At 44.8% G+C, this 72089-nt stretch overlaps 1 protein-coding gene across 2 annotated transcripts; it reads left to right on the top strand.

Annotated features, from left to right (window-relative positions):
• The first annotated feature begins 34604 nt into the window (after window positions 1-34604).
• Window positions 34605-71044, top strand: NFE2 (nuclear factor, erythroid 2). Of its 2 annotated transcripts, none has more exons than XM_040340745.1 (3): window positions 34605-35142; window positions 63808-63981; window positions 69694-71044. In XM_040340745.1, the coding sequence occupies exons 2-3, from the start codon at window positions 63937-63939 to the stop codon at window positions 70735-70737; spliced, it is 1089 nt and encodes a 362-aa protein (XP_040196679.1). In that variant the 5' UTR covers window positions 34605-35142; window positions 63808-63936; the 3' UTR covers window positions 70738-71044. The 2 variants fall into 2 exon arrangements, with proteins under 2 accessions (XP_040196679.1, XP_040196680.1); XM_040340746.1 differs by lacking the exon at window positions 34605-35142 and adding an exon at window positions 56780-56909.
• The last annotated feature ends 1045 nt before the right edge of the window (window positions 71045-72089 follow it).

Genomic DNA, 72089 nt, shown 5'->3' with positions numbered 1-72089 from the left:
TAGGGCAGGCCCCATTAAGAGCAGGATAGGATGGGAGAGAGACTTAGGGCAAATGACCACGGAACAGTGGAATGCGATCCTGAGGAGGGGGGTATTGGTCTCGATCTCTCCATCTCAGAAAGTATCACACTTGTTCCTCTTGCATAGAGTATACTACACCCCCAGGAGAATGTTTAATCTTGGGTGGAGAAGTACTGACGAATGTCCAAGGTGCAGAGCGACAGGCAACCTTATCCACATGATGTGGAAATGCCCTAAGTTATTCAGATACTGGGAGGAGGTGATAGATATAATAAATAAAACTTTTAAAACGAATTTGGAAGCTGAGTCTAAGACATGCCTATTAGGTAGTATTGATGAGGACAGATTGCCTGTTGGAACCCTGGAGGTGGTGCTGAGATGCCTCTTCCAGGCAAGGAGGCTAATTGCGTGGAGGTGGCAGGCCCAGTCCCCACCCACTGTCCAATCGTGGGTTGAAACCATCAATACAATGATCTGGAGCGAGAGAGTGACACTCACTAAACAGGGGAATTATAGAAAGTTTGTGAGGATGTGGAAACCTTGGCTAGACATAACGGGTTGTTCTATATAAAAAGATGGCGCCTTTCAAATTCAATATATACTTTAATCCGCTAGTAGACACCCCTCTATGGGGAGGATCAATCCAATGGAGCAAATCAAATTAATTTAAAAAAAACGGTCCATGGTGCGATGGGAGGGTGGAAGGGTGGGTGAGGGGCGGAGGGGTGGTGAGGGTGGACACAAGGGAAGAAAATTTGGAACCTAAGTGGCTTTCTTACTCAACCACAACGACTCAGGGGTAGGGGGAGGGTGAGGGGTAAAAGGATTGCTTGTGTATGTATTATGTTAAATTTACGCACGTTGGTGCACTACTTCTGTAATTTATATATGCAAACAACAATAAAAAATGTTATAATTAAAAAAAAAAAAAAAAATGTATAAATGTGATTCTGAGGGTAGATATGTATTTATTTATGGACAATTATATTCGTTGCCATTTGTGTTGATGGGAATTTATAATCCAGCTCATGGGGGTATACAGGTTTTGAAGGAGGCAGTGCTGTTTTTAGCTCAATATCCTGATGCCTATGTGATGTGCATGGGGGATTACAATATGCGATTGGATCCAACCTTAGACAGATATGGAGGGGCGACCCCTAAACAGGCCAGTAGAGAAAATATGCTAAAAAGACTTTTGGTTGAGGTAGGTTGGACTGACCTGTGGAGAATTAGGAATCCACAGACCAGAGCTTATTCGTGGTCAGCCCCAGGAGGAAGTTGTTTGTCTTGTATAGATATGGTTTGTGGGAATGATAGAGTTCAACCATTGGTACAATCAGTTGACTACCTACCTCGGGGGGTATCCAATCTTTCCCCACTATTGTTTGGATTAAATATTGGTCCCAGTAGTAACCGGCCAACCTGAAAAATGCATCCATATTGGGTAGCACAAATTGGGCCTGATGACCGTATACCAGAACAACTAGATATCTTTATTGAGGCACATGGGACCTATGCAATAGACTGTAGTGTATGGTACGCATTTAAGGCATACCTGCGGGGGGTCTTGGAGTCGACTATATCACATTTTAAACTTGTTAGTAGGCACGGTGAGGAGGGACTTGCTAAACAGTGTACAAAAGCGGAGAATGAGTTTATATCCAACCCCTCGAGTGAAAATCAGGCAAGGTGGGAAAATCTGCATAGGCTATATAAAGGTCAAATAGAAATAAAAGCCAAACGGAAACAATTCTTTCTACGGCAGACATTTTTTGAACGGGGGAACCAAGCTAGTAGACTATTGGCATTTATAGCTAAACAACAGACATTGTCGGCTATATCCAAGATACAAAATGAACAGGGGATATTAGTTTGTACAATAGAAGAAATACTGAAATGCTTTCATGAATATTATGTTAAAATGTATGCCACCTCATTAACATGTGCAGAGGAAGATATAGTGGGGTACCTGGAGGCAGTAGAGTTCCTAAAACTAACAAGAGAAAATGCTAAATTAATGGACGAGGAGATCACGGAGGCAGAAGTAAGGGAAGCTATCGGCTCGTTGGCAATGGGTAAATCCCCAGGCCCGGATGGTTTACCCCTGGAGGTGTATAGTCGATATGTAGACCTGATAGCTCCAATACTAACTAAGGTATATAGAGAGGCCTTTGCTAGAGGAGAACTCCCACATTCCATGTATGAAGCAACAGTAGTTTTACTAATAAAAACGGATAAGGACCCAAGTGAATGTACCACATTTAGGCCAATATCTTTGCTAAACTGCAATTATAAAATTCTGGCCAACATATTGGCCAAAAGATTAAACACTGTAATAACATCTATAGTGCATGCCGACCAGACAGGTTTTATAATTGGTAAATCAACATTCGTAGAACACAATTTGTAGTACAGATGAAGGAGTATATTCCAGAGACAGGGGCTTGGCATCTCTTGATGCAGCCAAAGCCTTTGACTCCGTAAAGTAGAGATTCTTGCAGCCAACACTGGGGAAGTTTGGATTCGGAAACAGATTTAAGCAATGGGTAAGGATACTATATGCAGCCCCGTGATCTAAGCTATTGATTAATGGGATACTGACCCTGTCAATTAACTTATTTAGGGGTATGAGGCAGGGGTGTCCGCTGTCTCCTCTTCTATTTGCTATTACAATTGAGTCATTAGCCTTACGATTCCGGCAGTCTGAAGAATACAAGGGGATAGAAATGGGCGACAGTACAGAACACATTGGACTGTGTGCAGACGAGATCATATTGTATATGCGAGATACACAGGATACCCTGAGGAATACTATGAGTATAATAGATACGTTTGGCAGGTACTCAGGACTTAAGATTAATTGGCAGAAGTCTTTTCTAATGTCAATGCATTGAGAAGGGGAAATGGAGGAGATGACGGACACCCCACTCCTTTAAATATTTAGGGATCCATATAACAAGACAACCCCGGGTGGCATTGGAGGCCAATGTTTATTCATTGATGGAGTATATTTAAGTCAAGTTGAGGATTTGGAGTTACCTTCTTTTGTCAGTAGTGGGAAGAATACATTTAATTAAAATGATCATACTACCAAAGTGTTTGTACATCTTCTTACACCCCCCCCCCCCCAGTAGTAGTGCCTAAAAAGTTATTTAAAAAATGTAATTCACAATTTATAAAATGTATATGGGCAAAAGGTAGATGTAAAGTAAAGCTGACAATATTACAGCGCCCAAAGGCAGAGGCAGGGATGGCGCTGCCAGATGACTATTTGTATTACTTGGCAGGACAAATGAGACATTTCCATAATTGGTTTACACAGGAACAAAGCCTGGGAGTAGAGAAGTACTTGTTAAATATATTACAAGCTGAGAACTTTTTGGTAGTGTTAGAGACAGAACGTATACATACACCAGGGGTCAAGATCCCTATGCTCTCATTGGTACAATCATTATGGCGGGAGGTCAAAAAATGTATGGGCTTCAGGGATATCCCTGCTGAGCTATCAATGTGGGATAATCCCTTAGTTGAAGAACTATATACATTCGAGGATAGTATATTTTGGAAGCAAAAAATAAATAGTAACTCTGGAACAGCTATACCAAAGTGGGAATATATGCTCATTTGATTATTTGAAAACACAATATAAACTAGGCAATACATTTTTTTTTACAGCTAAGATTTTTACAGCTAAGACATGCGTTAAGTGCCCAATTTGGTAGTAAAAGTATAGATATATCTAGGTTCCCCCTTATAGGAATATTGAGAACTCAAGGACCAAAGGGATTAGTATCCAAATGGTACACATATTTTATGCAGGCCAAGATACGGGACTCTCCGCTTCAGATTAAGAGGAAGTGGCAAATGATATGTCCATCTATGACAGATGAGATTTGGGGGGAAGCCTGCAAATCACATTTGACAGTATCACCCGCAAGCAATAACAGATTGATAAAGTTTTACATAATACGCCAGGTTTATCTTACACCGTATAAACTAAGCCTGATGGGGCAAGTAGTAAACGCGGAGTGTGCAAGATGTCACCTACCACGGCCTGACTTCGAGCACATAATGTGGTCTTGTCCCGGCATCAGTAGATATTGGAGACAGGTTTTGGATATATTATCAGAGGTGGTGGGAGGATGCGTCCCATTCACTCCAGAAGTATGTCTATTGGGGTTAATCGAGAGTCAGAGGTGGAATGTATATGCTAAGACTTGTTTACAAGAAACTTTATTTATGGCCCGTAAACAAATTGGACTTGAATGGATGATTATTGGAAGTCAGTCAAAGGGGGAGGGGCGCTGCAACCAGGGTAACGGGGTTGTTTGTCTTTATTGTTTTGTCTTCCTTTTTGCTATCTGTTGTTTTTTCTTTTTCAAGGTGGAATGTAATGTAGAATGACACTTTTTTTCTGTTGATGTGGTTGTATTTATGAAATGGGAAAAGATTTAACGAAGAAACATAATAATATTGACAGATGTAAATGTAGACACATGAAAGAATAAAATAAAAACGTATTTAAAAAAAGATATATCAGTTTGGGTGTCACACCACTTCCTCAAACTTAATCTATCCAAAACTGAACTTGGAATTTTTCCTCCCCCACGTGCCTCTTCCCCTGATCTCTCTGTCAAAATTGATGGCACAACTATCAGCCCATCCCCACATGCCAAGGTCCTAGGTGTAGTCCTGGAATCTGAACTCTCCTTTAAGCCTCACGTCCAATCACTGTCCAAATCTTGCCGCCTCAAGCTCCGCAACATCTCCAAAATACGCCCCTTTCTAACTAATGACACAACAAAACTCTTAATTCACTCCCTGGTCATCTCTCGCCTCGATTACTGCAACTCCCTCCTCATTGGCTTACCTCTGCATACTCTATCCCCCATTCAGTCCATCATGAATGCTGCTGCCAGACTCATCCACCTTACCAACCGCTCTGTCTCTGCTACTCCTCTCTGTCAATCCCTTCACTGGCTTCCGCTCACCCAACAAATTAAATTCAAAATACTAACAACTACCTAAAAAGCCATCCACAACTCTGCCCCCAACTACATCACTGACCTAGTCTCAAAATACCAACCTAATCGTTCTCTTTGTTCTTCTTAAAGCGGTGGTTCACCCTCAGTGACACGATTTTACCATCGAGACAGGCATTGTAGCGCGAGCTACAGTATGCCTGTCCCGATTTTTTTACCCCCGTACTCACTGTGTACTCGTACATTATAGATTTCGGCTCCCGCGGGGAATGGGCGTGCCTATGGAGAGGGAGGATGATTGACGGCCGGCCCTGGCACGTCACTCTCCCCGAAGACAGCCGGAGTAGGTCTCGGCTCTTCACGGCGCCTGCGCACAGGCTATGCGCAGGCGCCGTGAAGAGCCAAGCCTATTTCGGCTATTTCCGGAGAAGCGTGACGCGCCAGAGCCGGCCGTCAATCATCCTCCGTCTCCATAGGCACGCCCATTCCCCGAGGGGAGTCGGTATCTTCGATGTACGAGTACACGGTGAGTACGGGGATAAAAAAATCGGGACAGGCATTCTGTAGCTCGCGCTACAATGCCTGATTTTATGGTAGAAGAAAAACATTTTTTTTTTTTGGGGTTTATAGGGTGAACCCCCGCTTTAAGACCTCCTGCTCTCTAGCTCTCTCATCACCTGCTCCCATGCTTGTCTCCAGGACTTTTCCAGAGCCTTCGAAACTCCTTACCCCAATCTGTCCATCTATCTCCTTCTCTATTAGCTTTCAGAGGATCCCTGAAAACCCTCCTCTTCAGAGAAACCTATCGTACCCACACCTAACAACTGTATTTTAATTTTGTCCATCTGATCATCCCCCACAGCTACTACCCTTTGTTCCACTTGACCCTCCCTTCTAGACGTAAGCTCTAACGAGCAGGGCCCTCTGATCCCTCCTGTATTGATCTGTATTGTGACTGTACTGTCTTCCCTGATGTTGTAAATCGCTGCGCAAACTGATGGCGCTATATAAATCCTGTATAATAGTAATAAATGGTTGTGGAACTAATCATTTAAGTTTCCATTATTTCTTATGATGAAATTTGCTTTGATATACAAGTGCTTTGGATTACAAGCATGTTTTTTGAACGAATTATGCTCCAAGGTTTTACTGTATTTATTATTGCAATTATTGCACATGTCTACTAAGTTTGAAGGCCCACAGTTATTATTACTTTATATTGATGGTTTAAACAACAGTGATTTGTTTATTATATGCCTTTTACACTATATGATTGGCTATTTGGCACAGAGTGATAAATATGTTATGGTATGAGCAGCACAACATTGATTCACATATATTGTTAGAACCGGTTCACACAGGGGCGACCTGGGATCCGACTTCAGGTTGCCCCAGGTCGCCCCTAGTCGCCTCAATTCGCACTGCATGAAGAAATGAATGTAAGTGAATGGAGCTGTCTTAATGTACACTACTGCAGTCGCTCCGACTTGAAAAAAGGTTCCTGTACTACTTCAACCTGACCTGTAGGCGACTGGTACCCATTGATTTCAATGGATGTCGCCTTCAAGTCGTATCCCCGTTCACAGTGAGGCAACTCTATAGGAAATCGCCCCAGTGTGAACCTGTTCTAAGGCAAGTCCCTCTCTCCCACAGGGGAACTCCACGCCAAATTTTAAATAAAAAAATGTCATGGGTTCCCCCTCCAAGGACATATCAGGCCCTTCGGTCTGGTATGGATTTCAAGGGGAACCCCCTACGCTGAAAAAATGAAATCCATACCAGACTCTTATCCGAGCACACAGACCGGTCTGTCAGGAAAGGGGGGGGGGCGAGCGAGCGCCCCCCCCTCCTGAACCGTACCAGGTGGCATGCCCTCAACAAGGGGGGGTGGGTGCTTTGGGGGCAGGGGGCGCCCTGCGGCCCTCCTCCCACCCCAAAGCACCTTGTCCCCATGTTGATGGGGACAAGGGCCTCTTCCCAACAACCCTGGCCATTGGTTGTCGGGGTCTGCGGGCAGGGGGCTTATCGGAATTTGGGAGCCCCCTTTAATAAGGGGGCCCCTAGATCCCGGCCCCCAACCCTATGTGAATGAGTATGGGGTACCTCTACCCATTCACCTGGTGGAAGAAAAATGTCAATAAAAAAACACTACACAGGTTTTTAAAGTCGTTTATTAGGCAGCTCCGGGGGTCTTCTTCCGACTTCTCCCTTCCGCCGGGCACCACCGCTGTCTTCTTTCAGCTCTTTTACCAGCAGGGGCCCGGTCTTCTCCCTTCTTCCGACTTCGGGGGGTTTTCTTCCGACTTTGGGGGCCTTTCCGACTTCTCCGCTCTCTTTTCCAGCTCTCCGATTCTTTTTCTCTTCTGCCGGGCACCACCGCTGTCTTCTTTCAGCTCTTTCACCAGCGGGGCCCGGTCTTCTGCGTCGCCTTCTTCTCCTCTTCGATGTTGACTCAACGCTCCCTCCCGCTGTAATGCCGGGTGTGCGGTGCACAACAATTTATATTGGCCTCTTATGACATCACAGTCCCAGCATGCTCCGGGTGGTGACAACATAAGGGGGCGGGTGGTGACGACATAAGGGGGCGGGGTAATTATGTCATCACCACCCAGAGCATGCTGAGACTGTGACGTCATAAGAGGCCAAAATAAATCGTTGCGCACCAAACACTCGGCATTACAGCGGGAGGGAGCATCGAGTCAACATTGAATAGGAGAAGTAGGCGATGCAGAAGACCGGGCCCCCGATGGTGAAAGAGCTGAAAGAAGACAGCGGTGGTGCCCGGCAGAAGAGAAAAAGAACCGGAGAGCGGGAGAAGAGAGCGAAGAAGTCAGAAGGCCCCCTGAAGTCGGAAGAAGACCCCCCGAAGTCAGAAGAAGGGAGAAGACCAGGCCCCCGCTGGTAAAAGAGCTGACAGAAGACAGCGGTGGTGCCCGGCAGAAGGGAGACCCCCGAAGTCGGAAGAAGACCCCCGGAGCTGCCTAATAAACTACTTTAAAAACCAGTGTAGTGTTTTTTTATTGACATTTTTCTTCCACCAGGTGAATGGGTAGGGGTACGATGTAGCCCATACTCATTCACATAGGGTGGGGGGGCCGGGATCTGGGGGCCCCCTTATTAAAGGGGGCTCCCAGATTCCGATAAGCCCCCCGTCCGCAGACCCCGACAACCAATGGCCAGGGTTGTCGGGAAGAGGCCCTTGTCCCCATCAACATGCAGACAAGGTGCTTTGGGGGGGCCGGGGTGCCCCTCCTGCCCCAAATCACCCACCCCCCATGTTGAAGGCATGCCGCCTGGTACAGTTCAGGAGGGGGGGCGCTCGCTCATCCCCACCCCCTTTCCTGACCGGCCGGTCTGCGTGCTCGGATAAGGGTCTGGTATGAATTTGGGGGGACCCCCACGCTGTTTTTTTCGGCGTAGGGGGTTCCCCTTGAAATCCATACCAGACCTAAGGGCCTGGTATGCCCTTGGAGAGGGAACCCATGCCGTTTTTTTTATTTAAAATTTGGCCTGGAGTTCCCCCTTCTGAAGGCGACTTCAAGTCGCGTTGTAAGTCGTGCTGAATTCAAGTTGCCTCCTAAAGTCGCGCTGAAAGTTGTGTTGCCACTGTGTGAACCGGCTCTTAGGAAGAAAAAATACTTATTTATAAAGTTGTTTTTTTAACAGAAAGTACGGTTTTTTTTTTTCAATATGTTCAGTCTATTTTACTTTTATATAGTAGAAAGTAAAAAACCCAGAGATGATTATGTACCACCAAAAGAAAGCTCTCTCTGTCTCAAAAAACTGATATGCAATTAATTTGGGTACAGTGTTGCGTGACTGAGTAATTGCCATTTAAAGTGTAACGGCGCTAAAAACTGAAAAATTGCCTGGGCAGGAAGAGGGGGAAACAGTCTGGTCTTTAAAGTGGTTCTAAGTTTCAAATTGGAGCGATTTTATCATGCAATTTGAGAGATCAAATCGCAAGACAAGTTGCAGCCTATTGGAGGCAATGGTACTGTTCCAATCTGTGCGATGCCGATTTTGCAGTGCAACACGATTTGCAAAAGTAGTTCCTGCACTACTTTTGCCGATGTGAGGTGGGACTTCAAAAGACATCTATGCATGAAGCCACACAGATGTCTATCAAGTAGCAGCTGAAATTGCGCTGAAGTATCATCAATGTGAACCAGGGCTTTAGACTAGACATTTTTTTACCTTGATGCCTTCCTCACATTAAGGTAAAAAAATGTCCCTTTATTCATATCGCCCTCTCACCCCCCTGCATACTTACCTGAGCCCAATCTCCACCCAGGGCTGTGGTTGTCTGCAGCAGCTCCTTCTCTCTCTGCTTACAGAGGCAGCAGTGGGAGCCTTTGGCTCCTCCTATGAATCAAATCCTGAGAGTAGAGAGCGGAGAGCAGGGCTGAGATACACTGTGCACGTGAATAGACGCACACAGCCCAGCTTGGGATTGAGAGCACAAGTGTGCCACACACGAGGCTTACTAAAGTGGAACAAAAAAAGAGGAGCCAAAAGTGCTAGCGGGTGACCCCAGAAGAGGAGGTTCCGGGTTCTGATTCCCGCAGGACTGGGCGTTCCTATTCAGGAGGTAGATGATTGACGTCTGGTGAAAAACTTCCCAAGGCGCATAAAGCGCGTCACCAGTTTTCCGTAAATAGCCGACCTGCGAGTCGACTCTATACGGCGCCTGCACCCGCCGTGTAGAGCTAACTGCGCAGGCGCCATATAGAGTTGACTCGCAGGTCGGCTATTTACGTCAATCATCTACCTCCTGAATAGGAACTCCCAGTCCCACGGGAATCAGAACCCGGAAGTCGGGGGGAAAATGACAATATAACGGTATGTACGGAGAAGAAAAAAAAAATGTCGGCAGTATGCTGGATGTAATGTTAGATAATTGTTTTAGGGTGAACCTCCACTTTAAGTAGTTATAGTACTTTGTCCATACTAAGCAAAATAAAAGGTTTGCTGCATAGGAGGTACCACAGTCATGTGCTGCAATGTCAGGCCAGTTGTGGCAAATGGCTGTGGATATTGCATTATTTATAGAAAAATTGGGAAAGGTATGTATATAAATTACATCACTTTGAAAACTACAAATGTCATGGAAAAGGACTATATTGTTTGCTTGGCGCTCCATTATTCTACCAAGGCTATCTCTGATGTCATTTCTTTATTTGTGATGCACACTGCGGAAGACTGAGGCTTATGATAAACTCTTTGTAGGGTGCTTGTGGGACTTAGCAACTGATGTGGTTTATGTACAAGTTTATATTTGTGCAAAACCACATTCTCATCCTGAGTGGCAAGTTCATTGTGCAATGTATTCGCAGGCAGAGCAACGGAAAGACATCTGAAACTTCCAGCGCTGTGGGCATTGAGAAGGCAACACACCACACTGATGCAATTGCTAAATGGTTAAAAAAAATGCTCTACCCTTCTATCACTGCTATTAACCTTTAACACTCTCTCCCCAAATAAGCAGCAATTGCCCAACGTGCTAAGTTTGTGGTTGTGGATTTATGTCTATAAACAAGAGGAGTGTGGAGACCAGCATACGATCCAGGGGTCAAGTCCTGGGGAAAAAAGTGTGGGAACTCCCACCCAAGATCCACTCCCCCACCAAAAAAAATAAAAAATTATACGCTCATATATATTTCACACCCCTTTACATTACACAGCACCCTGCATCACTGGACCCCTTTACATTACACATCACCCTGCCTCACTGGACCCCCTTACATTACACAACACCCTGCATCACTGGACCCCTTTACATTACACATCACCCTGCATCACTGGACCCCTTTACATTACACATCACCCTGCATCACTGGACCCCCTTACATTACACAACACCCTGCATCACTGGACCCCCCTACATTACACAGCACCCTGCATCACTGGACCTCCCTACATTACACAGCACCCTGCATCTCTGGACCCCCCTACATTACACAGCACCATGCATCACTGGACCCCCCTACATTACACAGCACCCGCATCACTGGACCCCTTTACATTACACAGCACCCTGCATCACTGGACCCATTTACATTACACAGCACCCTGCATCTCTGGACCCCCCTACATTACACAGCACCCTGCATCTCTGGACCCCCCTACATTACACAGCACCATGCATCACTGGACCCCCCTACATTACACAGCACCATGCATCACTGGACCCCCCTACATTATACAGCACCCTGCATCACTGGACCCCTTTACATTACACAGCACCCTGCATCACTGGACCCCCCTACATTACACAGCACCATGCATCACTGGACCCCTTTACATTACACAGCACTCCGCATCACTGGACCCCTTTACATTACACAGCACCCTGCATCACTGGACCCCCCTACATTACACAGCACCATGCATCACTGGACCCCTTTACATTACACAGCACCCTGCATCACTGGACCCCCTTATATTACAGAGAGAGAGAGAGGGGGTCAGAAAGAGAAAGAGGGGTCAGAGAGAAAGGGGGTGTCAGAGAGAGAGAGAGGGGGGATCAGAGAGAGGGAGCAGGGTCTGGTCGGTAAATATGCTTTCTCACTTGAAATGGTTCCCAGGGGCTGGCTCAGCGTGGATGCTTGTTTTTAATCTTCCCGCAGACGGGCACACTTCTTCACAGACGGGCACACAGGAGGAGGGACGGGACTTGGGAGATTGGATGGAGCACACAGGAGGGGCGGGACTTGGGAGAAGTCGTAGAGCGGAGGGGGGGGGATTGCTGGACAGTACACATAGAAGAGCGCCCTGCGCCGCTGCCTGACACAACTCTTCTGCTCGAGTCCTGCAACGGGAACGGCGTCCCTGCTGTTAAAAAAAGTGCAGGGACGCCGTCCCCACGCGTTCCCGCAGGACTCGAGCCCTGATAAGATCCCTTGACAGATGGAAATTGGAAGTAGTTCCACGATGTCTGGAGTATTTTTCCACTTTACATATTTTATGTCTTCAACTTTCCCTGTTATCGCTCACCTTTAATGCCGCGTACTCACGACCGTTATTCATGTCATGGAAAAAAACTAAGTTTTTCTCGACATGATTCCTCTCAAGCCTGCCTTGCATACACACGATCGTGATAAAAAAATGCTCGCGCAAAGCGCGGTGACATACAACACGTACGACGGCACTATAAAGGGGAAGTTCCATCCGAATGGCGCCACCCTTTGGGCTGATTATGCAAATTTTCCTTCTCATAACTTGCTTCTGAGCATGCGCGTTTTTTTTCCCTGTCGTTAAAGCCTACACACGACCGTTTTTCACCACGAGAAAAGCGACAGCGTGAAAAAACGACGAGAAAAAATAGAGCAGGTTCTAAATTTTTAATGCCCATTTTTCTTGTCGCAAAAAATGCTCTGGAGCCTACACACGACCAATTTAAAAAATTGCATTTTTCTCGTCATGAAAAACAGTTGTATGTACACGGCATCAGATCTTCTGCTCATACATCTCCTATGGATCACAGCAGTGCACTTCTGCATTCTGCAGATTCAGTCGGCAGCGGTCTAAAGCCTGCTGTCATCAGACATCACAAACCCGGTCCAGGCTCTGCAGGGATCCCAACAATAATGTCAGGATTTGCCCTGATGCCTGACCAGCAGCTAGCTTAGCCTCTTAGCGTGCCTCTGAGAGCCTGAACTATCTGCTCCCGCCCCCTCAACGGTGACTGACCGCTCTATGCTTAGAGCAGACTGAGAACTGAGTGATCAACAGTCTTTGATCACTCAGTTCTCGGTGTAGAGAGAGCTTGGATTGGTGCTGCAGCCATCTAGGTAAGTATAAAAAAAAATTTGGGGGGGGGGGGGGTTGGATCCCACACTTCTTCTCTAAAGCTGAATTCCAGTTTTTTTTTTTTTTTCATAGTTAAAGGTTTATGTAGAAACTGCATTACCACTTGACCTCCGAAAGGTTTACCCCCCTTTTAAAATAAAAAATAGGTCACTTGCCTATCAGCAATGTACAGTACCTATACATCACTGGACTACAAGAAAATAAAGTAAAACCTTGGTTTGAGAGCGTTTTGCAAGACAAGCAAAATGTTTTAATACATTTTGACTTGATATACAAAGCGATGTCTTGATATAAAAGTAGCGTCATGTCATAACTGAGTATAAAAGAGAAGAGAAGTGCCTCTAAGGCCTTGTACACACGACCGAACATGTCCGCTGAAACTGGTCCGTCGGACCAGTTTCCGTGGACATGTTCGGTCGTGTGTAGGGCCGACCGGACAGTTTCCCGGCCTAGCGGACAGGTTTCCAGCGGACAAAAGTTTCTTAGCATGCTAAGAAACTTGTCCGCTGGAAGCCTGTCCGTCGGACATGTCCGCTGGCCCGAAATCTCACGCATGCGTCGAAGTGAACGCCGCCGCCACGTCACCGCGTATTCTGTCCGCGGGGAATTTGGTCTGATGGTGTGTACACACATCAGACCAAATGATCCCAGCGGACATGTCCGATGAAAACGGTCCGCGGACCGTTTTCATCTGACATGTTGGGTGATGTGTACGAGGCCTAAGTGTAGCAATATGGTTACATTTAATGAAGGTACAACATTTAGCAACATAATGCTACACTTAGAGGCGCCTCTCTTCTCTTTTATACTCTGTAGCTCCTACTGGATTTTGCTTCTAATCCCCTTGTGGATGGACATTATATGGTTATACAACCTGGTCACATTGCTATAATCTTTTTATATGGACTATAAACTGAAGGACCTATGAATAAATGGTTGTGGAACAAATCATTTGAGTTTCCATTATTTCTTATGGGGAAATTTGCTTTGATATACAAGTGCTCTGGATTACAAGCATGTTTCTGGAACGAATTATGCTTGCAATCCAAGGTTTTACTGTATAGCGGGACGATTCCTGCAGATGCAGGTATCATCCCAGTACCCTTTTTTAGAGCTGACGATCTCTCTTATACTGTAAAAGCAATCCTAGCAGCTAACTAGATGACTAGGGACACCAACGCTGTATCCTGGCCTAAGCCGACAAGACCCAGGCCTAGGGCAGCACTTTGCAGGGGGGGCAGCATGGAAATAATCCCACTGTTAGTCTTATGTGGCGGACTGTGCTGCGAGAAAAATTATTCTAGCACCCCCCATAAAGCAGCCGCACTGCTTCTGGTATGTGTTTAGCCAGCATTCCGCAACTTCTAATTTTGACTGTCCTATCATCCTGGACCACAAACCTTCCTCACTGTGCTATATGTTTTCTGCTGCACCATTGGCATGGTTATATCTTCTTAGTCCTCTCCATAAAATTATCAGAAATTTGTGCTTAAAGTGGATGTAAACCTAATTTTGTTTTTTTGCTGTCACAATGTAGAGTAAAAGATTTACTATCATTTGTGCCCAGTCTTGCCATGAAGAGTTAATCCAGCTCTGAGCAATCCTCTTTTATTGTTCAGTGAGATAAAACGGACTAACAGAGAAAAACCTTGGTCCGTTCCGCCTCCTTGCTGTGAATGATAGGTTATTTACATATCTCATGCACTAGCCTGGAGACAGGCATTGTTTTTTAATTCCCACGCCCACTTCTTTTCTGAAGTCATGTGGTTACTTTTCTGGATTTTGACTGGATGTTAGTGATCATAGCAGAATTCAGTGTAAGTAATACACAGGACAAAATGCATGTTGACAAGGGGAGTGTAGAGGTGGATGGGGAGTCTACTGACATCACGACTCCACCCACCGAACTCCAAACAGATCCACCCACAGAATCTGCAATTTTTCAGTTCTTATAACAGACAGAGGGGAAACATTTGACAGGTGAGGATACATAGAAGTGGAAAAAATTGTGGGAGCAACTGCGCTAATATATAAAAATGAACACACTAGTGCTCTTAAAAGATACACGTGTGTAAACAAAATCAATGTAAATAAAGCTGCACCTTCCTGTAAATATTGTACAGTAAAACATAAATAGAAAAAACAAGATGCGCTATATAAAAAGAAACAAACTTTTTAAATAATCATGACATAGATCAATGTCCATATATGATCTAAAAACAAAAAGAAAGTCCAGATCCCCAGTGAAGTGAAGGAAACAAAAAAATTAGTCCATAAGTGCTTGATCTAAAACTGTAGTGACGATCCAATGAATAGCAAAACCTCCACCATGAATCAAGATGTCTGCTTACCAGATGACCAGCGGTCTCTTAATTAAAAGAAGACCAGAGAAGGCGTGTAGATAAACACTATGGCAGTTGGATTGTAGAAAAGCTGTATAGCAAGTACACCTCCGTCTCAAGCCAATCGATGGAAAATTGGGGTCCCGATAATCATGGAAGACACATAAGGGCCACAATAGTGTAGTAACGTAGGTAACATTTATTAAAAAGAAGAAAAAAACACACTTACATATAAACGATAAAATTTAGGCATGTCAAAATTTGGAGCTCCGGCCGGAAGCCAACCAAAAAAAGACCCGTCCAGGTAGGTAGGGAAAGGTGAAGTCAGCGGGGGGTGATCCGGTACAACACTCGTTCCGCCCGACCGGTTTCGCGAAAACTCGCTTCCTCATAGGGCACGGGTAACATACCAGATTTGGGGTTTGAGGCGGTGCAGATGTTCTTAGCTAGACAGTCTGACCTTGCACAAGCTCAAATAGGTTTTATTATGGTCTTGTTAACTTACGCGGCCTCCCATAATTATTTCATGTTTGATAACATGTTTTACCGCCAGGATAGGGGTGTGGCCATGGGGGCTAAATATGCCCCCAGCTTGGCCAACCTCTTCATGGCCAAGTGGGAGGAGGACGTCGTTGATGATCACCGCAGACCCGAGATTCTACTCTGGTCGAGGTATATCGACGATGTCCTCCTCCTCTGGGATGGTAGTGAGGCAGATCTCCTCAGCTTTATGGCTGAGTTGAATCAGAACACTAGGGGAATTAAATTTAATTTTGAGACTAGTCAACACTCCATTCACTTTTTGGACCTCCAGATTACTATTGAGGATGGCAGATTTGTTACGTCTACTTTTTTCAAACCAACTGATCGCAACGCCTATATACCCTTAGACAGTTGCCATTTACCAACTTGGTTAAAATCTGTTCCTTTGGGACAGTTTATGCGCATTAAACGAAACTGCACCAATCCCCTGACATTCGAGAGACAGGCCTCGATTCTTTCCAAAAGATTCGAGGAGAAGGGTTATGATGGTAACAGTCTACTCCAATCAATGGAGAAGGTTAGGAGCATTGACAGAGCATCACTCCTTGTAGATAAAATCAAGGGAGATCAAGGTGATAGATTCTTTCTACCTTTTATTACAACATTTTCTGCACAGCACTTTAATGTTAAGAAATTAATCCAGAAACACTGGCATATTCTCACTACTGACCAGGTGTTGGCTCCAATTCTCCCAGCGAGGCCTAGTGTGGTGTTCAGGGGTGCATCTACAATTGGGAGTCGTATTGCTCCCAGTGTACATGACCCTCCGAAGGCATCAAGGACTTTCCTTGAGAACCTTACAGGATATTACAGATGTAAACGTTGTCAGGTCTGTACCCTGAATAGGTGCAGGGAGAGGAAAATTTGTTCCTTCCAGTCCACAGCCACTCAACAAACATTTGATGTTGAACCTTTCATAACCTGTTCGACGAAAGGTGTGATATACCTTATCCAGTGCCCTTGTGGCCTTCAGTACATTGGCCGCACTAAGAGGGCCCTGTCAGTTAGGCTCAATGAGCATATTGCCAAAATCAGAAGTGGTTTTGACAAACATTCTGTCTCTAGACATTTTGACTTAAAGCACAATAGAGATCCATCCAATATTTTGTTCATCGGAATCGATAAATATCGTCCGCACTGGAGAGGCAGTAACCTAGTCCGTGAGATTTCGAGACAGGAAATGGCCTGGATTCACCGGGTCAAAACCTATACGCCGTTTGGGCTTAATATTGATACGGATATTAATGCTTTCATTAATAATTCATAAAGGGAAAAAGAAAAAATTTTTTTGGAAAAAAGATTTTTTTGAAGGGTTTTTTAAAGAAAAAATTTTTAAAAATGTTTTTTTCTATTATATCCATATGTGCCTAATCTGGAGAGATTTTTTTGGGAATATGCGATTTAGAGATATTGTGTTTAGTGGGCCCTTCAGTTCCATCTGCAGTGCCCAGCTGTTTGGATTAATTCAGTGAATGTAGTAGATTGTATATATTTTTTTAGTTACAGTTCGATGTAATTTTTGTGCTTATAATATTATAAGAAGGATATTTTATATATATATATTTCTACTATATGGGCTAGGTAATAGTTTTGAACTTTCGCTGTATGCATGCTGGTCATGCCAGTGAGGGTTAATATATGTTTGAAATATGACAGCACTCTTTAAACATTATTAATGTTTTTATTAATTTTGTTACATTTTTTATCAGTTTGGGTCTTGTGATGTACAGCTGTGTCAGTTATATAGCTATAATTTTGGTCAGCTAGAGTATTAATGTGCTCTGCGGGTCCATGCATTTATTTTCCCTATTTGTTTCCTGGGGATGCTATTGTGTCTGTATGGCATTTTCATCACACCCAGAACGAGGCTTGGCTTCTCTGACCAATCAGTGCGCCAGGGAGGCGGAGCCTGTTATTCATAACGAGGCCTGGCCCTGTAGTTTCTGGTCCGTGCCGTGCTTCCTGGTGGCTCGGGGTCACTACGGCTGCACGCCGACGTGTGACGTCGACGTTCCGGTCACGTGATGCGGAGGTCACCCTGATCGTCACGGTGCGGTCTTGGGGTCGGGCATACTCCTGTCACGGGTCCCGTTTTCGTGGTATCCGGCTTCAGACCTCTGGATCTGATGCCTGTTTATCCGGATCGGGTATTTTCCCGTATTTTTTGCTACCCTGGGTTCCGCTGGGCGTGGGCGCATGCGCACTGGCGCTGAGGACACTAGAGTCAGACTTGGTCTGACCTGGATTGTTTCCGGTGCGCGCGCATGCGCGTTCACGTGACTACGATGACGCCCAGTGGCCATTCTAATTTCTTGTGTTATTTAAGGGGGGTGATCTGGTATGTTACCCGTGCCCTATGAGGAAGCGAGTTTTCGCGAAACCGGTCGGGCGGAACGAGTGTTGTACCGGATCACCCCCCGCTGACTTCACCTTTCCCTACCTACCTGGACGGGTCTTTTTTTGGTTGGCTTCCGGCCGGAGCTCCAAATTTTGACATGCCTAAATTTTATCGTTTATATGTAAGTGTGTTTTTTTCTTCTTTTTAATAAATGTTACCTACGTTACTACACTATTGTGGCCCTTATGTGTCTTCCATGATTATCGGGACCCCAATTTTCCATCGATTGGCTTGAGACGGAGGTGTACTTGCTATACAGCTTTTCTACAATCCAACTGCCATAGTGTTTATCTACACGCCTTCTCTGGTCTTCTTTTAATTAAGAGACCGCTGGTCATCTGGTAAGCAGACATCTTGATTCATGGTGGAGGTTTTGCTATTCATTGGATCGTCACTACAGTTTTAGATCAAGCACTTATGGACTAATTTTTTTGTTTCCTTCACTTCACTGGGGATCTGGACTTTCTTTTTGTTTTTAGATCATATATGGACATTGATCTATGTCATGATTATTTAAAAAGTTTGTTTCTTTTTATATAGCGCATCTTGTTTTTTCTATAGGTGAGGATACATGCAGGAGGCATTTATATCCTTATAGATCAGCACTATGGCAGTAGTTTAGAAAGGATGAGAGTGGGTTTACATCCACTTTAAAGTAGAACTATGACACTTTTTTTTCATTTTGGATAGAGTAAGGGAGGGTTATAGCCCCTGTCAGTTTATTTTTTACATTGTTGGACTATTACGGTACTAGTAATTAATGTGGGTGGTGTACAAAAAAAGAGATAAAAATAAAGAAAAACAATTTTATTATATAAAATGTCAATAACGACACAAAGGGGATACATGGTTCAGAAACACAACACAGAGTATATGACCAACAAATCGCCAGTATAGTAGTCCCCAGAAGGGGGAGAAGCATAGTGGGTAGAAGGTCATATCACGACATCTTAACTAGTTTCGTGGCTGTATGCCACTTCATCAGAAGAGTCTAAAAACCCCCCCGCATCGACTAGCGGAGAGGGCGAACACCACCTCAGAGGGTCCCGTGTGACAACCATGGGGTACGTGTATGGGCGAATGGACCTACTTGAATACAATGGTCTGTAGTGCAGGTAGGGGGCCCCAAACACAGGAGCCCGGGTAAGGACTGCTCGGGCCACTAGTGACCTCCATACGGGGGGATCCAAGGTATTGGATCCCGGGGGGAGGGGGACCGCATAGGGTCCCATGGTGGCGTCAGGGTAAAGACGCCTACCAGTGGTACTGTGCACCAGATAAGGTCACAGCATGCTCAGGGTCCAACATCCATGTATCCCCTTTGTGTCGTTATCGACATTTTATATAATAAAATTGTTTTTCTTTATTTTTATCTCTTTTTTTGTACACCACCCACATTAATTACTAGTACCGTAATAGTCCAACAATGGCCCAATTATCTCCCCCCATTTGGCTCCTCGGGTTCGGGGACCCTAGAGCCAATTTTATATATCTAGAATCTGGATGATGGTACGCCCCTTTAAAATGTTTAACTTTCACACCCTCAGAGGTACATATCAGTTTATTTTTTACCATCCCTGCCCCATTGCAGAGATTTCCCTTCACTTCCTGCCCCATAGCCAAACAGGAAGTGACACACAGAACTAGATACGCCTGAAAATAGGCTTCATCCGACCGACGTAACTTTCCTACGCCGGCGTATTGTGGGCGCATATTTACGCTGGCCGCCTCATTGCAAATATGTAAATGAGGGAGATACGTCGATTTACGAACGTAGTTGCGCCCGGTGCATACTATACGCGGTTTGCTTAAGGCTTATGTCCGGCGTATAGTTATTCCCCATCTATGTGGCGCAACTCATGCAATGGACCAGGGAACAGCCGTCGTATTTTACGTTGTTTACGTAGTAGTATGTGAATAGGGCTGAGTGTAGGTTACGTTCTCGTCGTAGGCAGTGATTCGACGTATCTTAGGCAGTTGTTTCGACGTGATTCTGAGCATGCGCACTGGGATGCGGCCACGGGACGGCACATGCGCCGTACGTTATTCGTATCTTTATGACGCTCAGTCCATCATTTACATGGGGTCATGCCTCATTAGCATGGCTCACTCCCACTTCCACCTACACTGGCTTACGCTGAGGAAACCCAGCGTAGATTTGGGGGCGAGTGCTTTGTGAATACTGTGCTTGGCGCTCTGCGCTACGCCGGCGTAGCCTAAAAAAGATACGCTACGCCGCCATAAATATGCGCCAATGTATGTGAATCCGGGCCCATATCTCTCCATAAAGAGTACCTGTTGTCACAGACATGCCTGTTGCTGTCAGAAGAGATGCTTAGGCCCCATGCACACGAGAAGCAAATGCAAACTCAAGTTTTTGCCGTGAATTTCGCTGCGTTTTGCCGCGTTTAGCTGCGTTTGCGGCTATCAGCGTTCATAACAAAGACATTGTAGACCCTCCCAAAGCTTTGAAACGCAAAAACGTTTGCATCTGAACCAAAAATTTGGCGTCTGAAAAAACAAGCCTAAACACAACTGCTTAAAAACGTGAATGTGTGCATGGACACATAGGATAACATTAAATGTGTTCAGGGGTTGAAAAAAATGCCCAAATGCCTCTGAACTCGAGTTTACTAGCGTCTCGTGTGCATGGGGCCTTACATTCCTTGTGACAGAAATAAAAGTCCAAAAAAAAAGTCAGAGTGACACTGTAAAAATAAAAATGAATAAATAATTAAAAAACACATTTTTTAAAGTGTCCCCTGTCCCCGTGCTTGTGTGCAAATGCGAATGCGCGCGTCGGTACCACACACACGCAAACAGCAATCGTCCCACACATGTGAGGTATACAAATGGCAGAGCGAGGGAAGTAATTCTAGCCCCAGACCTCCTGTGTAAATCTAAAGTGGTAACTTGTAAAGGCTTTTTAAAACGTTGCCTATGGATAGTTACATCTACATAATTTGTCATTGCTGCACAGGCGTGCGCAATTCTAAAGTGGGACATATTTGGTATCTATTTACTTGGCATAACATCATCTTATATATTTAACTAAAAAATTGGGTTATGTATTTTGTTTTTTTGCATTAACAAAAAAACTTTTTTTTTCCTCCAAAAAATTGTATTTGAAAAACCGCTGCGCAAATACCATGTGGCATAAAATATTGCAAAACCCACCAATTTCTTCTCTAGTGCCTCTGCTTTAAAAAAATATATGTTTGGGGGTTCTAAGATATTTTGTAGCAAAAAATACAGATTGTTACATGTGAAAAAAAAGTGCCAGAAATGGCCTGGGGGTCAAGTGGTTAATATTCCTTTAACCACTTAATGACCGCCCGCCCGCAATGTTCTGCAAATGTACTAATATGACGCTGCCTACTTCTGGGTATAGGGGGCGTACATGCGCCAATGATTCACAGCCGGGACGTGCTGATTGGTTGTGTACATTCACAGCCCAGAGCTCTATGTTGACATTTAACACAGAGCTCTGTGCACAGGGGGGGATCTCTCAGTTTCTCATCCCTGCAAAGCAGATCTGAACTGAGCCTTATATCACATTCCTGTCCTTACATCACCATCCTCAGTTCCCTCTTCACATCACAGTTCCCTCCCCTTCACATCGTCAGCTCCCATTTACTGTCCTCAGCCCCCCAATACTTTTTTCATCCCTCATTATTGTCCTTAGCCCCCCCTCACAATAATGTCCTCAGCCTAGGGTGACCACCAGTGGCGGCTGGTGCTCAAAATTTTTGGGGGGGCGCAAACGAAAAAAAAAAATTGCAGCCTCACTGTGCCCATCACATGCAGCCACTGTGCCATCAAATGCAGCCACTGTGCCATGCCACCAAATGCAGCCACTGTGCCATCAATTGTCACCACTGTGCCATGCCATCAAACACAGCAACTGTGCCATCAATTGTCACCACTGTGCCATGCCACCAAATGCAGCCACTGTGCCATTAATTGTCACCACTGTGCCATCAAACACAGCAACTGTGCCATCAGTTGTCACTACTGTGCCATGCCATCAAATGCAGTCACTGTGCCATCAATTGTCACCACTGTGCCATGCAACACAGCAACTGTGCCATCAATTGTCACCACTGTGCCATGCCATCAAATGCAGTCACTGTGCCATCAATTGTCACCACTGTGCCATGCCATCAAACAGCAACTGTGCCATCAATTTTCACCACTGTGCCATGCAACACAGCAACTGTGCCATCAATTGTCACCACTGTGCCATGCCATCAAATGCAGTCACTGTGCCATCAATTGTCACCACTGTGCCATGCCATCAAACGCAGCTACTGTGCCATCAAATGCAGCCACTGTGCCATGCAACACAGCAACTGTGCCATCAATTGTCACCACTGTGCCATGCCATCAAACGCAGCTACTGTGCCATCAAATGCAGCCACTGTGCCATCAATTGTCACCACTGTGCCATACCATCAAACGCAGTCACTGTGCCATGCCATCAAATGCAGCCACTGTTCCATCAATTGTCACCACTGTGCCATACCATCAAACGCAGTCACTGTGCCATGCCATCAAACGCAGCCACTGTTCCATCAATTGTCACCACTGTGCCATGCCATCAAACGCAGCCACTGTGCCCCTCAATTGTTGCCACTGTGCCAATGGTCACCACTGTGCCCTTTAATTGTCACCACTGTGCCCCATGATGCCACTGTGCCCATTGTCACCACTGTGCCCCATGATGCCACTGTGCCCATTGTCACCACTGTGCCCCATGATGCCACTGTGCCCATTGTCACTCACCACTGTGCCCCATGATGCCACTGTGCCAATTGTCACCTCTGTGCCCTTTGTCACCACTGTGCCCCATGATGCCACTGTGCCAATTGTCACCTCTGTGCCCTTTGTCACCACTGTGCCCCATGATGCCACTGTGCCAATTGTCACCTCTGTGCCCTTTGTCACCACTGTGCCCCATGATGTCACTGTGCCCCTTTCCCTGTAAAAAGCACTTACCTGAGGATTCCATGTCCTCCCTCGATGTCTTCTGCCGCTGTGGTGAAGCTTCAGCCAATCAGGTTCCTGATAACCAGAATCCGGGAACCTGATTGGCTGAAACGGCCGTTTGTCTTATGCAAAGAGCGCAGATTGCCTGCGCTCCGAGTATAGACATCTGAGAGCCGGAGAAAAGCCTATCAGAGCCGCTAGCTTTGATAGGCAGTTCCCCTCAGCCAACCAGCTGCCGCTATTCGGGTAACCGGCGTCCCGCGTCCGGTTATATGAATAGACCAGGCAGCTGGCAACCAACCAATAACATACATTCGTGCATTTATGCACGAATGTGTGTTATTTGCGAGAGGGGGTGGCGCTGCAGCGCCCTCTATAGACGGCCGCCAGAACTGCGGTTAAAATGTCAAAATGACATTTTAGCCGAATAAAAGTTCTTAAAGGGCCTGTTTTTTTTTTTTTTTTGTGACTGTGGGAGGGGGGGGGGGCGGCGCCCGTGCGTCCCTATTGACGGGCCACCACTGGTGACCACATTTTCAAACTACCATTCAGGGACACCCTCCCTTCCCAAAAATCAGCTTTTGCTGTAACGAATAACAGCACAGTGACTGGACACAAGAGGCGGGATTTATGATTTCTCTAATCACAAGCAGGGGGCGGGATTGTGCTCCTCCAGGCATTCCCCGCCAGGACAAGTACTATCAGTAAGTAAAGCGGTGATGTGGTGCCCTTTTTTGGGGGCATCAGATTGGCCCGGAGGGGGGGGGGTGGCTGTATCAGTTTCATTCCTGGACACTGTATTGTCCTGGAATGAATGTGCCCGGGACAGACCTGCAAAATGTGGGACTGTCCTGGGCAATCCGGGACACGTGGTCACCCTACCTCAGCCCCCCATCCCATTACTGTCCTCAGTCAACATCCCCATTCTTAGTCCCTCTTCCCCCCCATTACTGTACTGAGCTCCCCTCTCCCACTGCTGTACTGTTCTCAGTCCATTACTGTCCTCAGTCCTCCCATTACTGTTCTCTGCGCCCCCCACCCCCCATTGCTGTCCTGAGCTCCACCCCAATTACTGTCCTCATCCCCCCCCCCCAATTACTGTCCTCAGCACCCTCCCAAATTACTGTCCTCAGCTTACAGTCCTTACTGTGCCTTACAGACAGAACAGAGGGCAGGAGGCACAACAGGTCTGAACAGAGAATGGGAGCTGCAAGCTAAGAATTGGTTGCTAGGAGCGCCCTGCATCCTAGCAGCCAATCACCTGATTTTTAACTCAGCAGCCCCGCTCTCCATCCAGAGCTGTCCTGCCTTCCTCTGTCGGCTCTGTAAAAATGACAACAGCTGAGCAGAACGGCTCCTAAATGGTGAGACTGTGGCGGTCCGGATGAAACATTGACTGGCCAGCATTGGGACCGTGGCCTGCCATTTAGTGATGCCTACTATAGACAGACTGAATCATACATGTATTTTTATATTACCCATAGTTCCACTTCCACTTAAAGGGAAGTTCCAGGCTTTTTTCATGTTTATTAAAAGTCAGCAGCTACAAAAAGTGTAGCTGCTGGGTTTTACAGACACTCATCTGCTCCACGGTCCAGCGACGTGCCAGCCTCTCCCCCCTCTCCGCCGGCATCTTCATTCTTATTGTGGGCACCCGGCTGTGACAGATTTCGGCTTCACGGCCGAGCACTCACTGCGCTTGCGCGAGCGGTGCTGATTGGTCAGACGATCGCCTGGGACCTGTCACGTGTCTCAGGCGATCGCCTACAGGGTGGGGCCGCCATAGGCGATATGACTTATCGCCTAATCAGTCCCTGGGCGGAAGGAGGAAGTGGGACAGGACAAGCCCCCACTCCCCCCCCCCCCCCAAAAAAATGACATGCCAAATGTGGCATGTAAGGGGGCAAGGAGTGGATTAAGCAGAAGTTGCATTTTTAAGTGTATATAAACTCAAACAATTAATTTCTCTTATTTGCTCATATTTGGTCTTCTAAATTACCATTGAAAGTGTTTTGTTGTGTTTGCCTCTGCTGACTGCTATCAGCATTGTTCCAAACGCTATCTCTGTGAATTAGAGAACATCTCTTTATGTTATGAAGAAAAGGAGAGAAAGAAGTGTTCTATGGTCCAAATCAGGAGTGAGTCACCTACCCTAGAAGAACACTTGCTGATCTGTGTATTCTGACAGAGAATGTCCCGCTGTCAGAATACAATATCTCGGCAAGGGTCCTTGTGCGTGTGGGTGAGACTAATCGCTGATGAGGACGCCCTTGGGAATTCACTTGCTATTGCCCGGGACACAGGCATGGGGGCTGTGGTCATGCAAAAATCAGCCTTAAGGTGGAACCCCAACTTAGAAGCAAGCCATTGCCTTGTACAGTTCCACTTGATACACAGAACTTTACTATAAAGTACTTTTCCCATGTAACCACACACCTTCTCCTTCCATGGAAATGCAGCATTTCTGAGTGGATACCGCAGAGCCTGTGTCCCGCTCCACCAGCACAGCCTCAAATGGCACCTCACTCCCAGTGACAATGAGAGGATCCTGCCATGCACACAGATTGAACTTATGTTATTAAGGATCTAGTGTATATACTTATATGCTTGGATACACTCTTTCTCTTGCCATACCTCCAGGCTAGGTCCATAGGTTCCCTGTGATGTGATGTCTGTCCCAAATATAGAGTACTGATCGCTAGGGAGGGGGTCAGGCTCCCCAAAACCCTCACTTCCAGGGTTAACGTCTCCCATGCCGAAGCACTAACTTCCACTGGCTGGCTACTATAACATTCTTCACCTATTTACTAGTAACCCATGGCAAGGGCACTGGGTCGCATTTTCCGCCAACTCATGATTAACCCTTCTGTAATGACCCTCTTACATCTCCTTTTTTATTCCCTTTTTTTTCGTTCAGCCCACTGACTTAAAGTGGTTGTAAACCCTTACAGACCACTTTATGCTACAGGTAAGCCTATATTAAGTCTTACCTGTAGCTACCCAGGATATCTCCTAAACCTGCACGGTTTGGGAGATATCCCCTGTCCCCTGCATGTGCCAATGTCATCGGGACATGCGCACTGGGGGAAACTGAAGCAATGGTATGTATGTGCCTTCGTTTCAGTGAGTGTGCCGTTACCGGCGGCTCCCGCACGCATCGTGGCTCCGGCCAATCACAGCGCCGGAGCCACGATACCCGGAAGTAACCCCGGGAGAGATGTCCGAGAGTTTACGACCACTTTAATGAAAAAATCAAATCATCTATGGACAACCCTGCTCCTCCATAAATACAGTACCGTGAGTGGGTGTTGCCATCCTAGGTCTGAAAGCGTGTTAGTGGCAGGATCATCGGGAGATAATAAAGGAAAAAATATAAAGCTTAAAAAAAATAATAATAATAATAATGAAGCCACCTCATCTAAGAACTCGTAGGCTGCAATATATCACATTTTTGTTCCTGGGTGCTCTAAAAAACTTCAGCTGATGTTGAGCTTTAGGATCTTCAACAGCTCTAGCAAGCACATCCAACAGTAAGGAGGCACCAGGAATTTATGAAACAGCATTTATAGAAATGTCTTGGGATCCTATGACAAGAAATGGGGTCCACACCTGGACAATAGTTAGTTCGGCTTAGCTTCTGTACCTACATTTTAGAAAAAAATAAGTGATAGGAATTAATAAATATATGTATTTGTTACATATTACAAGCTACATGTGCAGATGTGTATTTTAATACAGCTTGAAACCTTTCCAACCAATCATATGTGGATTAACGAACAAATAAATGTATTTATGTAATGCACAATGTATCCTAACAGGCCCATAAACAATAACAGTCACATTAACAGAATACAATATACATCTATATGCTGTAAGATGAAACTATAACACAAAACAGGAGCAAAGGCTTGCATACTCTCAGCAGGACCCAGATAAGTATTCTCAGTACAATTTCTTACTATGCTGATAACAGAGTTTTATCTCTGGCCCACAGGGAGACATTTTTGCTCTACAGCCAGCTGTCCAGTCGCATACACAGCCACAGTCTCACATACTGATACTTGATTACTGCTACAGTGCCTTGCAAATGTATTCACACCCCTTGGCTTTTTACCTATTTTGTTACATTACAGCCTTTAGTTCAATGTTTTTTTTTTTTTTTTTTTTAATTATATGTGATTGATCAGAACACAATAGTCTAAGTTGGTGAAGTAAAATTAGAAAAATAAATACATAAAACTACCGTATTTTCCGGCGTATAAGACGACTGGGCGTATAAGACGACCCCCTAATTTTCCAGGAAAATTTTTGATTTTGGGATATACTCACTGTATAAGACTACCCCCTTCTTACTAGTCTTTCTGGAAGCTGAGGGGTAGCCAGAACCGCTGACAGAAACAGGCTTTTTCAAATCTCACTGTGCCATTACATTACATTCCTCACTGTGTCATTACATTACATGCCCCGACTGTGCCATTACATTACATTCCTCACTGTGCCATTACATTACATGCCCCGACTGTGCCATTACATTACATTCCTCACTGTGCCACTGTGCCATTACATTACATGCCCCCACATTGCCATCACTTGCCCCTCACTGTACCATCACTTGCCCCTCACTTGCCTCTCACTGTGTCATCACTTGCCCCCACTGTGCCTGAACTCGTTGCCCCCACTGTGCCTGAACTTGTTGTCCCCCAGTGCAATAACCGCAAACACTCACTTTTTTTTCCAGCGGTGACAGTCTCCATGCTGCGAGCGTGAGCATCAATGATTTGAAAGCCGCGCCTTCTCTTCAGAGTGTTCTGTGATAGGCGGAACACAAATTTTCCCAGAAGCGCCTCGGTTCTGTTTTCCGCCTATCACGGACGTCTTCTCATCTCGTCCGAGGATGAGAAGGCATCTGTGATAGGAGGAACACAGAACAGAGGCGCTGCTGGGAAGATTTGTGTTCCTCCTATCACAGAACACTCTGAAGAGAAGGCACGGCTTTGAAATCATTCACACTCGCGCTCGCAGCATGGGAGACTGTCACCGCTGGAAAAAAAAGTGAGTACTGAGACCGTACCCGGCGTATAAGACGACCCCCGACTTTGGATGCATGTTTTTACATCCAGAAAGTCATCTTATACGCCGGAAAATACGGTATTTTTCAGAAGTAAAAAACTGATAATTGGCATGTGCGTATGTATTCACCCCCTTTGTTATGAAGCCCATAAAAAGCTCTGGTGCAACCAATTATCTTCAGAAGTCACATAATTAGTGAAATAATGTCCACCTGTGTGCAATCTAAGTGTCACATGATCTGTCATTACATATACACACCTTTTTGAAAGTTCCAAGAAGCTGCAACACTTAAGCAAGAGGCACCACTAACCCAACACTGCCATAAAGACCAAGGAACTCTCCAAACAAGTAAGGCACAATGTTGTTGGGAAGTACAAGTCAGGGTTAGGTTATAAAAAAAATATACAATTCTTTGATGATCCCTAGGAGCACAATCAAATCTATCATAACCAAATGCAAAAAGAACATGGCACAACAGCAAACCTGCCAAGAGACGGCCGCAAAAAACTCACAGTCAAGGAGGGCAAGGAGGGCATTAATCAGAGAGGCAGCACAGAGACCTAAGGTAACCCTGGAGGAGCTGCAGAGTTTCACAGCAGAGACTGCAGTACCTGTACATAGGACGACAATAAGCCGTACACTCCATAGAGTTGGGCTTTATGGCAGAGTGGCCAGAAGAAAGCCATTACTTTCAGCAAAAAACAAAATGAGACATTTTGAGTTTGCGAAAAGGCACGTAGGAGACTCCCAAAATGTATGGAGGAAGGTGCTCTGGTCTGATGAGACTAAAATTGAACTTTGTGGCCATCAAAGGAAACGCTATGTCTGGAGCAAACACAACACATAACATCACCCAAAGAACACCATCCCCACAGTGAAACATGGTGGTGGCAGCATTATGCCGTGGGGATGTTTTTTAGCAGTTGGGACTGGGAAACTGGTCAGGCCCCATATACACGACCGAGTTTCTCGGCAGAATTCAGCCAGAAACTCGGTCGGAGCCGTATTCTGCCGAGAAACTTGGTCGTGTGTACACTTTTCAGCAAGGAAGCCGACGAGGAACTCGTCGGGCCGAAAAGAGAACATGTTCTCTATTTCCTCGTTGTTCAATGAGGAAAGTCGGCCCGCCGAGATCCTCAGCGGCTTCCACACTGAACTCGACGAGGAACTCGATGTGTTCGGCACATCGAGTTCCTCGGACGTGTGTACGGGGCCTCAGGGTTGAGGGAAGGATGGATGGTGCTAAATACAGGGATATTCTTGAGCAAAACCTGTACCACTCTGTGTGTGATTTGAGGCTAGGACAGAGGTTCACCTTCCAGCAGGACAATGACCCCAAACACACTGCTAAAGCAACACTTGAGTGGTTTAAGGGGAAACATGTAAATGTGTTGGAATGGCCTAGTCAAAGCCCAGACCTCAATCCAATAGAAAATCTGTGGTCATTTGTAAAGATTGCTGTTCACAAGCACAAACCATCCAACTTGAAGGAGCTGGAGCAGTTTTGCAAGGAGGAATGGGCAAAAATCCCAGTGGTAAGATGTGGCAAGCTCATAGAGACTTATCCAAAGCAACTTGGAGCTGTGATAGCCACAAAAGGTGGCTCTACAAAGTATTGACTTTAGGGGGGGGGGGGGTGAAAAGTTATGCACATTGACTTTTTCTGTTATTTTGTCTTATTTGTTGCTTGCTTCACAATAAAAAAAAAATCTTCAAAGTTGTGGGCATGTTCTGTAAATTAAACAATGCAAATCCTCAAACAATCCATGTTAATTCCAGGTTGTAAGGCAACAAAACCAGCAAAATGCCAAGAGGGTGAATACTTTTGCAAGGCACTGTACATACAGCTAAGAACATACCAGAAAGGTCATTTTGTATTGGTAGTTTTGGAAAGAGGCTGGTAAACTGTGAAACCGGAGATTATAGTGTGTATCTGAGCCTCAGCAGAAGCCATGGGGTGGGAGGTGGTGTGAAGCTAATGGGACCAGAAATTTGGGTTGTGTCCCATTGCAATACAGACTCACTTGCTGCAGGGACCGATATGAATATACTTTGGCTGTTGTAGATGGAGATGGTCTGCATTTAAGATCTAGTTCACACATATTTTCCTACAGCCCATGAGAGGGCTGCATTTACCCACATAGGGATGCACAGGTGTTTCATGCATGCTCACTCTGGCACTCCCATTCATTTCAAATGGGATGCAGCAACTGAGTCAGGGAAGGCTTGCCTATAGCACAGACAATGGGCCAGATTCACGTAGCTCCGCGCATCTTTGTGCCGGCGTAGCGCATCTCACATTGAGAGGCAAGCTGAGTATTCACAAAGCACTTGCTCCCATATGTGCGCCGGCGTAACGTAAATGGGCCGGCGTAAGCCCGCGTAATTCAAAGTAGACTGGTAGTGGGCGTGTTATATTATAATGAATCGTGACCCCATGTAAATGAAACGCCATACGAACGGCGCATGCGCGCGCATGTTCAGAATCACGTCGAATTTACGCCCTAAGATACGACGGCTCAATGGCAACGACGTGAACGTAACCTACGCCCAGCCCCATTCACGTACGACTTACGTAAACAACGTAAAATCCGACGGCTGTTCCGACGTCCATACCCTAACATGACTTACACCTGCTTTATGAGTCGTAACGTTACGCCGGACGTACGCCTTACGTAAACGGCGTAGCTTACTGCGACGGGCGCAAGTACGTTCGTGAATTGGCGTATCTAGCTCATTTACATATTCGACGCGTAAATCAACGGAAGTGGCCCTAGCGCCCAGCGTAAATATGCACCCACGATACAACGGCGTAGGAGACTTACGTCGGTCGTATCTTGGCAAAATTCAGGCGTATCTTGTTCACTGAATACGGCACATAGATACGACGGCGACTGGCCCAATGTTTCAAGGTGCAGCACTGGCTCATTGCTGTTTGCTCTACAGCATTCTGTGTTCTCCATTGACTGTTCCTGTGCCTGACTTCTGATCCTGACCAGGCTTGCCTCTGACCACACTTGTATGCTTCTTGCTCTGACCTCAGCTTGTCTTTGGAATCTGCTTTACCATTACTGACCTTGGCAGGTGATCTAACTACTCTTCTGTCTGCTATTTATGCCTGATCTGACTGTCTGTTACTGACCTGGGGTGCTTGACCCTGCATCCTGTTCATCCAAACAATGAAATTATTGCGAGCTACCATATGATGCCTATTAATTAATCAAGTCACGTCCAACGTGATGAAAAGTGCTAAAGTGCAAAAATATATTGCAATGTGTATATTTGTAAACAAAGTCCTTAATAAAAAGTGCTTCAAAAATATATTGCAATGTGTATAGTTGTAAACAAAATCCTGAGAGCCGGTTCACATTGGGGCGACTTGGGATCCGACTTGAAGTCGCCTCAAGTCGTCCCAAGTCGCGCTGTCGAGAAAAACAATGCAAGTGAATGGGAGCGGTGTTATTACACTTCAAAAGAAGTTCCTGTACTACTTCAATCTGACTTGTAGGCGATTTGTACCTATTGATTTCAATGGAAGTCGCCTCCAAGTCTGATCCAAGTCTGATCACTGTCTTAACTGAAGCGACTTTCCAGGAAGATAACATACATTTCTCAGGCAAACCTCTCCCTCCCCCTCCCTCCCCCTCCCTCCTCTAGAGCTGATTGTTGTTTGATTGGCCACTGGAAAGTCTCCTGTCCTGGAGACGACTTCAAGTCATGTTGTAAATCGCCCCAGATCGCCCTGTGGTTCATGCTCAAGTGGTGTCGGAGTCGCCTCTGAAAGTCGCGCTGGAAGTCGTGTCGCCCTAGTGTGAACCGACTCTTATAAAAAGTGCTTGAAAGTCCTTATAAAAAGTGCACTAAAGTGCTGCGTACGATTTTCTTCATGCGATACTATGCGTTAATGTACATATAAAGTCCATTTCAATTCCATCAAATCCATAAATTCAGGTGATAAAAATAAAACTTGCATATGTGTCCACTCTGGTGCTCCCCCTTCAGTTATGCGCTCACCTTAGAGCACAGATGTCAAACACAAGACCCGCGGGCCAAATCCGGCCCTCCAGACCAATTCATGTGGCCCTTGCACCTCTCCTGCAACTGCAGGAGAGCTCCAGCCCTCCTCTGGTCCTACTCCAGGCCCTTACTTTCTGCTTTCAAACAATGCATCCAGCTTCTTTGCAGCAGCAGCATAAGGAAAGGGGGGTACACTGATGTAAGAGAAAGTTGAGGACTCAACTTCTGATGGTGGGGTGGCTCTTGACATCTAATGTAAAGGGGAGGCGCTGGACATCTAATCCATTAGATACAACCGGCCCTTTTGAGAGCAATCATAATGCTAATGCGGCCCACTAAATTGAGTTTGACACCCCTGCCTTAGAGCATGCGATCTTGAGGCTAAGCTTGGTCAAAAAACGCTTCTGAACCCCCTCTGGGTTCAATGTGTATGCTGGGATCCATTTTCTTCATTGCAACCTTTTCCTTTTTTAGGTTAAATATATGAATATTTTTTGTCTCCATCTACAAGCAGTTTGAGGTCTCACTGAAATTGGTCTGGAACTGCGTCACCTTGCACTTTCTAACAAGTGCTTTTATCACATTTATTTTCCAATTGTTTCACCTAATAAAAGCAATTTTGCGCAGAACTTGGTAAGCTCTCTATTGCATCATTACTCCCAGATCTGAAAAATATGTTTCTATGCCCTTTATATTTCATATTTTGATTGTATTCCAACATTTATTCGGTTCAAATTGCATATTGTTTATGCCAACATGTAACATTATTATATCTTAATGTTTCAACATGAACATTCATTTCCTTTTTCTTGTTTGCCCTCAGCATATTAGACGCCATGATAATCTCCTGAAGAAGCTCCTCCAAGCGAAACATGTAGAACGTAAATTGGTTTTCTCTGAACAAATGCTGTATAAAGGAAGCAATTGATATATGAATTGTATCGATCTCATGTTTTTTAATCTATCTTTTGTAATAAATTTGTTTTCTATATTTCTAAATTTATTTTGGTCAATCAGTTATTCTAGTTGTTACTCTACTGACACCTTCAAAGTCCAGGGGCCTTGTTAGCTGACTGATTTGTTCAACTTTTCTAATACTGTATTTTGTCCCCACCATGCTTTGCTTTAACCGATAATACTTCACCTGCCAGTGTGGTTCTGACCCAGGACTGTTTGGATAGTCCCTCTCCTGCACCTGGTTGGGGACGAGCAGCGCTGGGACAAGGTCATTTGGTGCCCAGGGCGAAGATGGCAAACTGCACCCCCCCTTCCACCCTTCCTGTTTTTAAGAAAGAATCAATGTCGTTTCAAAACAAGAATATACTTAAAGCGGAGGTTCACCCTAAAAAAAATATTCTGGGCCAGATTCTTGTAGAATCGGCGTTGGCGTAGTGTAAGGCATTTACACTACGCCACCGCAACTTACTGGAGCAAGTGCCGTATTCTCCAAGCACTTGCTCCGTAATTTGCGGCGGCGTAGTGTAAATGGCCCGGCGTATGGCCGCGTAATTCAAAGGGGGCGGCTTGTATTCAAATTAAGCGCGCCCCCGTGCCGATTGAACTGCGCATGCGCCGGGTTGAAAAATAGCCCAGTGCGCATGCTCCAGCTCACGACGGAAAACGTCAATGACGCCGACGTGAGCGTCGTTGACGTAAAGTCGTATTCAAGAACGACTTAGGAAAACGACGTAACCGACGGAAAAAGCCGTCACGGACCCGACGCCATACTTAACATGGCATACGGCGGACTGGCGTAAGGTTACCCCTCATATAGCAGGGGTAACCTTACGCTTACGAAAACGTCGTACGCGACGCAAATTCGTTCGGGAATCGGCGTATCAGGCTCATTAGCATAGTCAAATGAGACCTGAACGTAAACGCCACCTAGCGGTCAGCGTTGTATTGCATTTAGGATCCGACGGTGTAAGTGACTTACACCAGTCGGATCCTAGCCTAATTCCGGCGTATCTTGTTTTGTAAATACAAAACTATGATACGCCGGCGGGAATTTCGAATTACGCCGGTGTATCAGTAGATACACCGGCGTAACTCTTTTGAGAATCTGGCCCTCTAACATTACATTGAGCTGACTTCTGACAACTACAATGTCATAACTCTCAAATATTAAATGATTTTACTGACTTATGTACATTTCCTTTTTATAACTAAGAGTAAAACTAAATAAATAATTAGATGGTAGACTTTGCTTTCCTTTAAAGACTATAGCCGTATTAGCAGCTAAAATATTTCTACAACTTTGAAACTTTTCTGTACTGACTCTGAAACGCACAGTAACATGTAACGTGTTCATTTTTATCTTGCTTAAACAACTGTCCCTAATCTTTACTCATGGACCTCAGTGCCTATGGAGGAGGGAACTGCGATCAGGAGGGTGGAGGGAACTAAGGGTGGGGAGAGGATGCCCCTGTCTCAAGTTTGTGGTTTTACATCCTAATACAACCAGCAATAGCTGATATAGAACTATGCGCAAGCAACACTTGTACTGATATGTCCCTAACTTTGTCATGATGGGTACAGAAAGGTAAGGAGAGAATCGACCAATGGAGGGGAAAGCTATGGATACTGAACTATAAATTTGACATATCTGGATGGACGGAAAGAAAAACGAATACACGGTACAAAAAGGCAAGAAGAAAATAATAAGAAGAATGTAATAGTAAAATACAAAAGGGGATCAAGACACAGAAGAATGAAAGGCTGATACAAAGTCAAAAAAGGTCAATTATTTTAAGAAAACAAGAGGAGATGCAGACAATGAACGTTGCATTTTACATTAACAAGGTAACAATTATACATGGCAATTCTACAAAGGAAACCCATTACAGTTTGTAAGCAGTTTTTACCCAAGACAGCGGATCATCCTGTACCTCCAGCTACAAAGACGGATACCTTCAGTGTGAATACGTCTGGATTCCATCAAATTGGAATTGACCATTGCAGCACCTAGGTAAGATAATTCTATGAAACAACTTTAAAGCTGGCTGTATCCATGAGATGGGAGTTTGATATTCTGACCACTGAGCCATCGTCTTAATGACATGGAACCTCCATGTGTTCACGTTTATATAGATGGAGGAGGGAGTTTGGATAGAACTACACTTATGCCGCGTACACACGATCGGAATTTCCGATGAAAAAAGTCAGATGGACCTTTTTCATTGAAAATTCTGGTCGCGTGTGCGCTCCATCTGACTTTTTTTCCGTCAGTGTTTAGAACATGTTTTATTTTTTTCTGATGAAAAAAAAAACAATAGGAAATTCCTATCGTCTGTGTGCAACTTCGACGGAGAAAAAACCCACGCATGCTCAGAATCAAGTCGACGCATGCTCGGAAGCATTGAACTTAATTTTTCTCGGCTCGTCGTAGTGTTTTACGTCACCGCGTTTTGGACGGTCGGAATTTCATCGGATTTTAGGCCATCGGAAATTCCAATGGTGTGTATGGGGTATAACACCTGTGGATTGCCTTTCCTGGCGGCTGTATGAACACTGCCTGTGTGTGCCTCTACTACTTCCTCAATTGGAAGTGTCTTCTAGTACCCATAGATATGATCTTATCACTATCTGGCTAAAATCAGCCAGATCTTGTGAGGATTATCTCTTGTCTGTGGGCAATATAAATTATGCAGACTAGTGTGGCAAATTGCTTAATTTAGGCTAACTGGAAATCCAAGCTTAAAGTGTATCTAAACCCAAAAACAAAAATGTATTATATTGCAGCTTACCAAGCCTTATATGTGGTGCTTACGTAAATTTTTATTTATTTATTTTTTGCTTTTTTTCCTTTATTTTTACTTGGTGTTCTGGCCAGTAACACCATGTCTTAAGCCTGGTACACACGGGGCGAATGTTGGGCGGCATCGGGCGGTTCAATAGAAACTGGCCAACATTCGGCCTGTGTGTATGGCAGCTAGCTGGCTTCTGTCGAAGGGTAATGACCGAATAAGGTCTGCCAATCAGCTCCTGATCAGTGCTCTCGTCGCTCTCAATGGCTGAGACTGCTGCCTAGAGTGTTATGGCAGGGGGGCTGTCCCCCTGTCAGAACACAATAGAACTGCAGGGGAGATTGATGTACCAACATCAGATTGTTAGTATAGCAGCTCCGACCTGAGCTGTTTTTTTTTTTCATTCAATCCAGCTAGTGGTGTGTGCGACGCTTTAGACTAAGTTCACACTGGTGTGATGCAGGAACCACAGCGATTCCTGTGCAGGTTCCTGCATCACATCTGAATCGCAGGCACTCTGCAAACCACTGTGGGTGTCAATATTTAAGGTTAGTGACACCCCCAAATCGGTTCACAGAACGCAGTGCAAACTGTAAAATTGTATGGAATCAGATCACATGTGTCTGAACACCCATGCGATACGATTCCAGTGCGTACAAAAAAAAGGGTCCTGCCCCATTTTGGTGCAAATGCGGTTTCAACCATACAAATTGTATGTCTGAATTCGTATCGCACAGACATTACATGTGATGTGCACAGCAATGCGGTGCAAATCACATGCAAAGTCTCGCTTTGCATAAGTGTGAGCCCAGCCTTAGGGTGTCTCCACTCTGGCTGGAGGGGCAATGGAGACATCCTTGGATAACTACATTGTCTGGAGAAGGTGGTGTTAAATGGACTAGTAGATTTAGATGGACTTTATATAAGTGAATAACAAATTAAAGCCTAGCTCCAGCAACATTTTTGGGCAGTTACAGAAACCATTTTTTTTTTTTAAATAAAGGTTTTTAATAAAGGTTTTACATAAATAAATACAATTTGATCATTGTAAGCATCCCTGTAAGTGGTAAATGGTTTGTCTCAGTCCTCTAACTGCTAATTTATTTGGACAGCTTGGTCTGTAAAAAAGAAAGTTGAAAAAAACTGACCTACTGGATGGATCACCCAAAAAAGACAACAAATTCAGCAATCACATGTATAGTGGTTCTAAAGGCATTCTCCCCCTTATACTTACCAAATCCAGCAATGTACAATCGGCTCTCTCCCTTCTCATTGGCTCAGAGACAACAGCGGGAGTCATTAGCCCCTGCTGCTGCCAATTTCAGCCAGTGAGGAGGAAGCAGGATACTGAGATGAGCAGCGCTCTGTTTGTCTATGAACACAGAAAGCCGGCTCAGGAGCGAGCCTGCACAAATGCCCCTGAAACAAGTGGCTTGCTATGTTGGTCACTTAGCGGCCTCGTTAAAAGTACTATTTAACAGGTTAAAGCGGTTGTAAAGGATTTTTTTCCTTTAAAATAACAAACATGTTATACTTCCCTCCACTGTGCAGTTCGTTTTGCACAGAGTGGCCCAGATCCACATCTTCTGGGGTCCCTTGACGGCTGTCTCTGGTCCTCCCTGCAATTACTGACCACAGTCATGCGAGAGCTTGCATGGTAGTGAGTAATTGCAGGCGTGCTCCCGTGATACAGCGAGCGGCCATAGCCGCTCACTGTATCACTCGGCCCCGCCCCTCGGCGAGCCGTGTCACTGGATGTGACTGACAGCAGTGCCAGCCAATGGCTGCGCTGCTCTTAATCCATCCGCTCTAGCCAAACAGCGGACAGGCTGAGCGGCGAAGAGGATCTCGGGACCACGCGGGACTTTCGACGGGTCAGGTAAGTAAAACGGGGGATCGGGTGGGGGGGGGGCGGCAACACCAGATGTTTTTTCACCTTAATGCATAGATTGCATTAGGTGAAAATAAAATTTCATTTACAACTCCTTTAATGTTTGTGACCAGTCTCTTCCATTCCCATTGCTAAAAGTGTTACTAGGTGTACATCTGGTTCCTGGAGATGGTTCTTAATTGTAATGTGTAACAATAATTCTTTCATTTACTTAAATAACTTTTGTGACCTTCATATGAAAAAATAAATCTTTGGAATAAAGCACAGACAGGCATAATGCACACTAGTACTAGGAGTAAACCTGTGCTGTGTTTGAAACAAGTTGAATTCACTGCAAGTTTAGGAAGGCAGTATCATTTCTGTGCCCAGGGCAGCCATCAGAAATGTTGGGACCTGTAACGGAACCCCAAATGGGACAGGGGTTAACACCATTTAAGATATTCCATTCCGAACCCAAGACAGCTTATCGACACTCCACAATCCGGCGACCACGACCCATACGGATTTTCCCCAGAAACGAGACACACAGCTCTGTTCTCTGGTTCAAACGAATAGACAATCTTTATTGAGAAGGCAGGCTCTTATATACACACAAAAAGAATACTGCAGTAATCAAATGGACAATGACACACTCCACCCACAACATCATACAATGGTTCCTAACACGCCCCCCTCAATACACATTCCTTTAGTAGACATAATCTACATGAGCTAATTAACTACAGCTGACAAGTCAGACATCTGACCTTTAGACTGTGCTAACTCACAACACACATCTATCATCAATAGAACTTTCACACAATACAGTGTCAATTAGCATAACACAATGAAAGGTTCTTAGGAGCCATACTAAGGTTAATTTACATCACAGTAGCAGACGACATTAACCCCCTAACAGTCTATGTTCCCACATTGAATGAGTCACTCTTGTTGGGTTCAGAATGAACAAACAGTAATATTTCAAGATATCCTGGAATACATTGTGAATCATCATTACTGCCCCATCTCATGTAGTCCAAGATATCATTTCTCAGTCATCCTATGCCCCTAGTGGACATAGGATGACTTTAGACACAAGAGTCATCAGTGAAGCTGAAACAGGAGTACCCCACACCCTTCAAGAGCCTCTGGGTCCCACGGACCATTTTGTTACAGGGCCCCTTACACAGCTTTAGGTCTGGGTTCCCAGGGCCAGACCGTCAAACATTCCCCAGGGCCACCCACTGACCATCCCACCAAATGCGCCCATAATATACACGTATCTGGGTTATTTTCACCAAAGAAATGCAGTAGCATACATTTTGGCCTACATTTTGACAAGAAAGATTATTTATTTGCAAAATGTTATAAAAAAAACTAAGAAAAACAAGTTTTTTATTTCTACAAATATTTGGTCTTTATTGTTTTATTAGCAAGGAATAAAAACCCAGTGATGATTAAATACCAATAAAAGAAAGCTCTATTTGTGTGAAAACAATTATAACAATGTCATATGAGTACATGACCACGCAATTGTCATTTAAAGTGCAACAGCGCTAAAAGCTAAAAATTGGCCTGGGGGTGAAAGTGTCCTGTTTTGAAGTGGTTAAGTTAAAGGGAACATAACTATACACTCTTGTACATATGTATATACCATTCCATTGGGGAGGGAAGGGGGATGAAATGGCCATGTGAAGAAAGGAGTGGGTGGAATGAAATGGGTATGTAAAGGAAGGTAGGGTGAAAATTGTACCCCCCCCCCCCACACACACACACATTCCTGTACATGCCCACTTTATTGCAGTGGGCATGTAAAGGACAAGGGGTGGGGGGGTAACATGTTCACCCTAACTTTCTTTACATACCTATTTCATTCCCTCCACTCCTTCCTTCACATGCCCATTTCATTCCAAGCCAGCTAAGAGATGGCCTAATCCAGCAGGGACATCTCTATATAGTCAGCAAAGAGACATTCCCATATAATCCAGCAAAGAGACATTCCCATATAATCCAGCAAAGAGACAGCCCCATCTAGCAAAGAGATGACCCGATCCAGCAAAGAGATGTGCCCATTCAGCAAAGAGATAGTCTCAACCAGCAAAGAGATATCCCTATCCAGCAGAGACATCCCTATCCAGCAAATAGACCTCCCCATCCAGCAAAGAGATTTCCCCATATAGCAAAGAGACAGTCCTCATGCAGAAAAGAGACAGTCCCCATCAAGCAAAGAGATAGTCCCCATGCAGCAAAGAGACAGCTCACATGCAGCAAAGAGACAGCCCACATGCAGCAAAGAGACAGCCCCCATCCAACAAAGAGATGGCCCAAATAGATCAAAGAAACAGTCCCCATTTAGCATCCCCATGCAGAAAGGAGATGGCAAAATAGAGCAAAGAGAAAATCACAGGCAGGCTGGCAGCACAGGAGGACCACATCCACACATGTAGCCCCTCAGCATCCCCATAACCCCAGTCTGCAGGAATGTCTGCTCAGCATTGCAGGAACTATGCAGCAGGAAGTACCTTCATTTAATGGTCAGGCCGTTCATCCCCTAAAGCTCCTGCAGATCCTCTTTCATCTTCACTGCAAATGTGCCACCAACCAACTAAACTCTGAATTAGTCAGTGACTGATCGATGCTGTCCGTTCCCTGTGCACACACTACCCGCTCCGCTCTGTTCGGCTCTGTCTTCTGGCTTCAGTTTGAGTGTGCTGCATTTTTTCCCACTGGTCACGTGACAACCAATTCCCTACCCACCTGTCAACCAAGCAAAGAAAACAGCGGAGCGGCATGCTGCTAGTGCTGCCGGGTAACGGGCCCCTCCAGACGGCCGGGCCCCGTACATGTGTATGGGCTGTCCCCCCTGATGGCGGCCCTGTCTGTGCCCCAACTTCTGGTGAGGAAAGTGTTAAACAGCAACCACAGAGGCAACAGAATATATTATTTATTTATTACAGGTACTTAAAAAAGTATTCATACCCCTTGAAAATCTCCACATTTTGTCATGTTACAACCAAAAACGTAAATGTATTTTATTGGGATTTTATGTGATAGATCAACACAAAGTGGCACATAATTGTGAATTGGAAGGAAAATTATAAATGGTTTTCAATTTTTTTTGTGAAAAGTGTGACATGCAATAAGTTGCTAAATGTTGTACTTTCATTAAAGCGGAGGTTTACCCTCAAACTTAACTTTATAGCAATCATGTCTGCAGCCTTATAACATGCCTCTAGCGTTGTCTTTTTTTTTCCTATCTGAACCCTTACCTGTCTTCAGCCTCACTTCTGGGTCTTCTTCACTGCGGGGAGTGGGCGTGTCGCTCCTTTTCCCCGACGAGGCGTAATTGGAAGCTGTGCGCAAGGTCTCCTGGGAGTGACGTTTCACCACTCACAGGAGACCATCCGAAATAGCTAGGCGTGTATTCTCGTGCTAGCTCGAGTGTCACGTGACGCGGGAAGAGGGTCACATGACTCGCAAAGCACGTCATGTGACTAGGAATCCAGGAAGTGTTTGCTTGTGGGATTCAAAATGCCCACAAGCAAGATGGAACAGCACAGGACTATTTTTTATAAGTTCTTCTTTTAGACGAAAACGGAGCGGACAGACGTACGTACGAGCGGCTAGCAGGTGAGTAGTACCTAGCTAGCTAGATTACCATGCTTAGCACATTTAAAAAAAAAAAGCAAAACCCGCCGAACCTCCACTTTAAATGTAACTATAGTGCTACACTAATGCCACGTACACACGATTGGTTTGTCTGATGAAAACGGTCTGATGGACGGTTTTCATCAGACTAACCGATCGTGTGTGGGCCCCATTGTTTTTTTAAACATCGGTTAAAAAACTAGGAACTTGTTTTAAAATTATCTGATGGTTAACTAACCGATAGAAAAAAACGATCGTCTGTAGGCACGTCCATCGGTTAAAAATCCAGGGAGCGCTCGTTCTGGTAAAACTAGCGTTCGTTATGGAGATAGCACATTCATCACGCTGAAACAGACAGAAAAGCGCAAATCTTCTTTTACTAACACAAAATCAGCTAAAGCAGCCCCAAGGGTGGCGCCATTGGATTTGAACTTCCCCTTTATAGTGCCGTTGTACGTGGTTTACGTGACCGCGTTCTGACACGATTGTTTTTAACCGATGGTGTGTAGGCACGACTGATCATCAGTCAGCTTCATCAGGTTAACTGATGAAAAAATCCATCAGTCCGTTTTCATCGGATGGACCGATCGTGTGTACAGGGCATTAGAGTCTCCTCTTCTTTTTTATACTCAGTTGTGACATGACGCTACTCTTATATCAAGACATCGCTTGTATATCAAGGCAAAATGTATTAAAAATTTTGCTTGTCTTGCAAAATGCTCTCAAACCAAGTTACTCTCAAACCAAGGTTTTACTGTATAGCAATGATTTTTTTTTAAATGTATTATACGTTGATAAAATGTATAATAACACTAATGCCGCGTACACGCGATCGGTTCGTCTGATGATGGACCGTTTTCATCAGACGAACCGATCGTGTGTGGGCCCCATCAGTTTTTTATCCATCGGTGAAAAAACTAGGAACTTGTTTTAAAATTATCTGAAAAAAAACGATCGTCTGTGGGCACGTCCATCGGTTAAAAATCCACGCATGCTCAGAAACAAGTCGACGCATGCTTGGAAGCATTGAACTTAATTTTTCTCAGCACGTTGTTGTGTTTTACGTCACCGCATTCTGACACAATCGTTTTTTTAACTGATGGTGTGTAGGCAAGACTGATGAAAGTCAGCTTCATCGGATATCTGATGAAAAAATCCATCAGACCGTTCTCATCGGATGAACCGATCATGTGTACAGGCATAGGCGTGCGCACAGGGTGTGCCAGATGTGCCCAGGCACACCCTAATCACCCTGTGCAGCACAGCTTCCCCCTACTGCCCTGGCTCCCCCCTGCCCCCTGCAGTGCTGCCAGCTTCCCTCCTCTACTCTCCCATCGGCTGTTGCTGTGGGGATGTTTACGGATGAGTGGGGAAATACGTAATTTACTGTTCCCTTCACTTTCCGAATGAACATCGTGAGTGATCAGTAGTGTGTGTTTGAGCTTGGGGATGCACACCCTAATGCAATAGGCTGCGCACACCTATGTGTACAGGGCATAAGTGGGTTTATTACAAATATACAAAAAAAATGCTAAGAAGACTTGCTGTATATTTTCTATTGGTATCCTAGTGCACACACACACACACACAACCACACAGAGCTATAATTTCCTTTTCTTAAGACAGTGTACAAATACATTATCATTAGCCAAGTCCTCTGTGTCACAATGTTCTGAGCCAGTTATGCAATAACTGAAAAACCTGCATTGCCACTACTGGGCACATCTGTTTAGGCTTTTGTGCGCAGTTAATAAATGAAACAGCGTTGTGCGGTAACTCATAGAAGCCAATAAGAAATCCAATTTTAACATTATAAAATAACTTGACTGCTAAGAACTGATTTCTTAGTAGTTTAGATGTTACTGAATACATTAGTCTTTGCACTTAAAGTGTTACTAAACCCAGGAGCCTGCATTCATTATATCTGGTCTCCCACAGTACACAGAAAATAGAAATGCAATTATTTTTGTAAATATAAAAGGCTAAATACCTTTTCTCATCAACACTATATAGCAGTCTTGTGACTTGTATCACTGTCTGATTAAAGCTTGTGGGAGGAGTTTTCATTCTACTCTGCCTGTCCTATGAGGCTGTAGGACCCCGACCCTCTGTCCGGACAGTGCTGATTGGCCCTTTGCTGATCACGTGCACTCTCTAGCAATTCACACCAAACTGAGCATGTGCAGAGTGAATCCAAAGGCTCTGTTCTATCAGGAAATTGATTGGGGACATTGGAAGAAGGGAAGGATCAGAGAAGACAGGATCAGGCAGCCTTTTTACCCAATGCAAAGGATTAACCACTAAGGTTCCACAGTGAGTATAACAAGCATGCTTTACTGCATATACAGACTGATTTTACTGTTGTGGGTATAGTAACACTTTAAATATCAAACAACACCAAATGTCCCAATATAAGATACCAGTTCCAGGTGAAACTGGGTATGAATTTCATTGCATAGTTGCATTGATTCACCTTGGACCAATATAAGTATGCTCATTTCATAATTGAACAATTCCTGTGAAAGTTGCAAATCACTGTAGTAGTAGCCGCCACTACATTGATAGTAGCAGTCTTCTGGGTTCAGTGCCGAGCAGCTGGCCTTCTGCATAATAACCACAAGGGATTGCTCACCTACCTATGCCATCATGCACAGAATGCCTATTTGTCTTTTTTCAATTAATACAAGGTATTCTCTGATTGGACAAGGTGAAAATGATCTCCACCTTGTCCAATTAGAGATTAGTAATAGCAACTACTAAAAATTGCAGTTTTCACAGGAATCACGCAGGTATGTGATATGTATACATGTAACCAGGGCTTTTTTTCTGGGGGAACTTGGGGGAACTCAGTTCCACCACCTTTGGCTCAGACCCTTTGGTGCCTGCTCACCACAATCACTTCTAAACACATAAGTCTGGTTTCTGTGTTTACAAGTGACAGCTTTGTAACCCCCTGAACTCTGCACTCTGTATGTAATGCAATCCTGGTATTTAATGCCCCTTTAAGACCCTTCTACTGTTTGTAAAATCTGAACGGGGTCGTGGTTGAGTTCCTGCACCTATTTTCTGAGAAAAAAAGCTCTGCATGTAACTATGCAAAAGATTTAAAGCTTTAAAGCATATCTAAACCTCTTAAAAATTATCATGTATTGCAATTTACCAGTCATTGGATGTGGGGCTGCATTCATTTTCTTTAAAGAGGAGCTCTTTAAAGCCCTTCTCCCCCTTCTTGGGTGAAAGAAACAAAATGCCCTTGAACACTCCTGGGATGTATGACATACTTTTAGCCCAATCCAGAAACCAGGAAGAAACTGAAGAAAATTAACATATTATACCTACCAATCTATATAATAATGCTAGCAGCATAAATACAGTTAAAAGAGAAGTATAGCCAATGCTATTCTGGCTGCACTTCTCCTATGGATCACAGGAGTGCAGAACAAACTGTTTTCAGCCGACAGCAGGCTAGCCCACTGTCAGCTAACGTCACAGACCAAGTCCAGGTTCTGAAACAATCCCAACTATATGGTCTGGATCCACCCAGAAGCCAGCCTCTTAGCGAACTGCTGAGAGCCTGAGCCATCTACTCTCACCCCCTCCACAGCTCGGAGCTCCAGTGAGCACTGGAGGGGCAGGGCAGAGAGCCAGTGATTGACAAGCTGAAAACTGAGAGCTGAGCAATCAATGGTGTTTGATCGCTCAAGTTCACGGTTTTAGAGGTGGCAGCGGACAGCTACAGCTGGGAACGGTGCTGCAGCCATCTACGTAAGTATGATTGTTTATTATTTTCTAATCCCTAACTTCTCTTTTAATATTAATTGAGAGAGCTTAGTTCCACTATAATCTCACCTGGTGATCCTGCCAGTAAATGTTCCTGTCCTAAGGTGACAACTTCAACTCCCCATACTATATATATGAAGTGTAGTATTGTTACACCCCTCTCTCCTTATCTCCATAATATAGGGGGTGGTCTGTAGTCCAAGGAAAGAACTGGACAGGTCTAATATTACTGCTGGAGATTTTACAGCAGTGCGGGAAGAGTGTACAGTAGGTTGCAAGCTCCCTTGGTTTCTGGAAGGAACACATCTATGTTAAATTTAAATTTATATTTATTCAAAAAAAGGACGCCAATTTTGTTTGGGAGCCACGTTGCACGACCGCGCAATTGTCAGTTAAAGCAACGCAGCACCGAATCGCAAAAACTGGCCAGGTCCTTTACCTGCGTAATGGTCTGGGTCCTTAAGTGGTTAAAAGAAAAATTGAAGGATGAGGTAAGATGAGGACTGCACTAAGGTAAAGGAAGCTATTTAGGAAAAAAAATAGGGATGTACCGATACTAGTATCGGTATCGGGACAGATACCGAGCATTTCCCCGAGTACTTGTACTCGGGGAAATGCTCCCGATGCTTCACCTGATACCTGGGCAGGCAGGGGAATTGCAAGTCTTCTCTCCCCCGTGCTTAGTGTTGTCTTCCCCCCTGTGCTGTTGTCTTCCCCCCCGTGCTGTTTTTCCCCTGTCCGTGCTGCTCTCTTACCTCCCCCTGTCCATTCGTGAAGTTCTCTCTCCTCCCCCCTGTCCGTCCGTGCCGTTCTCTCTCCTCCCCTTCCCCCGTCCGTCCTCTCTCCTCCCCCCCCCCCCGTCCGTCCGTGCAGTTCTCTCTCCCCCCGTCCGTGCAGTTCTCTCTCCACCCCCCCCCCCCCCATCTGTCCGTCCGTGCAGTTCTCTCTCTCCCCCCCGTCCGTGCCGCTCTCCTCCCCCGTCTGTGCCGCTCTCCCCCCCTCAGTCTGTCAGAGTCGATGATCACCGACTCTGTCCATTCATATAACTGAGCATCGTGTTTACGATGCTTCAGTTTATGAATGCAGAGAAGCTTCTCTCCATTCATTTCAGCTGAGGCTGCTGAGAAAGGGACTGGGGAATCTGTGTCCTTAGTCCCTTTCTCTGTCTTAAAGGGGAGATGTTAGAGGTCTGTTAAGACCCCTGAAATCAGGGCTGATTAAAAAAAAAATTGCAATAAATAAAAAAAATAAAAAACACTGACAATCCACCCCCCCCCCCTAAAAAAATAAAAATCACTGTAAAAAAAAAAATAGTAAAAAGAATTAAAAATACTGCCACTGTCACATGATATTAAAAAAAAGTATCGGTACTTGTACTCGGTCTCAAAGAAGTGGTATCGGGACAACCCTAAAAAAAATGTTTTACCTTTACAACCCCTTTAACTTCAAATAGTTTGTTTGGACCAAGATGGTCCAAACAAACTATTTCCTTCACTTTTACATGCACCCACTGTACAAACTGTTGCATCAGCAGCATAGAGTATACAGAGGTGTGTTCCAGCCGTGGCACGGTAACTTTCCACTTTGTTCCTGGAACAAAATTGAGTCAGGCTCATTACTGCTCATAATGGGTATATATCAATGAGCGCAGAAGCCCTCCTGGTTACACACAATTTACAGCCGGACTTGTTCACACACGGAAATCCTATCAGAATAGCTTGCATACAGATGGTCACCAATACCAGGGATAGGGAAATAAACAAAGGACATATAGTGCTCACTGCTAATAAACAAAGGACATATAGTGCTCGCTGCTAAGAAGCATTTAATAAAGATAAAATAAATACACTTACAAAACAGGCACTTCCACTAAGTGCCAGCATGCAAGCGCTTGTACATAAAATAACAAGGAGATTGCCATGCAATTCTGATAGTTCGTGGATATATACCAATTATGGGAAAGTCTACATGAACCTTTGTTAATTCAGGGGTTCTGCTGTTGAGGTGAGAGGCTAAAGCCTCATACACACGATCAGATTTTCGGATGGCCGTTCATCCGTTTTTTGTTGCATGCTAGTCTCATGTCAGAAGTGAAGAGGTTCTCACCATACGACAGAACACAACTTCAGAAGTGACGTAATGTGTTGACTAGTTTTGTATTTATTCTTTCGTTTCTGAGCATGTGTAGTCTTGCTCTTATGATTTTTTTTTGTACAAAAACCATACTAATTAAAACGAAAATTTGGACTTTGACTTTATTTTATCACATCCAGCTTTTGTCGGATGAAAAAACGGAAAGCACCATCTTATCGTGTGTACAGGCCTTAAGAGTGTCAATAGTGGAGGTTACACATTTTGGCACAGAGTTCATTCTCTTAACCCCCTGCGCGAGGTCACGTAGATCTACGTCACCTCGCGAATCAGCCACTAGGGTGCGTGCGCCCCCCCTCTCGACCCTGATCCCGGCGCGCGTGCCCGCCGGGCACTCGCGATCGCTCGTTACAGAGCGAGAACCGGGAGCTGTGTGTGTAAACACACAGCTCCCGGTCCTGTCAGAGGGGGAAATGACCTATCGTCTGTTCATACAATGTATGAACAGCGATTTGTCATTTCCCCATGTCAGTCCCACCCCCCCTTCAGTTAAAACACACCCAGGGAACATGATTAACCCCTTCTTCGCCCCCTAGTGTTAACCCCTTCACCGCCAGAGGCATTTTTATAGTAATCAGTTTTTGTATTTAAAGTTGAATCAAACTTAGAATTCATTGGTTGCATGTGTCTCATTTGCTTTCTAATGATGGGTGTGAGGGCCAGGATGACCTATACCGCACTGTGGCAAATGCTCCCTTCTATCGTTTCAGTTTATACTTTTAGATACTATTTATTTCAGTAAATTCTGTGATTTTTTTTTATCCTTTACAGGGATAAGAACATTTTGTAGTGTGAAAAAGTGAGGACAAACAGTTATTACTTGTAATTACTTGTAATGCCGTGTACACAGTCCCGATCCTGACCTCCCTGGGGCCGTAAGCAAAATGACATGTCACATTAAATTTGATGAGAAGCGGGGGGTGCTGACTTCCTACCTCTCTCTTCTCCAATGCAGCCAGCGAGTTGAGAAGCAGGGTGAGGGGTCGAAAATGACTTCTCACCAGGCGGAGCCTCTAGTAATTTGGGGGCCCCTCCGCAGCTTTGCGGGGCCTTAAGTGCCTTGCATAGTGAGCCTATAGGGCGGATGGGCCCTGTGTGTACACACGATCGTAATTTCCGACAAGAAAAGTTCGATGTGAGCTTTTGGTCAGAAATTCCGACCGGGTGAAGGCCTCATCTGACTTTTTCTGTTGGAATTTCTGAATTTGAGAGCTGGTTTAAAAAATTTCAGACGGGAAAAGTTATTACCGGAAATTCCAATCGTCTGTATGCAATTCCGATGCACAAAAAAACACGCATGCTGGGAATCAATTTGACGCATGCTCGGAATCATTGAACTTAATTTTTCTCGGCTCGTTGTAGTGTTGTATGTCACTGCGTTCTTGACGGTCGGAATTTTTGTGTGACCGTGTGTATGCAAAACAAGCTTGAGCCCAAATTCCGTCTGAAAAAAATCCACGGTTTTCTTGTCGGAATTTCCAATCGTGTGTACGCTGTATAAGAGCTAATATTCCCACATGCAGAAAATGTGGTAAACTGACAATTCAGGAGCACATGGAATTGACAATACATAAAGCAAAGTGATAACCGGTGAGTCTGTACAGACCACCGGATCGATCCGCTGAAGCCGATTCCAGCGGATAGATTTCTTAGCATGCTAAGAAATTTTTATCTGCTGGAAATCGGTCGGGCCGAAAAAAATCCGCGGAAAAAGATCCGCTGGGATGTACACACCAGCGGATCTATCCGCTGGAACTGATCCGCAGATCAATTCCAGCGGATAGATCCTCTCGTGTGTACGGGGCCTAACACTTCCTTGCTGGTGACTCGACTAAGTCTGACCGGCAGTGAAACAGACACTGACAAACAAGCACTGGCAAGGAGCACAGGATAACACAAGGTAAAACTAGGCAAGGATGGACAGGAGGTGATGAACGAACACTGAGGGCTAATAGAGAAAGTTGGAAAACAGCCAATATTCTGAAGCAACAGAAACCACAGGGTAAATGTAAGGGTAAGGACGGGAGGGGTTAAACAGATAAGAGCATATACCAGACTGAGAACATGATAAAGACCAAAACCAAATGTTACATTGGGCATGGGTATGAGATAGGAAATAGCAAGCAGGGCATGAACTCAGGACACCGGTATAAAAGGGTAGGAGCTATGAGCATGTAAAGAGCTGGTCAAGGGTCAGATGAGAATTTTGTAGAACAAGGAAAATGGACACACATTTAACCAGTTAGCAGAAGTGTAGAAACTCTGGAAATGTAGGAATATTGCTGCAAATCACTAAGGCCCCGTACACACGGTCGGACAAAACTGATGAGAATGGACCGAAGTTCAGTTTCATCGGTCCAAACCGACTGTGTGTATAGCCCATCGGTCTGTTTTCCTTCGGTCCAAAATTTTAAAACATGCTTCAAAACCGAACCGATGGAGCGTTGCCCGATCGGTCCAAACCAATGGTTAGTACAGAAAAGCATCAGTTCAAAACCCGCGCATGCTCAGAATCAAGTCGACGCATGCTTGGAAGCATTGAACTTCGTTTTATTCAGCACGTCGTGTGTTTGACGTCACCGCGTTCTGACCTGATTGGTTTTTGGAACAATGGTGTGTACGCACATCAGACCATCAGGCCACTTCAGCGGTGAACCGATGAAAACGGTCTGTCGGACCATTCTCATCGGTTTTGTCCGACTGTGTGTACGAGGCAGTGCCGAATCGCAAGAAATGCTTTGGTCATTGAGCAGCCAATTCTTCTGGGGCTGAAGTGGTTAAAAATGTTTTTAGCCCTACCTACAATAAAGAGAGCAAAAAAAGTTGTAACCACCCCAACCTATACCTGGCCTTTGCAACAATGTACACATGGAAGGGCAATGCACAACACAGACAAGCAAAAGATTTCCCAGCACACTTATCAGCCAGCCTGCAAAACAACCAAATTAACCCTGTCTAATAGTCAGAGGCGTTCCTAGGGGGGTGAGGGGGGTGCGGTCCGCCCCGGGTGACACCCGCTAGAGGGGTGACACCATCCCGATTAAAAAAAAAAATATGTATTTTTTATTTTTTAGCTGACATGTGGGGGGGGCGGCTCCCCCCCCCGCGACTGCAGCGATGAGCGCCGCGGAATCGGAGCGCTGAGCGCCACAAGAGGAGGGGGGTTGCGGGGTGACACCGCAGCACCATCCATCCCCTCCTCTCACAGCCACGAGCTGTTAGCGGTGGTCGGCAGTCGGCACACAGGCACAGCCCCCTCCTCTCTGTTTGTGTGTACAGAGGGGGAGGGGCCGAGGGGACCTTCTGTCCATGTGCCGTGGCGCTTCCTGCGATGATCTGAGGTACTGAATGGGGAGGGGGGGTGTTTGCACCTGGGGGGATTTCACTGAAGGGGTGGGCGGGATGTACAAAGGGGGTGTTTGCACTGAGGGGGTTTTCACTAAGGGGGGTTTGCACTGAGGGGGGGTTTGTACTAAGGGGGGGGTGTTTGCACTGGGGGGCTGCACCGAGGGGGTTTGCACTGAGGGGGGGTTGTACTGAGGGGGGATTTGCACTGAGGGGGGGTTGCACTGAGGGGGGGTGTCTGCACTGAGGGGGTGTCTGCACTGAAGGGGGGTCTTTGTAACATGCAGGGGTCCAGAGGTGCAGGTGGCTGTGTAATGTAAAAGGGGTGCAGTGATGCAGGGTGCTGTGTAATGTAAAGGGGTGCAGAGGACTGTGTAGTGTAAAAGGGTCCAGAGGTGCAGGGGGCTATGTGATGTAAAGGGGTGCAGAGGTGCAGGCGGCTGTGTAATGTAAAAGGGGTGCAGTGATGCAGGGTGCTGTGCAATGTAAAAGGGTCCAGAGATGCAGGGTGCTATGAGATGTAAAGGGGTCCAGTGATGCAGGGTGCTGTGTAATGTAAAGTGGTCCAGTGATGCAGAGTGCTGTGTAATGTAAAGGGGTCCAGAGGTGCAGGGTGCTGTGTAATGTAAAGGGGTCCAGAGGTGCAGGGGGCTATGTGATGTAAAGGGGCCCAGTGGTGCAGGGGCTGTGTAATGTAAAGAGGTGCAGGGTGTTGTGTAATGTAAAGGGGCCCAGATGTGCAGGGTGCTGTGTAATGTAAAAGGTCCAGAGGTGAAGGGGGCTGTGAGATGTAAAGGGGTCCAGTGATGCAGGGTGCTGTGTAATTTTAAAGGGGTCCAGTGATGCAGGGGGCTGTGTAATGTAAAGAGGTCCAGAGGTGCAGGGTGCTGTGTAATGTAAAGGGGTCCAGTGATGCAGGGTGCTGTGCAATGTAAAGTGGTCCAGAGGTGCGGGGTGCTGTGCAATGTAAAGTGGTCCAGAGGTGCAGTTGTGGAGAGGGGTACACAGTAGTAACAAAAAGATATTGAAGGATGCAGAGGTATGCAGGGGGCACAGTGGGGTGTTTTTACATTTTAACGTGGGGGGGGGGGGGGGGGGGGTGCCAGATATTGGATCCGCCCCGGGTGCCAAATTCTCTAGGTAACACAGGGTCAATTTGGTTGTTTTACAGGCTGGCTAGTAAGTGTGCTGGGAAATCTTTTGCTTGTCTGTGTTATGCATTAAATACACTGAACCTGACCCTTTGTTTTTGTCTACATTTTTCTCCTCTAGCAAGGAGAAAAAAGTTACAGTGTCTCTTTTTCTCCGTTCAAGTAGAGAAAAAAAACACAAGGGGTGGGCTGCGCAGTGACAAAATATACTCTGTTAATTCCAGTAATATTGCAATTGCTTTGGTATCTAGTAAACTGGTCAGTCTGAAACTAGAAAAGGAAATGGAGCAATCAACCACAGAAATGTAGTGTCTATAGAAAAGCAGTATAGTAGTAAGATGAAGTACAAACAGCACCAGAGAGGTCACTTTTGAAACCGCAGACTTCAGACTTGTTCAAAGAGGCAGAGCTAAAAAAACTGCTGCTGTACAAGGTGTCGTAACCCACAGTATGATCCCCCAAACTAACCTTATGCCGCATACACACGAGAAAAGTTTGATGTGAGCTTTTGGTTGGAAATTCCGACCATGGTGTAGACCCCATCGGATATTCTGTCGAAATTTCCGACAGCAAAAATTTGAAAGCTGAAAAGAAAAGTTCTTGTCGGAAATTCTGATCGTCTGTATGCAATTCCGACGCACAAAAAAAAACATGCATGCTCGGAATCAATTCAATGCATGCTCAGAATCATTGAACTTAATTTTTCTCGGCTCGTTGTAGTGTTGTACATCACCACGTTCTTGACGGTCAGAATTTCAGACAACATTTGTATGCAACACAAGTTTGAGACAAAATTCAGTCGGAAAAAAATCCACGGTTTTCTTGTAGGAATTTCCGATTATGTGTACGCGGCATAAGTTATGTCCAGTGACCAGGAATAAGTAATTAGTCCATAGAGTTTAAAAACTGCTATTCTCCATACAGGTTCCAGGTCAATGATTCACTAGGTAGTGAAGTCATAATCAGGATTACCGTTCCATAGATATCCCCTCCCGTCCCCCACTGTCAATTAGCTTCTTACTAACAAGTTTTATTGTAGTAGTATTGCTATTGATGTTTATAAAATATGCTTTCCAAAACTGTAACACCCTTTGGAGATCACTGCAATCCCCAGAGGTGGGCTGCACAGTGCTGCAGAGGGACCATAAGGTGTGATCAGTAACCATGCTGAGCACGTACCAATCAATGTATTGGCATCATTACCACTTTCTCTACCACACTGTGTTATGGTAGGCCAGTGAAAGGATGAAAACAAAAAACCATTGGCTGTGATAATGGCCATGGGTTTGTTTTCCATTAATGGTGCCCTTTCTCTGTTTTATGCAAAAGTGATCTGAGATTGTGTACAGCCACTTGATCACTTCTAAATGTTAACGAGGTGGTGGCACAGACAGCCCTATATCTTTCCCTTCTGGTCACATGCTCACCTGGCTACTGTGTGGGCCTGGGAGACTTTTGTAGGCTCCGGGGGCTTTTAGGGTGGCCAAGTATGTGGAAAAGATCGGGGAGTAGATGAACCCGGAAGTGCTCAGCTCCAAGAATTTCAGGTTATACATTTAGGCCCATCATTTTATCTTAGCTCTGGAACGATGAGCTGTAATTGCTTTTTAATGTGTCACTTATTTCGTTATGGGTATCTTTGTTTATTGGTGTTTAGCATGCAGCTTTGAGCATATACATATTTATGTAATGAGTCAACACAGTCCCATTTATTTGACCTGCTCACAATGGCCCTGCTGTACTTTTAAAATCAGGTCAGTCACTGTGATAAAGCTAGAATATATGCACTTGTTTATCAACCATATGGCACTGATGTACTGTATGTATCAAAGCTACACATATTTGCGGTCCTTTTACTCTGTATGAATGGGAGAATATTAATTAATGAAATATTTAAAATAATATTAACTTTATATATTGTGTTAAACGTTAAAGCAGAACTTGGGTCATTGTCCTGCTGGGAGGTGAACCACCGTCTTAGCCTCAAATCACACACACAGTGGTACAGGTTTTGCTCAAGAATATCCCTGTATTTAGCACCATCCATCTTTCCCTCAACTCTGACTAGTTTCCGAGTCCCGACTGCTGAAAAACATCCCCACAGCACTGCTGCCACCACCATGTTTCACTGTGGGTATGGTGTTCTCTGGGTGATGTGATGTGGCCAAAAAGTAAAATTTTAGTCTCATCAGACCGGAGCACCTTCCTCCATACATTTTGAGAGTCTCCCACGTGCCTTTTCGCAAACTCAAAATGTGCCATTTTGTTTTGTTGCTGAAAGTAATGGCTTTCTTCTGGCCACTCTGCTATAAAGCCCAACTCTATGGAGCATACAGTGTATTGTCTTCATATGTACAGATACTACAGTCTCTGCTGTGGAACCTTGCAGCTCCTCCAGGGTTACCTTCGGTCTCTGTGCTGCCTCTCTGATTAATGCCCTCCTTGCCCGAAATGTGATTTTTGGTGTGCGACCCTCTCTTGGCAGGTTTGCTGTTGTGCCATGTTCTTTCCATTTGGTTATAATTTGATAGTGCTCCTAGGGACCATCAAGGATTTGGATATTTTTTTATAACCTAACCCTGACTTGTACTTCTCAACAACATTGTCCCTTGCTTGTTTATGACGTTCCTTGGTCTTCATGGCAGTGTTGGGTTAGTGGTGCCTCTTTCTTAGGTGTTGCAGCCTCTGGGGCCTTTCAAAAAGGTGTGTATATGTAATGACAGATCATGTGATATTTAGATTGCACACAGGTGGACATCATTTTACTAATTATGTGACTTCTGAAGGTAATTGGTTGCATCATAGCTTTTTATGGGCTTCATAACAAAGGGGGTTTTACTTCTGAAAAATAGTTTTATGTAAATATTTTTCTAATTTTACTTCACCAACTTAGACTATTGTGTTCTGATCCATCACATATAATTCAGATTAAAGGGTCACTAAAGGAATTTTTTTTTTTTAGCTAAATAGCTTCCTTTACCTTGCTGCAGTCCTGGTTTCATGTCCTCATTGTTCGTTTTTGCTTTCATGTTGCTGTAAATCCTCTCTGTTTTGGACACTTCCTGGTTGCCTGTTTCCTGATAACCACAGTGCTGGGAGATTTCTCACGGTGGTCACTAATGTGATTATTGTGTGTAAAACGAAACTGGATTGGTGCTGAGGAGTTTTAGACAAAGTATCACTGATCTCTATTGGCTGACTGCCCTCTAGTGGCTCTCTGTACATCAGAGAACCAGCAAACAACAGCAAAAACGAAACTACACTGCAGGCACATTATATGATTGTTTTTTTATCAATTTTTAATAATTTTTAAAAGGAATCAGTTAACTATTATGTCTCTATGCCCTGTAAACAGTCATTTCAGCAAAAAAATTTTTTTCCTTTAGTGACCCTTTAAAAAGACATGGAACTAAAAGCTGTAATGCAGGGGTGGCCAACCAGTGGCCTGGGGGAGCCCTCTGATGTGGCCTGCGACCTCCAGCTCTGGAATGAGGGTTGGCAAGCGCAGATCGCAGGTTGATGACCATCCATACCACAGCATTAGTGTTGTGAATGAAGCTGGTGGTAGAGGAAGAAAGCGTCTGCAAAGCAGAGCCCCATAAGCCAATGCTTCCCTGTAGAGTGCCGGCTTTTGCCACAGGCTGAGTCTATGGCAAAGTTTAGCTAACCTCCAGGATAGACACAAGTGCAGTATGCTGCACCGCGGTGTGGGCAAACTGCAGCACATCAGTGTGAAAACAGTCTTATGCCGCGTACAGACGGTCGTTTTTTGCGATGGAAAAAAAAACGACGTTTTATGTGATGTAAAAAACGACGTTTTTGAAACTTCATTTTCAAAAACGACGTAGCATACAGACCATCGTTTTTTCACAATGCTCTAGCAAAGCGAGGTTACGTTTCACCACTTTTTTCCATTGAAGCTCACTTCATAACTAACTTCTGGGCATGCGCGGGTTTAAAAACGTCGTTTTATACGTCGTTTTTTGCTACACACGGTCAATTTCTGTGAAACAAAAATGACGTTTTGAAAAACGACACAAAAAATTCGAGCATGTTCGAATTTTTTTTGGTCGTTTTTTTGAAGACATAAAACGACGTTTTGCCCACACACGATCATTTTAAATGACGTTTTTTAAAACATCGTTTTTTTTCATCACAAAAAACGACCGTCTGTACGCGGCATTAGGCTCTTTTCACACGATCGGCCCAATTGGATCCTCAATTCACCTCTATAGAACGGCAGATGTAAAAAGACTTGACAGCTTATGCCCGTCTATCTCCAATACGCAAAAAAAAAACAGAAGGGAATTTGTCCCCTTCTTCCATCTGGGCGGATCAGATCAGAGGGCCTATAGAATAGCTATGACCTGTCATCCGCGCAGTCCGCTCATTGTGGCCCATGACTGGTTACCAAGTTGCTTAAGTGGCCCTCACTCTTCAAAAGGTTGGGCACCCCTGCTGTAATGTAACAAAATAGGTAAAAAGCCAAGGGGGCGAATACTGTATGGCTTGCTGGCTGCAGAATGAGGGGGGCATGGCCGAGGTACACAGTGTCTATAGGGTAGATATGTCATCAGCATACCAAGGATTCCTCAGAAGGATCCAAAGCTTTATTCATATGGTCACACGGTACACATACGGCAACGTTTTCTGAGCCATGCAGGGCCCCTCCATCAGGCCCTGATGAAGGGGCCCTGCGTGGCTCCGAAAACTTTGCTGTGTGTGTACTACGGTATGTGACCATATGAATAAAGCTTTGGAAACTTCTGAGGAATCCTTGGTGTGCTGATGACATTTCTATCCTTTTGGATTGCATTTGGGTTCTAGTTGATAGTCATTACAGCACCCAGCATTACTACAGCCATTTTCAGAAACATGTGCGTGGGGAGTATTACGTTTTTTTACACTGTCTATAGATGCACACAGCCCGCCTCGGGAACACGTCTGCATGAGTGCCGGGACACTTGGAGAAGAGGAGAAGCAGAGAGTGCCAGTGGGGGATTCCAGAAAAGGAGGAAAGCAGCAATACCATTGTACAAAACAGGTAAATATAACAAGTTTATTATTTTAACCACTTTCCGACCTGCTCACGCAGATATACTGCGGCAGGTCGGATCTCCTGTGCGAACTGACGTACCTGTACATCAGTCCATAAAAGCAGGATAGCGGGTGTACGCTTGATTTCTGCTGGCGGCCCGCGATCACAGTGAGGAGAGGCAGAACGGGGAACTATGTAAACAGGGCATTTCCCTGTTTTGCCTAGTGACATGACAGAAATCTACTGTCCCCAGTGATCAGGAACAGTGATCTCTATCATGATTCAGTAAGCCCATCCCCCTACAGTTAGAACATACTGAGGGAACACACTTAAAGCGGAGTTCCACCCAAAATTGGAACTTCCGCTTAAGCCACTCCTCGCCCCCTTACATGCCATATTTGGCATGTCATTTTTTTTGGGGGGGGGAGTGGGGGCTTCAGTAGGAGTGGGACTTCCTGTCCCACTTCCTCCTTCCGCCCAGGGACCGCTTAGGTGATACGTCATATTGCCTACGGAGGCCCCTCCCTGTAGGCGATCGCCTGGGACACGTGATAGGTCTCGCATGCGCAGTGAGTGCCCGACTGTGAAGCCAAAAGCTGTCACGGCCGGATGCCCACAGTTAGAATGGAGGTACCGGCGGAGAGGGGGGGGAGAGGAGCGGAGCTCCGGGCAGCGTGGCGCTGGACAGTGGAGCAGGTAAGTGAATGTTTATTGAAAGCCAGCAGCTATGCTTTTTGTAGCTGCTGACTTTTAATTAACATAAAAAAAGCCTGGAACTCCGCTTTAACCCCTCAATCGCCCCCTAGTGTTAACCCCTTCCCTACCAGTGTAATTTTTACATTTATCAGTGCATTTTTATAGCACTGATGAATGTAATAATGTCACTGGTCTCAAAACGTGTAATTTTGGGTCCGATTTGTCTGCCGCAATGTCCCAGTCCCCCTAAAAATCACAGATCGCCCCCATTACCAGTAAAAATAATAAAAAAACAAAACAATAAAAGTCCTTAAATCAAAATATCTAAATATTTTACCAAAAATATGTAGAAGAATATATATCGGGCTAAACAGTTTTTTTTTTATGTATTATAGCAGAAAGTTAAAAAAAATATGTTTTTTTTCAAAATTGTCGGCCTTTTTTTGTTTATAGTGCAAAAAATAAAAACCTCAGAGGTGATCAAATACCACAAAAAGAAAGCTCTATTTGTGGGGGGGAAACAACATCAATTTTATTTGGGTACAGCGTCGCACAACCGCGCAATTGTCAGTTAAAGCGATGTATCGCAAAAAATGCTCTGGTCATTAAGGGGGCAAATCATTTCCGGGGCTTAAGTGGTTAAGAAAAAGAGCCTTTGAAACCACTTTATTTATATCTCCAACCTCCAACCAAGGTATTCCTTAATTTTACACTTTGTACTAAAGAAATCTGCTAATACTAGATTGAATTTTGTACAGTGTCTGGTACTGTATATGTTCATTCATACTTTATAAACTTGAAATGGCACATTGTATAATAGTGATATATTCATGTGTACTGGATTCTCTGTATAAGGCACCTTGAACATCTACGCACCAAAGAATGTGAAAATACATGTTCTTGGTACACAACGCCGAGAGGAGTTAATGTCCTTCGATAATGTGTTATCTAGTCAGTGCAGCACATACAAAGGAAGGGAGGGAAACAACATTGGCTATAGAAGGGAAACTATGGATTATAATGGTATCTTCGAGGACAAAAAATAGTCCAGCAACATTTCCCAACATTAAAGGGGTTGTAAAGCTTTGTGTTTTCACCTTAATGCATCATCCCATTTATTAAGGTGAAAAAACACCTTGCACTCTCGGGCCCCCCAGCCCCCTCGTTTTACTTACCTAAGCCACGAAACTCTGTGGGCTCGTTCCCACAATGGTTTCCCCCAGCTTGAGGTGGCTCGCCATTGGCTCCCGCTGCTGTCAATCAAATCAATGACGCTGCAGGGCCGAGTGATACAGTCGACGGCTATAGCCGCCAGCTGTATCACAGGACCGCGCCCGCTAGCTAACCCCCTTTGGGAGAGCGCTTCCCAAGAAAGGGGGTTAGCTCTTGCGGGGAGGAGCCGCAGATGGACCTCAGAAGACCAGGATCGGGGCCACTCTGTGCAAAACAAACTGCACAGTGGAGGTAAGTATGACATGTTTGTTATTTAAAATATAATTATATATATATATATATATATATATATATATATATACCTTTACAACCCATTTAACGATATCTTGGAGCGTAATAAAACAGTGAATGTAGATTTTTCCTCCACATACAGGTTTCCAATTTTTTAATAATCATGTGTCTATAATACTCCCTGTCCTCTGCTACCAGCTGTAATATTGGTTAAAGCGGTCCTCCACCCTAAAGTGGAGTCCCGCTGATCGGAACCCTCCCCCCCTCCGGTGTCACATTTGACACCTTTCAGGGGGGAGGGGGGTGCAGACACCTGTCTAAAGACAGGTATTTGCACCCACTTCCGGCCAAACGCTACGGGCGAAAGACGGGCATTCCGTCACATCCCGTCTGTCGCTCGTTGTGTGCTGGGAACACTCGGCTCCCAGCACACAGCGTGTGAGCCAATCGGCGGGCGCAGCGCGACTCGCGCATGCGCCGTAGGGAACCGGGCAGTGAAGCCGCAGCGCTTCACTTCCTGGTTCCCTCAGCGTGGATGGCGGGGGGAGCAGCAGAGTGACGAGCGATCGCTCGTGCTCTGCTGCGATCGGCGCTGGACTCCAGGACAGGTAAGTGTCCTAATATTAAAAGTCAGCAGCTGCAGTATTTGTAGCTGCTGGCTTTTAATATTTTGTTCCCATGGCACATCCGCTTTAACTGTCCCAGGTACAGTGCCTTGAAAAAGTATTCATACTCCTTGAAAAAAACGTCCAACTGTCTCTGAAAGTACGTTTAGCAGCGTCCCGTGTACAAGAGGCCTAAAGCAGGGTTAGTTTATAAAAAAAAAATCCCAAACTTTGAACATCTCACAGAGCACTGTTCAATCCATCATCTGAAAATGGCACAACTGCAAACCTACCAAGACATGGCCGTCCACCTAAACTGAGAGGCCAGGCAAGGAGAGCATTAATCAGAGAAGCAGCCAAGATGCCCATGGTAACTCTGGAGGAGCTGCAGAGACCTGTCCACAGGACAACTATTAAGTCGTGCACTCCACAAATCTGGACTTTATGGAAGAGTGGCAAGAAGAAAGCCATTGTTGAAATAAAACCATAAGAAGTTCTGTCTGCAGTTTGTGAGAAGCCATGTGGGGGACACAGCAAACATGTGGAAGAAGGTGCTCTGGTCAGATGAGACCAAAACTGAACTTTTTGGTCTAAAAGCAAAATGCTGAGTGTGGTGGAAAACGAATGCCCTGTACACACGATCGGTCCATCCGATGCCCTGTACACACGATCGGTCCATCCGATGAGACCCGTAAAAAATTTTAAAAAACGCAAAGACTCCACCTCCATGGGAGGCCTCCTGGCGACTGCTGTCTTTTGGCTGTGACAGCTGTTATATAGGCAAAGGCAGGGCCACTCATTGATGTAGCCAGTTGACCCCACACCCTCTGACATCACATGATGCCAGAAAGGGGTGGGGTCACTCGGTTACATCGCTGGGTGGCCCCGTCCTTGCATATATAACAGCTGTCACAGCCAAGAGACAGTAGTCGCCGGGAGGCCTCCCATCAAGGTGGAGCTTTTTCTATTTTTCGGGGCCATCGGGCGGCTTGGTTGAAGACGGACATCGCAGGGCACTTTTTTTCTTTTTCAGAAACTGTTTATTGTGTTTTATTTTTGACACTTTTTTTGGTGAATGATTCCGATAAGCCCCCCACCCACAGACCCCCACAACCACCAGGCCAGGGCTGCGGGGACCCCAAAGCACCCTCCCCATGTTGAGGGCAAGCGGCCTGGTATGGTTCAGGAGGGGGGCTCTCACTTGTCCCCCCTCTTATCTCGCCTGCCAAAGGGCCTGGTATGGATTTTTTTGGGGGGGGGAGAACCCACGCTGTTTTTTTATGTGGCGTGGAGTTCCCCTTAAAATCTATGCTAGACAAAAAATAATAATCTGTACTAGACCCAAAGGGCCTGGTATGGACTGGGGGGGACCCATGCCATTTTATTCTTCATTTTGTCATGGGGTTCCCCTTAACCACTTCAATGCACTATTATATACTCTGCACTGACTGCACTGTATATATAGTCTACACTGATTGCAATATATATAAGTGCAAGAATTGAGCAAGAAAATACCAACAAGGTGATTGAACAGAAATTACAGTGCCTTAAAAAAGTATTCATACCCCTTGAAATTTTCCAAAAATGTTCATGTTACAACCAAAAACTTAAATGTATTTTTTGGGGATTTTATGTCATAGACCAACACAAAGTGGCACATAATATTGAAGTGCAAGGGAAATGATAAATGGTTTTCCAAATTTTTTACAATTAAATATTTGAAAAGTGTGCCGTGCATTTGTATTCAGACAATACTTCGTAGAACCAACTTTCGCTGCAATTTCAGCTGCAAGTCTTTTCGGGGATATCTCTACCAGCTTTGCACATCAGAGAGTGACATTTTTGCCCTTTCTTCCTTGCAAAAAGGCCAGATTTGAGGAGTGCACGACTACTAGTTGTCCTGTGGATAGATACTCCCAACTGAGCTGTGGATCTCTACAGCTCCTCCAGAGTTCCCATGAGCCTCTTGGCTGCTTGTCTGATTAATGCTCTCCTTGCCCGGCCTGTCAGTTTTGGTGGACGGCCATGTTTTGGTAGGTTTGCAGTTGTGCCATTCTTTTTCAATTTTCAGATGATGGATTTAACAGTGCTCTGTGAGATGTTCAAAGCATGGGATATATTTGTATAACCTATGCCTGCTTTAACCACTTGCTTACTGGGCACATAAACCCCCTTCGTTCCCAGGCGAAATTTCAGCTTCCGGCACTGCGCCGCTTTAACTGACATTTGCGCGGTCGTGCGACGTGGCTCCCAAACAAAATTGACGTCCTTTTTTCCCCACAAATAGAGCTTTATTTTGGTGGTATTTGATCGCGGCCGCCAGTGGCGCGCACAGGGAACAACAACGACAGGACGTCCAGGGACGTTCACCCGGCACTTGAGAGCCGCGCTGTGGACGTCTTTCGACCATAGTGCGGATCTCAAGTGGTTAAACTTCTCCTCACTTTTATCGCTGACCTGTATGGTGTGTTCCTTGACTTTCATGATGCTGTATGTTCACTAAGGTTCTCTTACAAACCTATGGGGGCTTCACAGAACAGCTGTATTTATACTGTAGCACTACCCCCATAGGAGCTTCTGGTTTAGATTTGGCCGTTGCACATTTCCTCGCTCTTCGTTGTCTAGGGGATGAGATGAGTGTCTAAGAAACTTCAATGTCCACACAAGTTGTAAAGGTTCTGTCAGGTTTTTATTTTCACACAAACTTGTATAGGTAGAGGGACGGAGGGTTAGGGGAAGGTTCAGGCACATGATGCAGATCACTGGGGAACTTCTATGGTTTCAAAAGTCAACTCACCACTTTCCTCAGAGTGGGTATTGCTCACCCGGATAGGCCTCTCTCACTGGTCTAGCAGCTGGGATGATACACGGACAAAAATAATACAGTCTCTGCCACAGCCCTTTCTTTGAAATTAGAAATAAAGTGTTCCAGAATCCTCTGCCACAGGATTTAGTATCCAGGTCTCCAGCCATACAGTTTAGAGCCTTTAAGCCGACCTGGCAACACTGTAAGGCATCATAGAATACGGTGCATCCTCCAATAAAGTCACCAGGCCTCTCCCAAGATACCAGCCTTCCGCTTGGTCTTCTCCAGGATAGGTCCTCCCCTGGTTTCCTCCATTGACTGGCTTCCTCCTGCAGGACAGACAGCACAGGATCACCTTCAAAGTGCAGGTCCCAGTCAAGACGACTGGGCCTACCTGGCGGAATTGCAGCCTCGGGCCAACGTGGTCCCGGGGCTGAAAATGGACCATCACATACCTTGAGCCAGGAGGGCCACGAGGCAAAAGGACCCAGAAAAATGGCGTCTGCCTCTTAAGTATCCTTCCCCATCATGCCCACCGGGGAGACCACTCCCACTGGGCTGTTCCTGGGGAAAGACACCCAATACACTCTGGCTTGCCTGTGTTCCAACATTGGCCTGTGGTGGTAACACCAACTACAGGCAAACAATGGGAAAACCCTACAAGCACAGCCATAGCCGGAACAGAGGCTGATTTAGCCTTAATCATTAGAGTCTGAGCTAACCACAAGCTCAGACACCCTTTAAATTTAAACATAGCGCCTGGTCATCAGGAGCAGGGCGCTACAATACTAGGATTAAATTACACACATGTGGACTCTATTTACCACTTAGGAGACTTCAGAGGACAATTGGTTGCACTCGATTTTAGTTAGGGGTAGCAGAATAAAGGGGGTTGAATATAAATGCTCGCCACACTTTACAGATATTTATTTGTAAAAACTTTTGAAAACTATTTATCACTTTCCTTCCACTTCACAATTATGTGGCACTTTGTGTTGGTCTATCACATAAAATACATTTACGTTTTTGGTTGTAACATGCCAAAATGTGGAAAATTTCAAGGGGTATAAATACTTTTTTTAAGGCACTGTAATTGGTGGATAAACTTCTGTTCAACCACAGTGGCCACACATGAATCAAAATTCAGTCCGCCCCTGCTGAACCGACAGATTTTCGATCCATGTATAGCCAGCTTTAGAGAGTGAAAGAAAATAGGTGGGTCAGCTATCACAGACACCAGCTACGTAACCAAATGATGATGGGTTGTTATGTATTCTTTCTCAGCACAATTAATATCAAAACGTATTATTTGTATCTTTTCTTTTCTTCAAAGGCACTGCAAATCGAGAAATATTGTGAGCTTTTCTGGCTGTTTAACTTTACTATGCTCTGTGCCCTCTACATAAAATGCAAATCTGAGACACTTTTCCTATAAGTGGGAGACCAGTGCACTCAAGGAGACATGGATCTTACTTGGCAAGAGATCATGTCTATTACTGAGCTACAGGTAAGTGGAAATAGTAGGTATGCAAAAACATATTTTATCTTTGGGTAAATAACAGATTAGCAAAACCTGCTTATTATATCTAAGTCTATAAGTCTAAGTCTAAGGCCCGGATTCACATACATCGGCGCATATTTCTGCCAGCGTAGCGCATCTCATATGCGCTACGCCGACGTAACACAGATAGGCAAGCACAGTATTCACAAAGCACTTGCTCCCAACGTTGCGCCGGCGTAACGTAAAATCGTAGGCGTAAGCCGGCCTAATTCAAAGTAGGTGGAAGTGGGCGTGATCCATTTAAATGAACCGTGACCCCATGCAAATGATGGGCCGAACGAACGGCGCATGCGCCGTCCCGTGGACGCATCCCAGTGCGCATGCGCAGAATCACGTCGAAACTACTCCTTAAGATACGACGGATCACTGCCTACGAAGTAAACGTAACCTACGCCCAGCCCTATTCACGTACTACTACGTAAAATACGACGGCTGTTCCCTGGTCCATACTTTTGCATGAGTTGCGCCTCATAGATGAGAAATAACTATACGCCGGACGTAAGCCTTACGCAAACCGCGTATATTATGTGCCGGGCGCAACTACGTTTGTGAATCGGCGTATCTCACTCATTTGCATATTCGAATCGTAAATCAATGGGAGCGCCCCTTGCGGCCAACGTAAATATGCGCCCAAGATACGACGGCGTAGGAAACTTACGTCGGTCAGATGAAGCCTAATTTCAAGCGTATCTTGCTTTCAAAGTCAGGCGCATAGATATGACGGCGCATCTGTGCACTTACGTGGCGTATCTCGAGATACGTCGGCGTAAGTGCTACGTGAATCCGGGCCTATAAGTCTATAGATAGAAATTTGGCTTAAAGCAGAGTTCTGCCCACATATTTTTATTTTTTTTGTTACCCGTTCTGCTGGTATGAATAAGATACTCTTAGGCCGCGTACACACGGTCGGTCCAAACCGATGAAAACGGCCTGAAGTCCAGTTTCATCGGTCCAAACCGACCGTGTGTACGGCCCATCGGTCCGTTGTTCTTCGGTCAAAAATTTTAGAACTTGCTTTAAAATCGAACCGATGGACCGCTGCCCGATAGGTCCAAACTGATGGTTAGTACAGAAAAGCATCGGTTCAAAACCCGCGCATGCTCAGAATCAAGTCGACGCATGCTTGGAAGCATTGAACTTCGTTTTTTTCAGCACGTCGTGTGTTTTACGTCACTGCGTTCTGACCCGATCAGTTTTTGAACTGATGGTGTGTACACACATCAGACCACTTCAGCAGTGAACCGATGAAAACGGTCCGTTGGACCATTCTCATCGGCTTGGATCGACACTGTGTACGCGGCCTTAAGCATGTTATTAATACATTCGCTGCTCAAGTACATATTTTTTTTAAACACTTCCCTACCGCCCTCATATGACACCCGCAGGAACCCTCTTTCCCTCCAGACGGGCATCATATGACGTCTTCGGCTTCCCGGCCGCTAGGGGGCATGCGATGAGCAGGAGCTGATGCGCGTGCCCGGCGGCCGTGATGTCCGCCGGGCACCCGCGATTGCTCATCACAGAGCAGGGACATGGATCTGTGTGTGTAAACACACAGATCCACATTCTGTCAGGGGAGAGGAGAACTGATCGTATGTTCCTTGTATATAGGAACAGCGATCGGTCTCCTCCGCTCATAAGTCCCCTCCCCCACAGTTAGAATTACTCCCTAGGACACACATTCAACCCCTTGGTCGCCCCCTGGTGTTAACCCCTTCCCTGCCAGTGACATTTATAAAGTAATTAGTGCATTTTTATAGCACTGATCACTTTAAAAAAGGCAATGGTCCCAAAATAGTGTCAAAAGTGTCCGATATGTCCGCCATAATTTCGCAGCCCCGATAAAAATTGCAGATTGCCGCCATTAGTAGTATAAAAAGAAAAAAATTAAAATGACATAAATCTATACCCTATTTTGTAGACGCTATAACTTTTGTGCAAACAAATAAATATACGCTTATTGCGATTTTTTTTTACCAAAAATATGTAGAAGAATACATATTGGTATAAAATTAGGATATATTTTTTTTTTTAAATGGGATATTTATTATAGCAAAAATGTTAAAATATTGTGTTTTTTTTCAAAATTTTCGTTTTTTTTTTTTTATAGCGCAAAAAATAAATCAAATACCACCAAAAGAAAGCTCTATTTGTGGGGGAAAAGTGATGAAAATTACATATGGGTACAGTGTTGCATGACAGGCGCAATTGTCATTCAAAATGTTACAGCGCTGAAAGCTGAAAATTGGCCTGGGCAGGAAGGGGTGAAAATGTCCAGGACTGAAGTGGTTAAATTTACCTTCCTCTGTTTTCTGCTTCCTGAGTGCTTCCATCTTGATTGTGGGCATGTGAAACCCACTAGGACACTGTTTTGTGATATGGTGCACAGGGTGTAGCGCAGGCATTGTGTTTGGTTACCATCACAATGGGTGGCGACGGAGGAAGTGCCTGCCCTGTTGTTATGGCAACAATGGTAATCAATCAATCTGGCTCTTAGATCCGCCTTTCAACACGTCATTTCCTGTTTGGAAATTACCTCTCAAGTTCCATCAGGTTGGATGGGGAGCGTTGGTGCACAGCCATTTTCAGATCTCTTTTTCAACCTGACTACCTATGTAACTTATCTACTCTTGGCTGACTTTATAAGGGATGCAGGCAGGCACAAACAAAAATGTAAGAGTTATTTCTTGCCCCTGAAGAAACCAGCAGATGATTCAAACTATTGGTGTCTCCTCAGAAATTAAGCATTACATTTGGTTAAAGTGTTTGTAAACCCTTCCATATACCCAGTAAAGTGACTGGCCTCTGGTGATACACAGAGATAAATCAAATCCTCCTACATGAGTTGTACCTGTTTATCTGCAGTCTTCTCTTATCTACATCTGTTCAAAGTGAAGGATTTATAAAGCTTGTCAGAGGCGGAGAGCTGAAATCACTTTATTCAAAGGGAGGGATTGTTCATATTTCATGTCTGATATTTACAACTACTTTAAGTTAGCTTTTAAAGCCAACCTGTCACCATCACTATGAGTTCCGCTACTATGCAAAACTTCTGGGCTTCCTTCATCATGTTTTCTCAGTGACAAGCTGTGGTTCTTCATGCTGACCCCCACATCCCGTGTGGGCAAACATGGCCCTTGCATGGGTTTACTCTTAAGTACACCCGTGTGAATGAGGCCTTACATTATTGTTACATTCGAGATCCTCTGGTTTCTTCCGAATACTTAATTGTTTTTGTTTGAATAGAGTGGGGACAGGTTACAACTTCTAGTATTACAGTGCCTTGAAAAAGCATTCATACCCCTTGAAATTTTCCACATTTTGTCATGTTACAACCAAAAACCTAAATGTATTTTATTGGGATTTTATGTGATAGACCAACACAAAGTGGTACATAATGTGAAGTGGAAGGAGAACCTGTCTGGGGGTACCGAGCACGAGGCTGGTGTCTCGGGAGAGGCCTACTTGCTCATCGAAGGACACTTTGTTTCTGAGAGGCTGGACGATGGTCGCCTATCAGTTCCTGACATAACTAAAGCTGTTTGAAGGAGATCCGGGTGCTGAATCCAGTGGCAGAGATTTCACCCTAAAGTTTCCGAGTGACACTCTGGCTGCTAGGCTGGTGAGAGAGGCCTATCCAGATGCACTATACCCACTCTGGCTAGAGTGTCGGTGAAAAGTTGTCGTTGGAAGCAGGACTGTTTCTAGGAACCAGTTACACCTGAATCTGTCACATTCCATACCTTCTATCCCTTCACCTTTCTACTATTTACAAATTTTACCCCATTGGGTAATAAAAGCACAGAAAAGACACCTGTCTCGTGTGGACATTGACTTTATTACAGCTCTCATCCAGTACCCTAGACGGCGGGAAGATAGAGGTAACGTGCCACCCAAATCAAACCAGCAGCTCCTTCGGGGGTAGTGCTACTAAAAAATATCCCAAGCTTTGAACATCTCACAGAGCACTGTTCAATCCATCATCCAAAAATGGAAAGAGTATGGCACAACTGCAAACCTACCAAGACATGGCCATCCACCTAAACTGACTGACAGGCTGGGCAAGGAGAGAATTAATCAGAGAAGCAGCCAAAAGGCCCATGGTAACTCTGTAGGAGCTGCAGAGATCCACAGCTCAGGTGGGAGTATCTATCCACAGGACAACTATTAGTCGTGCACTCCACAAATCTGGTCTTTATGGAAGAGTGCCAAGAAGAAAGCCATTGTTGAAAGAAAGCCATAAGAAGTCCAGTTTGCAGTTTGCAACGAGCCATGTAAGGAACACAGCAAACATGTGGAAGAAGGTGTTCTGGCCAGATGAGGCCAAAATTGAACTTTTTGGCCTAAAAGCAAAACGCTGTGTGTGGCGGAAAACTAACACTGCACATCACCCTGAACACACCATTCCCACCGTTAAAAATGGTGGTAGCAGCATCATGTTGTGGGGTTGCTTTTCTTCAGCAGGGACAGGGAAGTTGGTCAGAGTTGATGGGAAGATGGATAGAGCCAAATACAGGGCACTCTTAGAAGACTCTGCAAAAGACTTGAGACTGGGGTGGAGTTTCACCTTCCAGCGGGACAACGACCCTAAACATACAGCCAGAGCTACAATGAAATGGTTTAGAGCAAAGCATATTCATGTGTTAGAATGGCCCAGACCGAAATCCAATTAAGAATCTGTGGCAAGACTTGAAAACTACTGTTCACAGACACTTTCCTATCAATCTGGCAAAAATGTCACTCTCTAGATTTGCAAAGCTGGTAGAGACAAAAATACTTGCAGCTGTAATTGCTGCGAATGGTGGTTCTACAAAGTATTGACTCAGGGGGGGCTGTATACAAATGCACGGCACACTTTTCACGTATTTATTTGTAAAACATTTGGAAAACCATTTATCATTTCCTTGCACTTCACAATTATGTGCCACTTTGTGTTGGTCTATCACATAAAATCCCAACAAAATACATTTAAGTTTTTAGGTTGTAAGATAACAAAATTTGGAAAATTTTAAGGGGTATGACAACTTTTTTAAAGCACTGTATGTTGGTGCTATATAAATCCTGTATAATAGTAATATAATAATAATAATAATTATGTTTTGAATACTATCTGAGATCTAGTTAAGGTGATCTTTGCCCTACTTCTTGTTCTAGATAAAATGTTTTCATTGCTGTCCGTGTCTCTGCTGGAGATCTCCCTTCAATTCCTATCCTGATAAGAAAGTTGTCATCGGGACAGGAAGTGGAGGAGTAACCCTTCCCCATTATCCCATTATCCAGAACAAAAGACATTTGGCCGAAGGTACACCCCATCGACAAAAGCCCAACTTCTGTCAGACTGGCTGTAGCACACACGGGCTAAATATCGCCTAACATTCGGCCCATGTGTACGGGGTTTTACACAGGTGCCATGGCAACAATGTTTCTATTGGAAGACTTTCCCTCTATTCCTGTGCTGGTGACAATTAAATATTTTTGGCTCTTCATTCGGTGATAATAATTACCATAACAAACATTGAAGGTGAGTCCCCCCAGTGGAGAAAGTAAAAACAATAAAATTCCAAATGATCTTTAATTACTACTACAATATATCCCATGACGTACATGACTGAAACCCTTCATGGACAAATATTTAATATTCTTTCTTGTCTTATTCAGGGGCTGGATATGCACCCAGATTCTGCATATAATACTGAATATGGATGTCAGCCACCTACAGTGCCATTTTTCGGATGCAGTCTTGGAAATAACCCAAGAGACAGTATAGTGCCAAATGCAAACCACGGCATGCCAAACTTAGATCGACTTTACCTGGACCCCATTTCTCCTCAAGCTCAGCAAGTGCCCACTCTTTCTATGGTTTCTGAATATGGCCCAACATCCTGCACAGGAATGTTCATGTCAAATGTCTCTCTAATGGATTGCATAAATCAATATGCTTCAAAGCTGATGCCTACAAGTGGGGTGAGTGTCCAAGACCATGTAGCTATGCCAGAGGCTTGTGCAAATGGAGTCCATTCCATACACCAGCCCTGTAAAGGCCAAGATGATTTTGAATCAGACTCTGGCTTATCTGTAAACTTCAGCGATGGCGAATCAATTGAAATAGAGAACATAGATACACAGAGGCTGCAGTCAGACTTTATGGAAATAATTCCACCACATGCCTATCAAAACCAGTATCATATGGCTACAAACCCAACACAGTCTTTTATGGAACACAACCTGTGTGAAACCCAACCCTACATTACATCTCAAACTCAAGAATTGGTCTGCAGTAAGGATGAGCGAAGGGCAGTTGCAATGCAAATTCCATTTCCAATAGAAAGAATCATCAATCTACCTGTGGAGGACTTTAATGAACTTCTGTCACGCTACTCATTAACAGAATCACAGCTGGCTTTGGTCAGGGACATTCGTAGACGTGGGAAGAATAAAGTAGCTGCTCAAAATTGCCGCAAGCGCAAGATGGAGAACATCGTTATCTTGGAAAGGGAGATAGAGCAGTTGAGAACAGAACGAGAAGGACTGCACAGGGAACGAGAGGAGGTAGAAAGGGTCATGGAAGAAGTGAAGACCAATTTGAAAGGGCTTCAGCAGGAATTATATGGCATTTTACAAAATCAAGGCAGTCAGTTTTATCAGGAGGATCTTTTGTTCAAGCAGACACCAGATGCCAGTATTTCTTTCCCTACAAATTAGAAAATTGTTTTATAAATCATGTATGTTGAACTGAATCAAATGATAGAATGGCTGCTGAAAACAAATTCTGTAGGTTACACAAGCATTTCAGCAGGTAGTCTATGTTAGCAAAAAAAAAAAAAAAACACTCTATCCATTTCCTTTTGCATTGTGAAAATTTAAATGACTGTAGATGAACTTTAGTTATGACTGAAATATTGCAAATTATATGCAAGCTAAACTGCCATTGTTTTATATGTTTCATTATTTCCTTAGAAAAGTACATTTCTATTTTGTTTGTGTATAAAAATTTAACTTTCGTACCACCCAACTGCATTCATTGAGAAATACTATGGAAACATTTGTCAGATACACCATTAATCAGTAAGGCAAACTTGCTGCAATTTGCATGATATCATGTCAAAATATCATAATTTTTCAATGATCTGACTAAAGTAAACATATATGAGTGGTCATTATATTTAAACATAATTATCGCTCTGTCCATCAACCTATTAAGGAAGGGGGTAGAGGAATGCTGTGTGCTGTAGAAATATATTGGCTTCGGTAATTGTATTACTGAAAAGCATAAGTAAACCATAGCCCTTAAAGGAGTTGTAAAGGAAAAAAATGTTTGGCCTAAAATTAATGTCTGCAAGGTAGACAGACAGAATAGTGTAATGATTCTGTTAAAAAACAAGTAAATACCTATTAAATTCCTTCATCTATATCACCTCCGGCGTTCTAGTTTCTGTTCTCTCATTCACTTTCTGGTTTGTGGCGCTCGTTCATGTAAGAACTACATTTCCCAGTATGAATTGCGGCACGCCCAGTAATTTACACCTCCCTGAAGTCTCTAAGGCCTCGTACACCCGAGGGGACGTGTCCGATGAAAACGGTCCGCGGACCGTTTTCATCGGACATGTCCGCTCGGAGATTTCTGTCTGATGGTTGTACACACTATCAAACAGAAATCCGCGCGGACAGAGAACGCGGTGACGTATACGACACCGACGTTCTCTGACGTGGAAGTTCAATGCTTCCGCGCATGCATCAAATCACTTCGACGTCATGCGCGGGTTCTCGGGCGAGCGGACATGTCCGATGAGTCATACTGACCATCGGACATGTCCGGCGGACAAGGTTCCAGCGGACATGTTTCTTAGCATGTAACAAGTGAACTATTTGCGCTGTAAAGTGTTATACAAATTAATGTGTGTGTGCATATAACCACATATATATACAAGTATGTGGTTATATGCACACACACATTAATTTGTATAACACTTTACAGCGCAAATAGTTCACTTGTTACAATTATCACTTTTTGTCTATCGAGGTAGACCTCTTTTTTATTTGCAGCAGTATCCCCA

This window comes from Rana temporaria, chromosome 2 (assembly GCF_905171775.1).
Source record: "Rana temporaria chromosome 2, aRanTem1.1, whole genome shotgun sequence".
Taxonomy (NCBI): domain Eukaryota; kingdom Metazoa; phylum Chordata; class Amphibia; order Anura; family Ranidae; genus Rana; species Rana temporaria.
The sequence above is the reverse complement of the archived record's forward strand: the minus strand, read 5'-3'. Positions and strand labels throughout refer to the sequence as shown.

Bases quoted from the DNA above. Each gene is read 5' to 3' on its own strand.
- NFE2 (XM_040340745.1), top strand. From the start codon at position 63,937: ATGGATCTTACTTGGCAAGAGATCATGTCTATTACTGAGCTACAG. The intron at 63,982-69,693 runs GTAAGTGGAAAT...TGTCTTATTCAG, and splicing joins TGTCTATTACTGAGCTACAG to GGGCTGGATATGCACCCAGA.